General features: G+C 39.6%; 1 pseudogene; it reads left to right on the forward strand.

Annotated features, from left to right (window-relative positions):
- The first annotated feature begins 14551 nt into the window (after positions 1-14551).
- Positions 14552-38040, forward strand: LOC747702 (glutamyl-tRNA(Gln) amidotransferase subunit A, mitochondrial-like; annotated as a pseudogene).
- Positions 38041-72089: the final 34049 nt, after the last annotated feature.

Raw genomic sequence — 72089 nt, forward strand, 5'->3', positions numbered from 1 at the left:
AGTTCCACAGGCTGTACAGAAGGCATGGCTGAGAAAGACTCAGGAAACTTACAATCATGGCAAAATGGTAAAGGGAAAGCACACACATCTTCATGTGGCAGCAGGAGAGAGAGAGAGAGAGAGTGAAAGAGGAAGTGCTACACACTTTCTAACAACCAGATCTTGTGAGAACTCATTCACTATCATGAGTACAGCAAGGGGGAAGTCCACCCCCATGATCCAATCACCCCCCACCAGGTTCCTCCCCCAATATTGGAAGTTACAATTCAACATGAGATTTGGGTGGGGACACAGAACCAAACCATATCATTGAGCATCTTTTCTTTGCTTATTGGCCATTTGTATATCTTCTTTGAAGAAATGTCTATTTAAGTCCTTTGTCCATTTTTATTTTTTTGTATATTTAGGCATTCTCTACATATCCTGGACACTTATATCCAGATACATGGTTTGCAAATATTTTCTCCCATTCTGTGGGTTGCCTTTTCACTGTTGATAGTATCTTTCGATGCACAGAATTTTGTAATTTTCTTATTTTTGAGTGTGAAACAATAATCATTTATTATTTTTATCTCTCATGATTTTGGTGATTGGGTTCAGCTGGTGGTTCCCACTCAGAGGATCTCACCTGGCTGCCATGAGACAGGGATAATGCTGGAATCATCTTGAAGCCTTCTTCATTCACATGTTTGGCACTGGGACCAGGAAACTTCAAAGTGCTGGGGGTTGAAACAGCTAGGGCTCCTCTGACTCTCTATTTACCTTCATGTGGTCTCTGCAGCATGTTGGTTTCAGAGCAACTATACATATGCTCCAAAGACATATGTTCTGATTGAGAAAACTAGTTGAAATGTATCAACTTTTAAAAAATATTTTCACTGGCATATAATTGTTCATATTTATGGGGTACAATGTGATGTTTTGATACATGTATATATGGTATAATGATCAAATCATGATAATTAACATACCTATCATCTTAAACTTTGTTTTGCTGTGAGAATGTTCAAAATCTTCTTTTCTAATTACTCTATTCATGAGCCCTTATGACCTAATCACTTCTTAAAGGTCCCACTTCTTTTTTTTTCCCTTCAACTTTTATTTTAAGTTTCAGGGTACATGTGCAGGATGTGCAGGTTTGTTGCATAGGTAAGTGTGTGCAGTGGTGGTTTTCTGCACAGATGAACCCATTAGCTAGGTATTAAGCTCAGCATTCATTATCTATGCTTCCTGATGCTCTCCCTCCCTGACCCTCCCTGACGGGTCCCAGTGTATGTTGTTCCCCCCAATATGTCCATGTGTTCTCATCATTCGGCTCTCCTTTATATGAGACAACATGCGGTGTTTGATTTTCTGTTCCTGCATTTGCTTGCTGAGGATAACAGCTTCCAGCTCCATCCATGTCCCTGCAAAGGACATGATCTCATTCCTTTTTATGGCTGCATAGTACTCCATGGCATATATGTACCACATGTAATTTATAGTCTATCATTGATGGGCATTTGGGTTGATTCCGTGTCTTTGCTATTGTGAATAGTGCTGCAATGCGCATACGTGTGCATGTATATATATATATATATATTTTTTGAGATGGAGTCTCACCCTTGTCACCCAGGCTGGAGTACAATGGTGTGATCTTGGCTCACTGCAACCTCCGCCTCCTGGGTTCAAGCTATTCTCCTGCCTCAGCCTCCTGAGTAGCTGGGATTACAGGTGCCCAGCTACCACGCCTGGCTAATTTTTGTACTTTTAGTACAGATAGGGTTTCACCATGTTGGCCAGCATGGTCTCGAACTCCTGACCTCAGGTGATCCACCTGCCTTGGCCTCCCAAAGTGCTGGGATTACAGGCATGAGCCACCATCCCCGGCCACAGGTATCTTTATAATAGAATGATTTCTATTCCTTTGGGTATATACCCAGTAATGGAATTGCTGGGTCAAATGGTATTTCTGCCTCTATATTTTTGAGGAATTGCCAGACTGTCTTCCACAATGGTTGAACTAATTTACCTTCCCATCAACAGTGTAAAAGCATTCCTTTTTCTCCTCAACCTTGCCAGCATCTGTTATTTCTTGACTTTTTAATAATCACCATTCTGACTGGCATGAGATGGCATCTCATTGTGGTTTTGATTTGCATTTCTCTAATTATCAGTGATGTTGAGCTTATTTTCGTATTTTTGTTGGCTGCATGGGTGTCTTCTTTTGAGAAGTGTCTGTTCATGTCTTTTGCCCACTTTTTAATGGAGTTGCTTTCTTTTTTCCTGTAAATTTTTAAAGTTCCTCGCAGACTCTGGATATTACACCTTTGTCAGATGGATAGATTGCAAAATTTTTCTCCCATTCTGTAGGTTGATTGTTCACTCTGATGATAGTTTCTTTTGCTGTGCAGAAGCTCTTTAGTTTAATTAGATCACATTTGTCAATTTTTGCTTTTGTTGCAATTGCTTTCAGCATTTTTTATCATAAAATCTTTTCTCCATGCTTGTGTCCTCAATGGTAGATTTTCTTCTAGGGTTTTTATAGTTTTGGGTTTTTACATGTAAGTCTCTAATCCATCTTGAGTTAATTTTTGCATAAGGTCCAAGGAAGGGGTTCACTTTCAACTTTCTGCATATGGCTAACCAGTTCTCCCAGCCCCGTTTATTAAATAGGGAGTCCTTTCCCCATTGCTTGCTTTTGTCAGGTTTGTCAAAGATGAGATGGTTGTAGATGTGCAGTCTTATTTATGAGTTCTCTATTCTGTGCCATTGTTCTATGTGTTGGTTTTTATACCAGTACCATGCTGTTTTAGTTACTGTAGACTTGTAGTATAGTTTGAAGTCAGGTAGTGTGATGCCTCTAGCTTTGGTCTTTTTGCTTAGCATTGTCTTGGCTCTTCAGGCTCTTTTTTGGTTCCATATTAATTTTAAAATAGTTTTTTTTGTAATTCTGTGAAGAATGTCAATGGCAGTTTAATGGGGATAGCATTGAATGTATAAATTACTTTAAGCAGTGTGGCCATTTTCATGATATTGATTCTTCCTATCCATGAGCATGGAGTGTTTTTCTGTTTGTTTGTGTTCTCTCTGATTTCCTTGAATAGTGGTTTGTAGTTCTTGAAGAAGTCCTTCACTTCCCTTGTTGGCTCTAGTCCTAGGTATTTTATTCCTTTTGTAGCAATTGAAGGCCCCACATCTTAATACCATCACAATGCCAATTAAATTTAAACATGAGTTTTTGGAGAGGACATTCAAACATAGCAGTTACTATTTGCAAGAAATATTGTAATCCATCCTTTCACTTTTAATTTATTTGTGTCTTTGGATCTCAGTTAAGTCTTGTAGACAGTATATAGGTAGATAATGGTTATTTTTTCATTCTGCCATTCTCTGTCTTTTCATGGAGAATTTAATTCATTTAAATTTAAAGTAGTTCATAATAAGGAGGAACTTATGCTATCTTGCAATTTGCTTCCCATATGCCTTATAGCTTTTTTTGCCCCTCATTTTTCACATTTCTGTTTTCTTTTGTGTGTAGTTGATTTTTAATAGTGAGTTTATTTTTTATTTTTTGAGACAGAGTCATGCTTTGTTACCTAGGCTGGGGTGTGGTGGTGTGATCCTAGCTCACTGCAGCCTTGAACTCCTAAGCTCAACTGATCCTTCCACCTCAGCCTCCCAAGTAGCTAGGACTACAGGTGCATGCCACCACACCTGGATAATTAAATACATATATATGTAGTGACAGGGCCTTGCTGTATTGCCCTGGCTTGTCTTGAACTCTTGGACTCAAATGATCCTTCCACCTTGGCCCTCCAAACTAATGGCATGTTATTGGCATGTGCCGCTGCACCTGTCCTAGTGAGACATTTAAGTTACTTTCTTATTTTCTTTTTTTGGGGGTATATTCTATAGTTGTTTTATTTGTGATTATTATGGGTATTACATTTCACATCCTAAAGTTATAACAATTTAATTTGAATTTATACAGCTTAATTTCATTAATATGCAAAAGCTCTGCTACTTTACAGCTTTATCTTCAAGTGTTTTGATTGTTGATGTCATAAAATTACATTTCATACATTGTCTGTAGCATAAAAATAGAAAATGTAAGCTAATAATTTTTTGAAGTACACTCATCTCTAACATTATGTAAAAAACAAAATATAGACTTACAAACCAATGTTACAGTAATACTAGCTTTTAGACTTACAATTGTTTGAAAAATGTGTTGGTCTCTTAAGTCATATAGAGAACAAAAAGTGTGGTTACAAACTATTGTTAAAATGATACTAGCTTTTACAATTGCCCATATATTTATTGTTATTGATTAAAGGTATCTTATATGGCTTTCAGTTATTGTCTAGTGCTCTTTCATTTCCTCCTGAAGAGTTCCCTTGAGCATTTATTGCAGGACAGATCTAATAATAATGAACTCCCTTAGCTCAAGTTTGTCTGTGAATATTTTTATTGCTCCCTGACTTTTGAAGGACAGTTTATTGGATACAGAATTCTTGGTTGATAGTTTTTTCTTATAGCACTTTGAATATATTGGTCCAATGCCTTCTGGTGAGCAAATTTTTTGATGAGAAATCTGATAATTTTATTGAAGATCACTTATATATGATTAGTTACTTCTCTCTTGTGGCTTTTAAGATTCCTTCTTTATCTTCTAAAGTTTAATTATAATGTGTCTGAGTGTGAGTTTCTTTGAGTTCATCTTAGTTGGAGTTTATTGAGCTTCTTGAATGTTTATATTCATGCCTTCCATCAAATCTTGGAAGTTTTCAGTCATTATCTCTTCAAATATTCTGTCTGCCATGTTCTGTCTCTATTATTCTACTGGAATTCCCACACTGCATATATTGGTCTGCTTGATGGTGTCCCACAGGTCTCTTAGGCTCTCTGCTTATTGTTCAATCTTCATTGTCTCTGTTCTTTAGACACATTTATTTTCAGTATTCTATCTTCAGTTCACAGATTCTTTCTTTTTTCCAGCTCATCTCTGCTTTTGAATACTTCTGGTAAATTTTTAATTTTAGTTATTCTATTTTTCAGCTCCAGAATTTCCTTTTGGTTTCCTTGTTAGGTTTTCCATTTCTTTCTGGATATTTTCATTTTGTTCAGACATCATTTTCTTGCCTTTTTTTTTTTTTTTTTACATCTTTCTTTGGTTCTTTGAGAATTTTAAGATAGTTTTAGAGTCTGTCTAGCAGATCTGCCATCAGGGAAAGGGCACTGTTCCTAAATCCCCTATAGGTTACTTCAGCCAGTGGTGTAGGAGGTTGCAAACAATGGGGAGAGATGCGATAACAATGGTTACTTACCCCTTTGTCTGCACCTATGTTATCAGAAGCAGCAATCAGTGATATTTGTAGGGAAAGTGCTTTTTGCCCACCTGGTTCCCGTAAGCTGTGTGCAAGCTGCTCCTGGAAGGTGTGCACAGCTGTCTGCCGTTGGGCTGGGAGTGGAGGATAGGTAGCTGCTGCTGTGCAAAGAGTGGAAATTGACTAAAATTAACTGTAATTTACTATCTAAACCTTCTGCTGGAAGTTAAAAGCCTTCAGTAGACTCCAGAGTTCCATATAGTTATATCAGACAGATTCTGTTAGTGCAATTATTGTCTAGGTGGAGATGATAGATTCCTGGTGCTTTCTACTCCACTATCTTCCTAGAATCCTCTTGAAATATCTTTTTAAGAGATAAAGGCCCTGCTGAGATCTGGTTGTCCAGATCTTGCTAACCATTAACTGAAGCAGATAAACACACTATAGGGTTTTTTTCCCCCACTTTTTTTTAGGTTTCCTAAGAATAGAGGTTGGTTTACAGCTATGAATAGAAGGAAAGTATTTAGGCTGGCCACAGTGGCTCACACATGTAATCCCAGCACTTTGGGAGGCTGAGGTGGGCAGATCACTTGAACTCAGGAGTTCAAGACCAGCCTCGGCAACATAGCGAAACCCTGTCTCTACAAAAAATAGAAAAATTAGCCAGATGTTGTGGTGCATGCCTTTAGTCCCAGCTACTTGAGGGGCTGAGATGGGAGGATAGTTTGAGTCCAGGGTTTGAGGCTGCAGTGGGCCATGATCATGCCACTGCACTGCAGCCTGGGCAACAGAGTGAGATTCTCTCTTCTTTGGAGCCAAGGGTGCAAATGGAAAATTCTTTCAAAATTTCTCAGAGTGCTTTCTATACCTTTTTACATTTTGCTATATTTTGTGCTCTTTGTCACTCTACTTTACATAAATGTGAAAATGTCTGGCCAAAATATATCTTATGTATCTGGTTTTATTAGCTTTGATTAGTAGTATATTTAATAGTATATTTACTCTATTTTTCTAAAATAATTCATTAGAACATAATCCCAGGAAAAACCAGTAGAGAAGTGGAAATGTGGCACTGGAAAGAAGGAGATTGAGTGAGGGTGTGGAATTAAATGAAGTCCCTTAAAGGGAATTTTATATCACTTCTGCAGTGAACTCTGGGGACAATGTAGGTCACACCTCAGATTTTTTCTAATAATGGAGTAAATGAGCTGGAGTATTTATACCTCACATCTACCAGTCATTGGTTAAGTGCTGCCCCTGGGGCCATGTCAGTTCTCAGGTACTTCTGGCTGTGCTATGTGTGTGCAGGCAACATGACTTCTAGAAACCTAAGTGGAGTCTTCCAATGAAGATACATAGGTGCTTGCTGCTGGGAATGAAAGCAAACTGAGAACCGATGTGCACAAAAGTGGCTAAGGGATCTAAGGGAACACAGATGGAAGACTAACTACACTCCACCCCTTATACCATTCAGGGCCACTTCCATCTCATGTAAATTTATTTGATTGATCCTGTGGTTTTGTGACTAGTTACAAATTCTAAGTAAATAAAAGGACTTACAAGAGGATGGTTAATGGAATAAGCTACAGCTCCCACTGTTTAACTGAGACCATACCTATCAACTCCTTTCTCCACCATTCATCCTAAACTCCTTTCCTGCATGGGCAGGATTTCTACTAATCTAGATTGCTTTCCAGTTGAAATGACACAGATATTCTTTCCAGAGAGTTCTGAGGGTTAGGTAATCATGTCCCTCCCATGAATGTTCCTCCCATGAATCTTGTTCTTTCTCACTCATAGTTAAAACTGGGCATGGCATCACCAAGAGAAGGTGCTTCAGGGAAGAAAGCACTGCTTCTCTTTAGTGAATTCTCAGACTTTCTGACTTACTTTTCATTGCCCCTCTTAGGTAGCAGCAACTCTACCTTCTCATGATGGTCTAGGTCAATACTTCCTGCCAGAATGAAACTCCTTTCTGTGTCTGCTGATCTACTGTATTGAGGAGCCCAAAATGATTAGCTTTAGGTTCAGTGGAGCCTTACTGTGTCCCTTAGTGAAAGCATTTCCTTTCCACTCCCACCCCTGGGAACCAGTACCCCTAGATCTGCCAAATATAACATTGTAGGACTAGGAAACACAAAGTTCCTAAGTGGATCACTGGGTATGAAGATAAAAGAGGCCACATCTGCTTTCATCTTTTGATTCCTGGACCCAGATATTCTAACTATTAAGACATAGCAACATATTATTATTGGTTCCAGGTATATACCACATCTTGATAGCACCTCATTTTTGTGAAATTTCATCTTTTATCTTCTTATCTGGCAGCTTAGCTACATTTTCTTTCTTTCTTTTTTTTTTTTTTTTTTGAGACAGAGTCTTGCTCTGTCACTCAGGCTGGATTGCAATGGTGCAATCTCGGCTTACTGCAACCTCCGCCTTCTGGGCTCAAGCGATTCTCCTGTGTCAGCCTCCTGAGTAGATGGGATTACAGGCACGTGCCACCATGCCAAGCTAATTTTTTTGTATTTTTAGTAGAGACGGGGTTTCACCATGTTGCCCAGGCTGGTCTTGAACTCCTGGATCAGGTGATCCACTCGCCTCAGCCTCTCAAAGTGCTGGGATTACAGGCACGAGCCACTGTGCCCGGCCTACATTTTCAATGGATAGTCTATGTTGTATATAGCTGGTAACTCCTGGATGTGGTATAACATAGGAATCCTGCGATCATGTGCCCAGCGTTGAACCTCACTGGCTAGAAATGGGTTTCTTGGTCTAAGACATTATTGTATGTAATCCTATATTGGCTAATCAGTATAAGCACTTGGATAGTGATACTAACTGAGGTACCATAGGCAGGAAAGACCAACCTATACCTGGAATACATATCAATCCTCTTGAGGATGCATCTCTGCCTTTTCTAAGGTGAAAGGAGCTCAGTGTGATCTACCTGCAAAAAATAGTGGCTGGTTGGCATCCTTGAGAGATGGCACCATATCTAGATCCCAGCATCAGTGTCTGTGGTTGATAGGTCAGACATTCAGAAGTGGCAATATCGAAATTAGTCTTTGTAAGAGAAATCTCTTACTATTAAACCCATCTCTGCCACCACGGCTATTACATTTATGTTCTTACCATGCAAGCATGTGATGGCTGAGGACAGAGTCTTGATGATAATTGCTAGATGAGACGTTTTGCCTGTTTGGTTGTTTAATTCCTTTACATCAGATTCTTTCTGATGGGCATTAATGTGTAGCATGCAGATCCTGACATTTGGTATCTGTATTCGTTCGTTCTCACACTGCTTTGAAGAAATACCTGAGATTGTGTAATTTATAAAGGAAAGAGTTTTAACTGACTCACAGTTCCACATTGCTGGAGAGGCCTCAGGAAATTTACAATCATGGTGGAAGGCAAAGGAGAAGCAGGCACCTTCTTCATAGGGTGGCAGGACAGAGTGAGTGCAAGCAGGGAAATGCCGGATGCTTATAAAATCATCAGATCTCAAGAGACTGACTCATTATCATGAGAACAGCATGGGGGAAACTACCCCCATGATCCAATTACCTCCACTTGGTCCTGCCCTTGACATGTGGGTTTGCAATTGAAGATGAGATTTTTTTTTTTTCAACATCTTTCTTTGGTTCTTTGAGAATTTTAAGACAGTTTTAGAGTCTGTCTAGTAGATTACAATTCAAGATGAAATTTTGGGTGGGGACACAGCCAAACCATACCACTGTCCATTCTTATAGGCCCTTCTGTGTGCTTTTTCTTCATACCTTCTTGTCCCTGAATTTTTATCTTTACTCCTTATATGTCCCTGACCAACGAGCCAGGCCATTTTCCACAAAACAGATGTCTATATATACCCTTACTATGAGCCACTTTTCTCTCCATATAAAGTGGATAATAAGGCACATTACTGAAAGCTCTGCCCATTGTGAAGAATAAGGTCACTCCTGGGGTTATAGTGGGGCAGCAGTCTATTTTTGGCTCACACCAATATTGAATTAATTTATTCAAGAACTAGGCATTTTTTTTCTCCTCTATTAGCTGGTTGTATGGAACTCACTCCTTTCCATTCTACTCCATGAGACCATGGACAGTGTCAGTGCAGCAGAGATGAGTCAAATGGGATTCTTGGGCATCTGTTTAGGGACCTTCTCAAGCCTGATGGTCTCCTCCTGTGCCTACCTGATTCTATGATTTTGTAAGTCTTGCAGCGCCGAACTCATGAGGGACAGCTCTAGTGATATGTTCATTTGATACTTCGTAGTTAGACACTTCATCTCTGCCATAGTATGCTAGTAGTTGTTTTTCAAATGGTGTATAATTCCCTGTTGCAGAAAGCATGCAAATGGAAATTTGCTTCCTTTGACTGGTCAAAAACTCTGCATGATGGTTTTCTCCACTGTGTATTCTATCACTGTTATGTCTGCTGGTTCATGTGCAGGCAGGTCCCCTTGCCTCACAGTCTAAACTTGTAGAATTCTCTTTTTCTTTGGACATTCTACTTGAAACTGGCAGTGTGTTATGGCCCCAATAAATTGATCACAGCAGTAGTTTTTCCAAGTGCAGAATATGTTGCTTCTAAAATCAGAATAGGTTTCCCAGTTTCTGGGTGGAAGGAGGTGTAAGGCACAATAGCTTGTTCTTTACCATGGAGGGGATGGATGTTCCATTATGTCCAGACTACTGTCTTCCTCAAAACTTCACGAATGCAGCAAGTTCTTGACTATTTTTAGGGTTATATTTCTCCCTGGCATATTTCTTGCCAGGGCATCTATGGTTCTTGTCACTTTTTGATTATCAGGTCTAATTAACTTACGTCATTATTTTAACAGACTAACCTGATGTTTTGTGGACTATCCAAATGATCCACACCTCTTCATACTATATTGAAACAGAGGGCAGGAGGGTTAACATAGTCCCAGAGCAAGACTATGAATGTAATGTTATCTGTCTTATGTGAAATCAAGTACTTCTGATCTATCTTTCTGATTGATATTGAAAAGAATTTGTTCACCAGATAAATAGGCACATATCAAGTAACGAGGCTGTACTGATCCCTTATAGTAAAGATAACATACTTCACATACAACTGTGATTAGGGACATAGATTAACTAAGTGTGAGATAGTCTACCATCATCTACCAGAATCCACATTTTTTTTTTTTGCAAGGGCTCGACTGGTGAATTAAATGTTGTTTGCTAGAGTAACCGATCCTTTAGGTGTTGACTGTAGTATTAATCACTGTTATTCTACCTGGGATACAGTATTTTTTCTGCATTACTATTTTGGCCAGGAAAGGAGGCATTTTTAAAGGCTTCCTCTTGACCTTTCCTACCATGATTGCATTTACTCTGCAGGTCAAGTAACCAGTATAAGAGTTCTGCCAGATGTAAAATATGTCAATGTCAGTTATATACTCTGGGACAATGGAAATGAACACCTTGTGGACCCATTAACACATTGTAAGCTAGACTTGGTCCAGGACTGCATTTATCTCTTGATGTCTATATGTCTCCTCTCTAACAAGGCCTGTTTTTAGTGTCAGTTCAGATTCTGCATCCAGATTACGTGGCTCTCAACATATCTGGCCTTCTGTAAGGTACTTTCAGGCTTCAAATTCACCCATTGTTGTGGCTCTGCTACTCTCCTAACAAGGCCTGGGCCTGATTTTAAGCATAGTCTACTGTCTGGCTGCAGTGGATAAAGATACCTTTAAACACTGCCATAAAGATATTCTAGCTCTTGCATTTTCCCCCGAATTACTAATTGCATATATTTTTTTCAGTTCATCGATTGTAAGTGGCAGTAACCCAACTCCACGGTCTTTTACCGAATCTCCCATATATTTCAACTAATATAGGTATCACGCATGCCAGTGCATCCCCTTCCATCTGTATCCTATCCAAATTCATCACAAATAAAAGTCTTAGCAATTGGGGCAGCATGCTAGTGGATGTCTACACTCTATTTCCCCATAACAGTGGGTCTCTTGTTAGCATTTGTCTAGTGAGTGATCCAGTTCTAAAATCCTATCCTGAGAGTCTGCTTTTTAGGACCAAGCATGGAACCAGCTATCTTAGGTTGGGTTTCCAAAAGCAGAGGCTAAACTGAGAATTTATTGAAAATGATTTATTAGGAAATGCTTCAAAGAAAGTCTGGTAGGGAGTGGAGAAGTGGAACTTGGAAGAAAGATACCGAATGAGGATATAGTGCAACAGGAACAACGCAGTAAGGTTTCCCCCTAGGCATTAGAAGTAGAACACCACACCCAAATGACTCACACCGGTGGCCGAAGATGGGAACTTAGAGGCATCTGTTTTGCCTAGCAGACTGGATTCTCTGCTTTTCTTGCTGCTTCCTTTAAATAGACCATTCAGGCATTTACCCTTGAACTTAAAGTGACCTGCACCCTGTTCCCTTACATATACTGCTAGTTTCCACACTCTCAGTCTCTCTGCCTGATTCTTTATTCCTGCCTTGTGTGACCGGGGGCAGGGGGACTGCCTCCCAACTCATTGTGCCCTCCCTGCCTAGGATTTGTAAGTAATAAGTCTTTGAACTTATTTCCTATTGTGGTAGTGTATTGAATTTGAGTCTTCCTTCTGAAGAACCAGAAGCTACTCTAGGCTAGGTTTGCCCCAGGATGCCCCAGGAGAACACAAAGTTGGACTCCTTGCACCAGAACGATACTCAAGCAGGCATAAGTTGGACATGGGTCAGACCTGACCACAAGGGTGTTTTCCAGTATAAACAAGTCTCCTATGTGAGGGACCCCTGGTCATGGGTCAGACAACTGGGTATTAGGTCCTCCACCAGGTAAAAGAAGTATCCCATGAAAGGGACACTGTAAATACCCATGCCTAACTCCCCTTCATGTCTCACTGGGGCAGGATTGCCAGCTACTCTGGTACCGGAACCCCACTTTCGCTGGGGTCTCCCAAAACATGGTATCAAAGTTGCACAAAAGATAATTTTGTCTCACTACTGCAGGGGAGTTCCAAAAACAGTGGCGGTCGTATTTCAGAGTGATCCTCATTAGTGTAAGGGAGCAAAAACATTTATATTGCTGCACCACAGATGTTGGCTTAGGGCTGTCCCTGTGGGAACGTAAATTTCTAGGCACTTCTGGCTCTCTGCACCTAGGCAAAACAGGTAACAGCAGCCTGAGGGCAAGTTCTTTGAAAAGGAGATTTAAATGCTGGCTGTTGGGAGTGGGGAAATAGCAGGAGCTCGGATCCATGAAAATGCCAAATGTGTCTGAGGACTCATGAGTAGAGCAGCAACAAGGCCCACTCTTCTGGCCCTGAGATTCTCTCCTAATTCATTCAGCATGGTTTCATTCACTTATCTGGGTTTGAAATCTACTTACAACACTTACTTACTGCCTGACTTGGACAAGGTATCGAACTCCTCTGTAACTCAGTTTCTCCATCTATAAAATGGGTATGATAAAGCACCTCTGTAAATATAATATGTTGTTGTGAGGAATAAATGAGACAATACATGTAAATAACTCAGAACACTCTGCTTGACCCAGAAATGACACTCAGTGAATGGTAGTTTTTTATTATGACTGAAAAAAAGAAGAAGCAAATGAAGATGAGAAATGAGCTTGCTAATAATCCTCAGTACAGAGATGGTCTGTGTGGCTACAATCTTTTCTTTCTGCCAAATATGGGAAATAGAGCCAGAGTGGATAGCTGCAGCATGAAAGGACAAACTGGAGATTTTCCTCTGATGAAGAGTGTGTCTATAAGGGCAAGTATTTTTTCTCATAAGAAGAGATAAGGATAAAGGAACTTTGATCCCAGGTGAAATGAGGAAGCTATACATAAATCCAGGATATTGATTATATTGAAGCAAGTTGGTGAAAGAAGAATCTGAGAGATCCTTGAAATGAGGAAGGAAATTAAGTATCAAAACCATGAATAATTATTTTTTAAAAGTACAAAATTATATTAAATGTATTTTATTATAAAACATTTTCTCCATATATTGTCAAAAATTATTTTAGCCCTTTTCATTAGGAGTTGCATGGTTTATATGGATAAAGATTTTTTTTAAAAGCCCTGATTTCTTCCCTGCATCTGAACCCAACATTACCTTATAGTTTAGACCATATGACCTAGGCCTTTTGCCAAAACCTTGTAGCAACTGTTGGGAGAGGCAATCCTTTATGAACTCTGAGTGTCCCTGCACATCCTTGCTGCATTTTTCAAGAATGCAGGCCTTGATCACTCTTTGCCTGGGTCATTGCTCAGGGTCATGTTTGCAGCGAGCAACCTTGAGGAATGAGGTAATGACTCTTTGGAACAAAGAGCAGGCTTGCTATAGTGGAGGTGGAGTCCCCAAACTCAGAGCTCCTCCACTGTGATGCAAACCCATTACGTGTGCAGCATTCGCTAGGGCTGCTTCAAGTTGCCCCTGCAGGAATTAGATGAGGAGGAGACAAAGGGACCTGACATAAACATAAACTCATGCTGCTGGACAAGCTGTGAGTAATAATGTCATTTATGACAGATCTAGAAATCTCATATCTTCTGTCAGCATCCGGGAAATAGTAACAGGTTAACTTGTTAGCTTGTAAGTAGGATAAGAATGCCAGATCCTGAGAGCAACATTTCTATCTTAGGAAATATACATGAAACTGTCCCCATAGCATTAATAAGAATTATATGCAGGCATTAGACAAAAGTACAGATAAATGTTAATCAGATTACCCTTTGACTAACTTCCCTGTAGCTGCTTAGGGACCATGTAGGCCAGGACATAAACTCTAACTTCCTCATTTTTCCTATAAATAGCATCTTTAACATCAGGGGCACAAGACTTCCCATTTGAGATGTTTTTCAGAACAGCTGATGCCAACTAGTCCTTGGTTCCCATCAAGAAACCAAGTCAGCATGAGAATGCTATTTCTTTACCTCTCTGTCCCGTGACTTCACCCTTCATTCTTCAACCAGTCAACACCTTGGCCTACTACCTGTCCAAATTCCTTAAAACACCTAGACCCAAGCTCTCCACGGAGATGGATTTGAGGTTTCCTCCCATCTCTTCATTTGGCAGCCTTATGATTAAAACTTTCTCTGCTGCAAACCAATATCTTGGTGTATTGACTTGCTGCACATTAGGCAATGCCTGGTATGATTACATATCTCTTCAGAATAAAGAGAAGGGCAGTTCAAGGAGAAGCATGGTTGTATGCGTTAAATCTTGAAAGGAATCCGTAATGTTGAGGCTTAACAACTGTCCAGATGTGGGTAACCAAATTCCCAGGGCTCTGGATGGGATCTTGAGGAAACTGTCAAAAGTTTGTGGTGGGATGTCCCAAGGTGGTGGGATGACTACCTTAAAGGAAAAGAAAGCAGTTGATCTAGGGCTAGGAGAGGAAGAGATGAACAACAGTGTTCTCCATTTGCAAGATAGGTCCCCTTTATGTGGGGATTTGAGACTGAGAGGCAAATCAGATCAGAGTCCTAAGGCCTTTATAAAGATCCAGAGGGTCAGGTAAAGGGAACAGGAACTGGCTTGGTAAGTAGCAGTGCCTGGACTTAGAAAAAGAAGTGGAATGAATTCTAGAAGGTGACAATAGAAGTTGTGTACTAGCCTGCAAAACATGACAAATCTCCATATTTTAACATCTCTGAAATACAGGGACATTCTTGTAATCAATAGTGTCAAATAGTTGGAGGAATATACCAATGCTATCATTGATCCCATCTCTATTATTCTTCAAGCCTTGATCTTTGTTCCTGCATAATTGCCTCATAGAATCTCACATGCAAAGTTTGGATAATGGCAACTGCTGATGTCTACATTTGGGAACAAATGCAATATGGTTTATTTGGCTTGCTGCTTTTCTCTTGAGGGAAGGATGAATCACTGACTGGTCTTGTAGTTGTGCCATTGAGTCCAAGTGGTAGGGATAGGTTGCAGGTTGGAGTGTCTGGCTGAGAGCAAAGCAATGGCTCCAGCTACTGGTGTCTAAGGGCTGTAGCCATGATAGACCAAGGACCCAAGGCAGGTGCTTGTCCACTTAAGTGATCAGAGAATTTAATGGGTCTTTGTGTTGATTATCTCACAAAATCTGAGCAGGTGAGTTTGGTGCCTGGGAGATCAATTTACAGGTCTGAAGCTCCAGACACCCTATGGGGCTCAGGGTTAGGGATTTTGTCCCCAGGAAAGAAAACTTCCAAGGGTAAATCTGAGCTCTGGTTCTAGAAACTTCAAGATAAAAGGCCAGTTATGGGGCACATTGAGTGGGGCATCTCAGGATTTAGAACTAGAATTGAGGAGGCTGTTGTCAGAAGGAAGGTGCCTAATGGAGGTTGGGGGTGGAGGTGGGTCACAAACCCAGAAAACAATGTTTTTGTTTTGTTTTTAAACATAAATCCTTGCCATTTGAAAGAGAAAGGTAGAGATTTCCCTCAATTCCAGTGAATCCTGTGTTGTCAATGAAACATCTTTTAGAATCTTCAGTTGGAAAAAAATATGAGAACTTCTCTTGCCTAGTCTTCTGATTCTAGTGTGCAAATATTGGGGCCTTTCCTATTCTAGCAAACCTCAGGGTGTGTCCTAAGTTTACATCTGCAAACCCATCTATATAACCCACCTCATAATGTGAGACCAGCTCCTGAGAACATCACTCACAGTAGATATTCTGGGATAGATTGCTCCCTTCCTGCCTGTGTTCCCCCTCTCCAGCTCCATCCTCCTGTGTCCCTGGCTTATGACTTCCTGAGTTTGTCTTTAGTCTTGACCATGGATTTTGCTTCACTAGTGCTGACCACTAACATTTTATTTGGATGTCATTTGCACTACCTCACTGTTTTTTTCCACTTCCTTCTTTTTAGGACATTAATCTGTCTACTCAGACCAAAGCCCAACCTTGACCTGCTTGGCCATGGGCCCGCCTGGCCTGGCTCTACCTCCTTGGGATGGCAGATTATACTGTTGGATACAGGATATCAAAATCTCCTTGGGTTTAGCTAGTTAAAAAGACATATGTCTTGATATTTCATCAGCCCCGAGTGTTTTTTTAAAAATCATTATGGGAAAAAGAAGATAAGGCATTTTGGGAGCTTTTATCATTTTGAAGATCATTCTGCAGTAGAGTGATAAAAAATACCAGCAATGCAAACATCTGGGTGAAAGAGCAGCAAATCAAGTCATAATTCTTTTTTATGTGCAAATATTTATATTCTCCCAGGCCTTGTATCCTCAGTTAGTGTCTGATGTAGAGTCAAAGGAATGTTTCACTACATTTAATAATGAGCATGAGGAACAAACCTCAAGTGTGACGCCATCTGCAAAGCAGTGTGCATTTCAAGTTTGTTGACAGAACTTCCTAGAGGGCAATTGGAAAAAGAAGCTTAATTCCTAATGAGAAGATATCTTACATTTTCCTTACTCCATGAAAAGGACCACTTATAATTTTTTCCATTTCTAACAGTAACAATTTTAACACTCAAAATTCAGTTTCTTAAGTCCTAAAGGGATTGGAGACATATTTCTCCAGAAATCTCCACTATGATGGGGAATGAGATCTGGTCCAGTACAGAAAGCATTCACATCATAGGAATTAGGGGACACACATTTATTTACATATTTATTTTTAGAAAGTTTAGACACTTAGACTTTAGAAAATCTGTTTTTCATAGGAAGAAGTCTTTCCTAAATTATTTGTGTAGGCCTGGAACCGGGGAGGAGGAAGAACTTTCTCTTTGGAAGTTTTCAAACACTACATAGCATTAAATGTTATATGTCAGACTATCATAGCATTATCTATAGGGTAATTAAATATCTTAGAACTATGCTGTGATGTTATTTGCTGCTGAGTGGAGATGGGTTCTGTGGCTAGTGTACTAGGATAATCTTCTTCTAATAATCTCATTTATTCTTGAGAATCATCTAAAATAAAAAATAGCATTTTGTTGCCCAGCATTAACTTTATAATTGTTTTTCTGGGATGAGAGAGGGCTTGTGGGACATATAATTCACATTTTGACAAGAGAGGTGCTAGGAGAATAGATGTAGGACAATACAGTGCCAGATTCAATAGAGGAAAATGGAATTTAAAGATGGAAGATTCACAAACTAGAAATCCATAAGTTGACATTGACTTGTGTGGGTTTCTTGCCACTAATACCAAGAAAGGAAAGGGATGATCATCAGAAGCCAGCATGGATTCACTTATGAGCAAGTCAAGGCTGACTAGTGTTATCTGTTATCTATGCACCTATACATGAGCCTGTACATATACCTATACCTGTATCTATACCTATGGCTATGTTTATGCCACATGTATCTCCATCTAATAGTATGTATTTGTTCACAAATCACCACTAAAGAACTTACTCTTATAACCAAATACCACCTGCTCCCAAAAACCTATGGAAATAAAATATTTTTTAAGAAAGGAATTCTATAGATATAATCAATCAGAATTTTAGCAATAAATGTGATGAGATCTTCCATTGCATCCTCTAGGAATGTAGAGATGGGAATTGTGGGCTCGAGTGCATAAAACTAGGTAAATTCATAATTAATTGAATGAGCTAAACCACTGCCTCTGAAAGAAAAATTTCTCTAAAACACCAGTGCTGATTCAGATTATTTTTATTAAAGTATTACAAAAAGGGAAAGAACAAAAAAGTAGGTATAAACTCATTATGTAATAGCTTTTATTAAAATGTGGACAGGTTATTTTTATTTTTATTTTTTATTTTAGGTTTGAGGATACATGTGCAGGTTTGTTATATAGGTAACCTCATGTTATGGGGGTTTGTTGTACAGATTATTTTGTCACCCATGTACTAAGCTTAATATCCAGTAGTTATTGTTTCTCCTCCTCCCACTTCTCCCACCCTCTGTCTTCAAGTAGGCTCCAGTTGCTTTCTTTGTGTCCTTGAGTTCTCTTCATTTAGCTCTCACTTATAAGTGAGAACACGAGGTATTTGATTTTCTGTTCCTGCTTTAGTTTATAAGGATAATGGCTTCTAGCTCCATCTGTGTTCCCACAAAAGACATTATCTTATTCTTTTTTATGGCTGCATAGTATTCCATGGTGTATATGTACCACATTTTCTTTATCCAATCTGTCATTGATGGGCATTTAGGTTGATTCCATGTGTTTGCTATTTTGAATAGTGCTGGAAGTTCATTGCATAGATGTGCCTTTATAATATAACAATTTATATTCCTCTGGGTATGTACCTAGTAATGGGATTTCTGGGTTGACTGTTATTTCTGTCTGTAGATCTTTGAGGAATGGCCACACTGTCTTCTACAATGATTGAACTAATTTACACTCCCACTAACAGTGTATAGGTGTTCCCTTTTCTCCACAACTTCACCAGCATCTGTTTTTTTTAATTTTTAAATATTAGCCATTCTGACTAGTGTGAGATGGCATTTCATTGTGGGTTTTGATTTGCATTTCTCTAATGATCATTGATGTTGAGCTTCTTTTCATATGCTTGTTGGCTGCATGTATGTCTTCTTTAGAAAAGTGTCTGTTCAACACTTCTCAAAAGAAGACATTTATGCAGCCAAAAAACACATGAAAAAATGCTCAGCATCACTGGCCATCAGAGAAATGCAAATCAAAACCACAATGAGATATCATCTCACACCAGTTAGAATGGCAATCATTACAAAGTCAGGAAACAACGGGTGCTGGAGAGGATGTGGAGAAATAGGAACACTTTTACACTGTTGGTGGGACTGTAAACTAGTTCAACCATTGTGGAAGTCAGTGTGGCGATTCGTCAGGGATCTAGAACTAGAAATACCATTTGACCCAGCCATCCCATTACTGGGTATATACCCAAAGGACTATAAATCATGCTGCTATAAAGACACATGCACACGTATGTTTATTGTGGCATTATTCACAATAGCAAAGACTTGGAACCAACCCAAGTGTCCAACAATGATAGACTGGATTAAGAAAATGTGGCACATATACACCATGGAATACTATGCAGCCATAAAAAATGATGAGTTCACGTCCTTTGTAGGGACATGGATGAAATTGGAAATCATCATTCTCAGTAAACTATCGCAAGAACAAAAAACCAAACACCGCATATTCTCACTCATAGGTGGGAATTGAACAATGAGAACACATGGACACAGGAAGGGGAACATCACACTCTGGGGACTGTTGTGGAGGGGGGGGAGGGGGGAGGGATAGCACTGGGAGATATACCTAATCCTAGATGACGAGTTGGTGGGTGCAGTGCACCAGCATGGCACATGTATACATATGTAACTAACCTGCACATTGTGCACATGTACCCTAAAACTTAAAGTATAATAATAATAAATTTAAAAAAAAAAAGAAAAAAGAAAAGTGTCTGTTCATGTCCTTTGCCCACTTTCTAATAGGGTTGTTTGTTTTTTTCTTGTAAATTTGTTGAAGTTGACAGGACAAATTAAAAAGTTTCTTACAAGTTAGTGGTTAGGCTTTAGAAATTTACAAAAGAATGTTGCTCTCATCCTAACAATAACAAAAATGCTGGATTCATTTCAAAATAATCCTTGAAAAAAAATGCATCAGAGAGTTGAAGATGCAAAGAAATCTAATTGAACTAAAGTCCGAAAAGGAATAAGCCCTTCTCAGGAGAGAAGAGACCCATGCTACTTTCATCCTTAGCAGTGCTGCTGGAGGAGTACTTAACCCTGCCAGAGAGGGAGAAACCAGCTGCGCTTCTAAAAACAGCACACAAACAGATGAACAGAATGGAATCCCTGGGAGCCTGTATTAATTTCCTAAGTGCTGCCTTAACAAATTACCACAAACTTGCTAGCTTAACACAACAGCAATTTATTCTCTCACAGTTCTGGAAGCCAGAAGTTCGAGATCATGGTATCAGCAGGGCCATGTTCCCTCCACAGTCTCAAAGGAAGATTCCTCCCTTCCCTTTTCCTAGCTCGGGTGGCTTCCTACAATCTCCGGTATTTCTTGGCTTATTGCTGCATCACTCCAGTCTGTGTCCACCTTTGTGCTATCTTCTCCTCCGAGTCTAAGTATTATAATTTTTTGTGTCTTATAATAATGACATTTGTCATTAGATTTAGGGCCTACCCTAATCGAATATAATCTCATTTTGGTCCTTATCTTAATTATGTCTGTAAAGACTCTATTTCCACATAAGGTTACATTCTGAGGTTCTGGGTGAACATGAATTTTGGGAGCACACTGTTAAACATACTTCAGAGCTCCAGGCACAGAATGAGTTCACAGAGCCACAAAAGAGCCCAACACAGCAGGTATCACTGGCAAGGGAAGATCAGAACTACAAGGTTACAATGACAACAGTGAGTGTTTGACATCCTGGTCTGCTTCCAACCTTGAGAAAGGATCAGTGTGTCAGTTGGATATCCAGATTTCCTCAGAGTCCCTGTTGTCTGGGAAAGGGGATTCCTTCTGCTCTCTGGACAGCCAGATTGGTATTACCCAACTCAACTGTTTCCTGCCAATCCTGACTTCTCATAATTGACTTCTCTTATGTTGTGTTCACAGAGCTGGCCTTTCAATTACAATCAAACCCACCACTAATTCCCCTCTGCCTCCCTAAGCTCAAGTACCAATGTGCTCCTTCCAGTTGATCTCATTCAGTAATAGTTATTTATTGAATGCCTACTGTGTATTAGACAATTTTCTAGATGTTGGGAATACAATAATAAATAAGTCAGATCCCATAGAGCTTACACTCTAGAAAGGAAATGAATAATATATAATGAAACAAACAGGAGGTTGCATATTGGGATAGTTGCTATCAGGGCACTCATCATATTGGAGGTGCCATGAATCATACATGGTGGTTCTCAGTGCAATACAGGAACTAAAAGGGTGTTATCAGTTGGAAATGCTTTCAGCTGTTTTGACCAGAATACTCAAAAAACAGTGGCTTAAAAATAAGGACATTTAATAATCTTAAATAATAAGTCTAGAGTTTGGCAATTTAGGGTGGAAACAGCAGTTCAGCCACATTGTTAAAGACCCAGTCTCTTTGTATGTGTCCTTTCTGCCTTAACTTTGGTTTTTCTTCTGTTGGTTGAAGCTGTCTGTTGTAGCTTCAGGCATCACATCCATGTTCATGAGGGGAGAAAAGAGAAGAAACTGTCAGCTGTATCTATCTATTCCATCAAGAACACCCAAAGTTTTTCCAAAACTGCATCCTCTTTGCATCAAAGTGGCTAGAACTGGAGCCTGTGGTCACCCATTAGAAGGCTCAGAAACTGAGGAATGGGGTGGCTGTGTTTGGCTTAAACCAACTGCAATCCAAGGATGTGTCCACTGCTGTTCCAAGACTGAGGTTCTGTTAGTGAGGAAGATGGGGAAATGGATAATGGGTCGATGGAGAACTTTGCCACTTAGGGTATGAGTTGAAGAATAACTGTTGGTGGGAAGTGGTGGTGATTGATGAGCATGGTCAGATCACAAAGGATGGTAAGACTGGAAATAAGAATGAGTTAGATTCAGTTTAAGAAGACTCATACTGGACCAACAATGAGTTCAGCCAAGAATATCAAGAATACAAGTGAGTGGATGGGCTCCCCATCATCTTCTGCCTTTGTCACTGAGACCTGGTCAATGCAGTCTGCCTGGACTGAGATATCTGCCGGGCCAGAGGATCCCAGAGCTGTGAGCTCTTTGCTGTTGATATCAGTAGCTGGTGGAAAGGCCATATTAGTGCTTGGTCATTTACCTACAAAAAGCAGTTTTGTTGTGGTACAGCGTGGTTTGTTTTGGCAATCCACATATTGAAATTTACTAACAGTAGAGAAAATAAGTGCCCATAAGCAGAGCCTATGAAGATGCACAGATACAAAGCATGTATACAAAGAACATTACTTCTACGAATATATCCTGGAAGCTGAGGGTGGAGATGAGGCAGACGAAATTGAAAAAAGGTTTTATACATAGAGATGTTCATCCAAGTGTTTAGCACAGACAAAAGGCCTGAAAGTACAGCTCCCGTTGACTATCTGACTTTGATTCCCTCTTTACTCCCAGAATTTCTTTCTTTCAAAGTTAACCTTGAATTTAAGTATTTGTTATATTTTATTGAGCATTTAACATGATTTTGAGAGAGGATTCTTTTTTAAAAAATTAGTTCAGTGTGCTCTCTCATTAGAAGCCCCCAGAAGATATTTTGACACAGGGAAAGGGAGAATATTAAGGTAAGGGAGAAAGTGCATTAGTGGGTGCCCTAGCTCAACAGAAAAGCCTCTAGAAAGATACAGAGCATTGAGTGGACAGATTGTATTATGGATTGCTATTCACTTGTCTAGCCCCTTCTCTTCTTTCCTTTTCTGTAGGGATTGAGAGGGTCCAATTCACTTCCATTTTATTTATTTTTATTTAATTTATTATTTTTTTAAGAGATGAGGTCTTGCTATGTTGCCCAGGCTGGTCTGGAGTCCTGGCCTCTAGTTACCCTCCTGCCTCAGCATCCCCACCTCCCAGTAGCTGGGACAGGTGCGAGGCACCCTGCCTGGCCACTTACATTTTTAAAGGCTTTCAGTGTATTAAAACACAAATGTCTGAACTTTTTGTAGTACATTTTAGAGGTGTACATTGAAAAAATTAATGCTGTAAAGCATGAAGACACAAGATAGTTTTTCTGTTCAGAGCTTAATTACAATTCATAGCATGTTAGAGGTGGTGCGTTCTGGTGATTGCATATAAGTGTAAGTCTGGGTGATAAGTTTCTTCTTTTAATCATTCAGTGTACCTCTGGGACTGATGTATAACTTCATTTGGAGTTAACTTCACCAGTCTAAATTTTAATCCTTTTGTGAGTGTGAGAACTAGTCCAAAGAGCTCTTCTCGTTCTCTGCTCCTTGTCAAAGGTGAAGATTAAGAGTTTGAACCCAGAAGAGGTGTCAGAACATGTTTATTGAGTGAATGAATGAATACATTGTGTGGTGCAGATCAACAAAAGAAAGCACTCACAGGAGGTGGAAGTCAGGGAGTGCTATGATGTGTTTTCATTTTACTGCTGGCTTATACATTTTGAGGGGCAACCGTTTCCTAGGTTTTCACGATATTTTTGATCTGATGAGGCTGTGAAATAATCTCCCAAGTCTGCTTCTCCCCAGCAGCGCAGAGCCTGCCAAGGTGTTACTACACAGCAAGCCCCTTTGGATTAAATGAGTCCCATCTGATTCAGGGATGAGTGCTAAATGCTTGTTGATAGCAGATCACAGGGAGAGGGCACAATTCCAGCTCAGTGGCAGCAGCTGAGGAGATGTCCTGCCACGGGTGGTGGTGACAAAGGAGCAGATGGCATGGAATGAAAAGAGAACAAGATGTGTACCCAGTGCGGTGTAAATTAGTTACAATTTCCGCATAAAGCTCCATCAGGTTACTATGTACAGTGTTCTGTGTGCGTAGCCAGCAGTGTTCAGGCTATGTTCATATTCTTATGGTTTAATATCCAATATTAAGGCTCTCTGGAAAGTGGAAGCTTAGATTTACCTATTCCAAGCTGCAATTAACAGTTTTGCAGAGTTCAATACTATTTTTGGGGAAGGAAATTTATTATTGAGGAATTGGGGCCTGGATGGAACAGCACTAGGAGGCTCTCTTGGGTCTCATTATATTGTGCTGTTTGTTGTGGAGAGCTCAGTTACATATTCAAACCCGAGTGCCTCTTTTTTTTTTTTTTTTTTTCTCCCAGACAGCTTTCTCAACCACACACTGGTGCAGAAGAGAAGAATCCCCTTTATGCAAAGCAGAATTGAGCAATTAAATATATTGATGAAGAATGCAGGTGTCAGTATGCGTCCCTTGGTGTCCTAGAGAGACAGTCCTGTCAAGTGTAGATGGTTACTATTTGGAATAATTCATCAGTTAGTCAGTGTTACTTAACAAAATACTGTGGTCTATTTCTATGAAACAAGCTCTACACATCTGTCTACTTATTCTTGAAATGGGAATTGACTGTAACAGGGAAAATGTATGTAAAGTCTGACCACATAAAACAACCCTGTTTTCTGCAGTTATTTCCCCAAGGAGGGGGTATGTGCTGTGATTCCTTCCTTGTCGGTAGATAAATTGAAAAATGTTCCACCTCTCTTTCATTCAGCTCTATTAATTATGACTGATAGCCCCTGGCTTCATTACAGTTGTATTAACGTGATGTCTTCTACATGGCTTCTGCACAGGATGGACTATGCTTCCCTGTTTTCTCTCATCTTGACATACCCTGTCCTGGAGAATTTGTAAAATCATATAAGGAGTTATAGAAGAGCATCAGCTCGGGGCCTAATAAGGCGATTTATCTCACAGATGTGAGTAATCAGGAATGCCTCACTAACTATGGAGTGCAGGGTTAAAAGTGCTATGATGGTCTTATTAGAAGTGATGAGGCATGGGCAGGGGGATTTGCCCAGGAATGAGTCTACTGGCAGCTTCTTATAATTCTCATCTCTGATTAAAATCCTTAATTGATTCAAGAGCTCAGGTGCTAAAAACTCTCATTCATTTTTTCTCCTGATGAGAGAAACATGTTCTCTAGAGCTGTGCACATGTGGAGAAAGGAGTGGGAAGTCATTGCCAGTTGACGGCAGGTTCTGTGAGGTGGTGAAGAACGGCAGGCCAGGAATGACAACTACCTGGGTCAGTCCTTGTTTCACCATTGTGGCAGGAACATGCCTTTACCTTAGTTTCTACTTCTGTAATGTGGGGATAGTAATGTCTATCTCAAAGGGCTGTTGGGGCATCAGATGAGGGCCAGGAACGTTGTGGGAGCTTATTAAGCCTTTCTTTTAAAAAAGTTTCTTCTTGATACTGCTTACCTCCTTGAAAATTCTAAATATATAATTTTAATCCAATTTAATGCCTTAATATACTACAAGTCTAGGCCAAACACAGGGGATTACTTAAAATTCCCCTTTATAATTTGGCAGATTACCAAAATCAAGTTTTACCTCAAAAGGGGGTTGGCCCCAAACTCATTCAGAAATTCTTCTTGTTTCATCCATCCTGTCTGTATTCTTCCCTGCTCTTCCTACCCTTTGCCATTTCATCTGGTCAAGAGAACACTTAGCAAGGGTCCTGAGGGAAAGAATCAGTAGGGAATAGGGTGGAGAGGCAGAAACCATTCTGTTGGAGAGCTGTGTTATTCTCCTTGGGTTCTGTAACGGTTAAGTTTATGTGTTGACTTGGCAGGGCCATGGAGTGCTCAGATATTTGGTCAAAAATTATTCTGAGTGTGTTGTGAGGGTGTTTCTGGATGAGATTAGCATTTGAATCAGTAGATTCAGCAAAGCAGATTGCCTTCCCAATGTGGGTGGGCCTCATCCAATCCATGGAAGACCTGGATAGAACAAAAAGGCTGAGTAAGACAGAATTCTTTCTCTATGCCTGACTCTCTTCAAGCTGGAACATTGCTCTTTTCCTGCTTTCGGATTCAGACTCAGATGAAGACTTACATTACTGGTTTTCCTAGTTGTCAGGCCTTCTAACTTGGGCTGGAAATACCATTGACTCTCTTGGGTCTTCAGCTTGTCAGCTGCAGATCTTGGGACTTCTCAGCCTGCATAATCATGTGAGTCAGTTTGTTATAATCGTTCTATCTATATGTTTATATATAGATAGATTTAGATACCTATCTATATCTATAGACATATTTGGATTATATATGATGTGTATGTCTATGTCTATAGACATGTCTGTATTGGTCTGGATTTTTTAGAGAAACAGAACTGAAAGATATATCTGTATCTAGATCTATCTATATATCTACACCCTATTGGTTCTGTTTTTCTGGAGAATCCAGGCTAATACAGATTTTGATACAAAGAAGTGGGGTGCTGGTATAACAAATACCTAAACATGTGGAAGCAGCTTTGGAACTGGTTAATAGGTAGAGGCTGGAAGAATTTTGAGTTGTATGCTAGAAAAATAGATGTTAAAAGTGATCCTGACTAGGGTGTACATGGAAATTAGGAACATGATATTGAAAACTGGAGGAAAGGTGATCCTTTTTATAAATGGCAAATAATTTGGCTGAACTGTGTTCTAGTGTTTGGTGGAAGGTAGAATTTGTGAGCAAAATGTGGGCTAAACAGATTTCTAAGCAAAGTGTTGAAGAAGTGGTTTGGTTCCTTCTAAATGCATATAGAAAAATACTAAAGGAGAGAGATGAAATGAAGAAGAAATTCTTAATCAAAAAGGAAGCAGAATTTAAAGATTTGGAACATTCTCAGCTTATCCACATTACAAAAAATGGAAAAGCTTGTTTTGAAGAGAACATTAAAGATGTGGCTGAACAATCATTTGATAAAGACATCATGGGTATGACTTATTGACTTAGCCATTTTAACAGAATCCAGGAATAGAGATGAGATTATACCAACAAAGACCCTGCCAGTTTGAACTAAAGAGAACAGAAAAAAATGAGACTAAATTAGGGAAGGCAGTTGTACTTCTTTGATTTAACAAGACCAGACCATAGAGCCATTTAGCTGTGAACATGCACTACTCTTCAAGAAAACATGCACTGTTCTTCAAGAAGGCAATTCAGAGATTATCAGTGGTGCCACTTGGTTTGAACAGGCTAGATGGCCTCTGACCAATGCTGTGGGAATGGGACCACTGTGCAAAATCCTGTGAGTGGGGCCACATGGAACCTTGAGGGTGAAACCCTGCACCTAACAGAACTTCAGAAGTGGGATTGTCACCCCAGTGGTCCATGAGGCAGAGCCTGAAACCAAAGAGGATTAATCTGGAGCCTTAAGATCTAGTGGAATTTGCCTTGCTAAGTTTCAGACTTTCTTAGGACCCATTACTCCTTTCTTCTTTCTTATTTCTTCCTTTTGGAATGGGAATGTTCATCCTATGCCTGTCCCATCATCATAGTTTGGAAGCATGTAACTTGTCTGCTTTCAAAGGTTTGCACAGGGGGAGGAATTTTGTCTCAGAATGAATCATAGCAACATATGTGTCTCACCCATATTTGATTTTGCTGATATGAGTATTTGGACTTTAATCTTTAGAGTTCATGCTAGAATGACTTAAGATTTTGGGGGCTGTTGGCATGGAAGGAATGTATTTTACATGTGAGAAGGACATAATTTTAAGGGGGCCAGAGTGAATGAGTGAATTGTGTCCTCCCCAAAATTCATATGTTGAAGCACTAACCCCCATGTGATGGTGTTTAGCAATGGGGCCTTTGGGATGACATTAAGTTTAGATGAGGTCATAAGGTGGGGGCCTCATGATGGGGTTGGTGGATTTATAAGAAAAAGAAGAAGAGAGAGATTGCTGTCTCTCTGCCATGTGAGGACAGTGAGATGGAGGCCATCTGCAAACCAGTAAGAGTGCCTTGTGATGCATGCCTGTAGTCCCATCTACTCGAGAGGCTGAGATGGGAGAATTGCTTGAACCCGGGAGGCGGAGGTTGCAGTGAGCAGAGATTGCGCCACTGCACTCCAGCCTGGGCGACAGAGGGAGACCCCATCTCAAAAAAGAAAAAAAAAAAAATAGAGTGCCTTCATCAGAACCCAGCCATGCTGGCATCCTGGTTCTAGACTTCCAGTCTGTGTGAAATAGATTTCTGTTGCTTAAGCCACCCCATGTATGGTATTTTGTAACGGACGTCTGCTTTGACTATAATACAGGTCTGCTGTTTTTTCCCTCTAGGAGGCCATCTCTTTACTGTGATGTTTGGCCATGGTGTTTGTGTGTATGTGTATATAGACAATGCTAATTGCTGTGAAGTCCACTAATTTCAAGCAATTCTCAGCAAATGAGTGCATTAGACATGCATTGACCATCACATTGGGCCTGTCATATTTATTACATCAGCCACTGTTTAAGAGCATCTAATTCCCTCAATTACTATGGGCTGAGAATCTCCTTGTCATGTAGTTTGGAATTATGGAATAAAAGCAAAATATCTTATGGAACTGTAGTTTCAGAAACAGAGGAATGGGCTAGAAACTATGAGAAAAGGAACAACTAAAAGATACTGACCACGGAAAGGAGTGGAACTCTGTTTCTCCCCTCTTTCTCCTTCTCTATCACTGTCACCATGAAAGAAAAGTGTATATGAGCTCCATGTCTCCCTTTTCTCAAGTTCTCTTTTTTCTTCTTTTCCTCTATATAGCTCCTTGCTCTGGAGTCCAGCAGTCTGGCTGCTTCTTTGCAGCTGCAGTTTCTTCATGGCTCTGCATGGTCTCTGATGGTCTATTCATGGGCCTTGTTATGGGTTGAGGTGGATACCCCCAGAATTCATATGTTGTAGCTCTAACCTTCAGTAACTCAGAATGTGACCTTATTTAGAAATAGAGTCATTTCAGATGTAATTAGTTAAGTTAGGATGAGGTCATACTGGGGGAGGGTGGGCCCCTGACTTGATGTGACCAAGACTTAAGACCATACAATGAGAAAAATGATAGGACCTACCTCCTAGAGCATTTGGGAAGATGCAAAGAGTTTGGTATTTATTTATGCCAATTATTATTCTGTAGTGCTGGACCATTCAAAACCATGTTGCTCCACCTCTGGACAAGACTTGGTTAATTTCCCTGGCAGAGGATTTCAACATACACAGGTTTAGAAAAGTAAAATCCCATCTTATACATCACCTGGCCAGATCATCCAAATAGTAATTGTGGTGTATTAGTCCGCTTTCACACTGCTAATAAAGGCATACCCAAGACTACACAATTTACAAAAAAAGAGGATTAATGGACTTATGCTCCATATGGCTGGGGAGGCCTCACAATCATGGCAGAAGGTAAGGAGGAGCAAGTCACATCTTACGTGGATGGTGACAGGCAAAGAGAGAGAGCTTGTGCAGGGAAACTCCTCTTTATAAAACCATCAGATCTCATAAGACTTATTCACCATCACAAGAACAGCACAGAAAAGACCTGCTCCGATGATTCAATTATCTCCCACTGAGTCCCTCCCACAACACATGGGAATTCAAGATGAGATGTGGGTGGGGACACAACCAACCCATATCATGTGATATGCTAATAGATCCTTATTGTGAGCTCACAGTTATTAAATGAACAAATCCATAGATTAAGAACAGAAGTGTTAATGAATTTTTAAAGTCTGCTAATTTGTTCAACATTTAGGGCCATTAACAAGTGCATGGATTTTCCTGGGAACATATGATTACCTTGTCTTCTGATTACAGACAGCTGACACCATAGCATGTTGTTTACAAAAGCAAGATTGTAGAAGAGATTATAGGTGCTGGGATTGACTGGCGATAACTTATTTAGGGGCTCCTAATAGGACTTAAAATACCCACCTGTCATTTTGTATGTACATTATAATATGCTGGAGTATATTCAAAGAAGCTTTAAATTGATGACTGTTTTTCTGAAAGATGCAGCAATTGCAACTTATTTTCTTCCTTCTTAGCAGGATTCTGATATCCAGGTCTGCAGATGCTGCAGGATTTTGCTTAATACATTTAAGAGGTATTGATTCTTCTGGGCATAGTTGGAGATGAAGGAGCAGTTTCTGGAAGAACTCGCTTTGGAAGAGAAACAGGTCTTTGTGGCAGCAAAGGGAACATTGTTAGAGAGGACAGTAGGTATGCGTGCACATATATGTGTGCATGCATGTATTGGGTGTGTGTGTGTGTTGGTTTAAGCTTCCACATTAGGAAAATGACAGTAAAGTTAAACAGTGGGGATAGGCAACCTTTTAAGAATGGTAACTATGCTCCAGCCTCAGGACTGAGCCTTTTCCAGAGCCAGCAAAGCCTGTCCTTGGGCTTAGTCACTCTTTTTTACATTCTTTATTCCTGTATTCTGTGAGGATACTTTATTCCCCTTTCTTCTCTCTCCCTCCAACCTTTTCTTCTATACCCCAACTGTGTTGTAAAGCCAAAGGACTTTAGGTTTTGCTTTCTCTCCTCTCCAAAACTTGCTCACTCTTAGTGTGAATTTTGAGCCAGCCAATGTGCTTCCACTCCCAGGAGTAATTGTTGTTGAAACATTGTCTCTGATGGTCTACTCAGGGCTCCTGTTATGGGTTGAATTGTGTCATCTCAAAATGTGTGTTTTAGTCCTAACCTGTAACAACTCAGAATGTGACCTTATTTGGAAATAAGGTCATTGAAGATATAATTAGTCAGTTAGAATAAGGTCATACTGGGGTAGGGTGGATGCCTAATCCAACATGACTTTAGCTTTTATAAAAGGGGAAAATTTTATAAGAAGAAGAACAGCACTATGTCAGTATCAAGGTAGAGATCAGTGTGATGCATGTAAAATCCAAGGAATGGCAAAGATTGTAGGCAGACCACCAGAAGCTAGGAGAGAGGCATGGAACAGACTCTCCCTCACAATCCTTAGACAGAACCAGTCCTGCTGACACCTTGATCTTGGACTTTTAGCCTCTACAACTGTGAGACAATTAAGCTCTGCTGTTCTAAGCTTCCCAGTTTGTGGTGCTTTACTATGGCAGCCCTAGTAAACTAATACAGGTACTATTTTCTTTTAGAGCCAAGCCATCTCAGGCAGCAGTGAGGTGATGGGAGAGATATCCAGAGAGGAGGGGCAGAGTCCCCATTTGAGAGCAGACCAGGTAGGCTTAGCATATACTTAGATGCAATTTAGAGGCAGGATCCAGCCTGGAGTTTGCTATAGCTCAGCTCCAGCTTGGCTAACACCATTTCACACTTTTCTTTAAACCAGCTGGAGATTCGTCACCTGTCTTTGCCTGTCCCTGAGTGACAGGATGACCAAGGGCCAGAGGATCATCAAATACTCATTGCTTTTAGCACTATGCAATGTTATTTCCTGCAGGACCTCTTGAAAGGGCACAGATGGGAGGCTGTCTTGTTGATTCCTGGTCTGCAACAGGCAATTTATATTCAAAAGCACATACTGTGTGGATCCCAGTGCAAAATAAAAATGTGGGGCTGGATGGGATGGCAAAGTCAATCTCCCCTTCCTACATGCTGGCTGTCTATTCTAACCCCTGTCTGGATGCGCTTGGTACCTAGACTGAGGTGGATGATACATCCCTCCCCACTGGTCACCCACCAAACATGTAGTGGTGCTGTCAGCCTGGTGCAGGATGGATGCTGTCTTGTCCTGTCCCAAGATGCCATGGGGTGAGTGTCTAACCCTGATCCTCTCTCTCCTTGGGGTAAAGAATGACAGTAGAATGCAGCCCTCTTCCTGTCAATGCAACTTGGTCTCCACCCCAGGTGGACAGTGGTAGTGGTTGTGGGATGGGGTCAGGAACGAGGATGTCAGCCTGGGCCAGGACACCAGGGGTTGGGGAATGGACTGCTGAGAGCCCGTCCGAAAAGGCAAGCAGATAGGGAGGTGGTGGGACATAGGAGCGTATGTGAGTCAAAGCTCCAAGCCTGAAGCTCCATGGTCTCATCAGACTTCATTTACTGACCACAAATTCAAAGACAAAATTATTAAGGACTTCAAGATGGCAACTGCAGAGCATTGAACTTCAACAGCCTGGCCCTTCTGAGGGTGGGGCCCTGTGTGGCTGCTCAGGTCACTGGTCCATGAAACTGGTCCTGTTATAGAGGCAACAGTGTAGAACTACTTAGAAACAAAAATAAATATTATGATGCCATGTGTATCATCATGAGTGCCATAGCTTGAGAATAAATTTTGTGGCCAGAAAGAACAACAAGGAAATTCATGGGTGACCTCTGTCCTTGAAGGTTGGTTTCAAGCCTAGATTCATAGAAGGCTTTGTCTTGGAGGACTAGGAAGATCATCTGATACAATTCTCTCCTTGAAGAGGTGAAAAGATGAAAACTTGCAAACAGGTTCAAGATCACACAGCTAATTATGGTTAGGTCTAGGGTAAGAAACAATGTTATTTTGCTCTTAAATTGTTGTAAGAAGGGCCTGCGAAAACAAGGATGATGAATATGTTTATTATTTTGATTATAGAGCTTGTTCATGGTGTTTATATTTATTAAAACTTATCAAATTGTATAATTAAAATACTTGCAGTTTGTTCTTTGCCAATTATACCTCAGTGGAGCTGCTTAAAAATATTGAAGGCAAGAATCAAATAAACAACTTGATTTAAGAATAAGGTAAATAGCAGCTGAAGTTTTTCTGGAATATAGGGAAACAGGAGTGAGCAGTTTTTTGCACAAGCAAACTGCCATTAGTAGCATGCATTAGGGTTTACAACGTGCTTTTGTTTATACTATCTCTTAAGGTTCTTCAGGGTGGAACTTTAATGTTAGGAAATGTCATGGAAATGCAGAGTCACCGAAGACCTCCTGAGCAAAGTAGGAAGCTTGGGAATCCTGGCATCTTGAAGACAGAAGAACCCTTAGGGATTACTCAACTCCTAGAGGAATTCTTAAAATTAACCTCCTTTCTGAAGGGAAGATTGGGGATGCAAAAGATTAACCTTCATTTGACTTCTTTTGATGGGAGGAGTGTTTCTGCCACTTTTATCTGCAGGAAGAGGGCTCTCCACCAGCCTGTAGGCTTGGCCTGCCTCCCGTCCACCCTGCGGAGGCGTGCTTGCTACAGAGCAGGAGGCTGGGCAAGTTCTTTTTCTGACTTTTAACAGGCAGTTATGCTTCAGAATAATTTGGTCTATTATCTTTCTTCACAGAATACATGACAAAAATGAGTCAGCAGGGAGGCAGGTTAGAGCAGTCTAAAGAAAAACAATAGGTGCTGTGAAGATGAAAAAGAAAAAGTTTAGATTTCCAGCGTTAGGATGAAGTTCAAGACTCTTATGCTTCCTCATGGACTGTGAGCCGTGGGACAGGCTAGGGAGATCCCTGGGCTCTTTGCCCCTCAGTCGGTTTTCTCACCGGGAGGCAGCGAGGCCTCTTCTCTTTGAATTTCTCTCATTCATGCTGGGAGTATTTTCTTTGCTTGAACTGGGATGGGCAGCTCACCAGGAAGTGAGCACTTCAGGAAGAGGAAGGCACTTGCAGTTCTTCAGAGAGAGCTTGTGACAGTTCGAACTGAAGACTGGACTGCGTTCCTCCTCCACATGCTGAGTTTGCATTTAAAGGAGGGAGGGAGCTCTCTTAATTTGTGATTATTTTTCCTGAGCTTGAAACTGAGCTGAGTGTTCCCCACTGTCGTCATTTTTGTTTCACTGGGTGAACTGCTTTCAGAGAGCCCTGCTCTGAGATGGGGGATGTGTGAGCCCAGAGTCTTCTCTGCGGGACTCAGTTCCTGCTGCCTCCCCTTCAGACCCACCTTGGCTGGCAGGTGGACCACTAGGAAAACACCCCTTGCTCTTGCTGGGAAGGGTCGAGTGGGGTGGGGAGAAGCCAACCCCAGGAGGATGGAGAGCAGTGAGCGCTGTCATTGCTGCTCAGTGTCTGGGTGACCTGGGTACTGTCTGAGGATCCAGGAAGGCCCATGGAAGAAGCAGGCCATGCAGAATCTGTCCGAATGTTTTACGGCTCCTGTGGTGATGTCAGGCTTTTATATCTTGGATTTTTTTTTCTTGAAAACACCATGTGCATAAAAGAGAAAGTCACACACACACACACACACACACACACACACACCAACTTTGGCTGTAAATGGAAAGGACCTACTTCTTTTTCTGTGCTGCTTTTATTTTCATGGTTAATTATTTATTCATAAATCTTGCCTGAGAGATTTTATTTTGGCTCCCAAGCGATAAAAGCTCAAGGTCACAGGGGAAGTGTTTTCAAATGCTAAGTGATCCTCTTCCAACCTAATGTTGTAAAATTTTTATTTCAGGAGTAGTGTTGCTCACAGGAGGGGTGATGACTTAATTTTAGCTCCCAGATGAAATATTGACTTTGCTGCTGATGAGGGGATGGAAGACAGCACAGATCAGCGTAATGAGGGCCGTCGCGGAGCCGCCTTCACCCTGACTTGGCAACCCGTTCATTGTGGGATGACCTTTATAAAATGATGATGATGTTGGGGGAAAGGAGGGAAAGTTTCAAGGATGCTAGGCTGCTGCTGATTTCTGCTTCCACTGGAAACAAACGAAAAAATACATTGAGGAAAGATCTGATTTTTCTTGTGCCATTTGAAAGCTATGCATACTTATGTCCAAAAGGAAGTTTGCTTTCACATCCATTGATAACAATGGCCTTCAAAAATGCGACATTTTTTTCTCATTGTGCCACTGTGAGCTATGGTCACCGAAAAAGGGTGAAAATCATTCATATGAGATAAAGGGTTAATAGCTGAGATTTTAATCCTCTCTAAAAATTAGTTTTAAGTTGTTGACTTCTTAAGGTTTAAATGTTACTATTTTTGAATAGTTACACATGAAATAACATTCAGAAAGCATCCAAAAGCGAGTTCTTTTCCTCCAACGCTGTCTTCCTATCCTTCAGTCCCCATCTCCAGAGGCAGCCACCTAAGAAATTTGTTGGTATTCTTCCAGAAATAGTCTACATTTAGAACGCTTACATATATATAAACCTTTAAAAATTAGCTAACAATAGCATATCAGCAATTTTTCTTGAGGTTATTTCATATCAGTACAAGTAGGAGCTCTGATGTTTTATGATGTGAGAAGCCCCAGCCTTCTGTGGCAGAATTGGGTTGGAACTGAGTAGTTCTTAATTTCTTTTCTACTCTCTTTCCTCAACTCCAAGTTATTTTCCTTTGCTCCCAAAATACCCGAAGGCAAGAAAGACATTCTCAGTGTAATTTTTGTATTAGGGTATTAGCCAGGCTGCTATAACAAATAAACTTCAAGATATAATGGCTTAACTGAGATAGAAGTTTCTCTCTTCCTTGTATGACTGTACAGGAGGAGGTGGTCCAGGGCTGCCAGGGTGTCAGTGGAGTCCTCCATGTAGAGCTTCCACCTCAGAGTCCAAGGCAGATGATAATTCTTATTATTTCACCAGCAACAGGGAAATAAAAGAGAAAGGGTCAGGGAAGTACTCACACATTTCTTTTCAGGGGTACAACTCGTAGGTGGCACACATCATTTCTTCTTACATTCTGTTGTTCAGAGTTTATGCGCATGGCCACATAGGCTGCCAGCTGAAACTCGGGGGTTCTGTTATCAAAGCAGGGAGGATGGATATTATATGCTCCCAGCTGGGGACAGGATGTTGTCTTGTTCTACATCCTGGCTCCAGGACTAGTGGAAAAGGGAACACTGGAAAAAGCTGAAAGAAAGAATCGTATTTTGATAAGAAACCCTATAAGACTTCAGGTCCAGGTGACATAGTTCAGTGCAGACAAGTGGAAAAGGAGCAACTGTCCATCATCTCTTCCTGGAACACATGGGTATCTACCAATGGAGAAAGGAATTTACATTCTAGCAAGGAGAGACAGACAATAAACACAATTCAGTACATTAGGTAGCATGTTTGATAAGTGCTGTGGAGATAAACCATGAGGAAGGACTATAGAGAATTGGGTGGTGGGGATTGTTGTGGTTTAGAAAGAACAGCTTGGGAGGGCCTCTCTGAGAAAGTGATGTTACGAAAAGATCTGAAGGATATGAGAGTGTGAGCTATGCAGACATCTGCAGGAAGCGCATATTTGGACAAAGGGAAGAACAGATGCAAAGGCCTCAGAATGAGAACATGCTCAGTGTGTTTGAGTAAGAGAAGAGCAAGGAGACCAGTATGGCTGGGGCAGAGTGAGGGGAAGATGAGGAGGTGATGATGAGAGGGGAGGGAAGCCTATAGCATGGGGCCTTGGAGGCCATTGTAAGGATTTTGGCTTTTATGTGGAGAGAGATGAGAAGGCAATGGAGGATTTTGCAAAGAGGAGACATGATCTGACTTACTTTAAACTGTCTTTCTGGTCTATGTTGAAAAGCGCCTCTAGGAAGGCAAAGGATATTGTAATTATTTAGGTGAGGGATGATTTGGTTTAGGAGATGTTGTAACAAGACTGCATTCAGGATGTATTTTGAAGGTGGAGCCTGCAGTATGATGAAGGATTAGATGTGGAGAGTCAGAGAAAGAGAGGGAACAAGACTGACTCTAGGGTTCCTGGCCTGAATAACTGAGGCAATGGAGCTGCCATTTCCTGAGACGCAGAAGGCACAATGGGGAGTGGATTTTGGAGGACGATTAGAAGAAGCTCAGGTTTTTGACATGTTAGGCTTCAAATGGGTATTACATATCCAAGCAGTATAATCTGAAACCCTGGGTTTAGCTGTGCCTTTAGTCAGATACATTTCTTGAATTTTCTAGGTCTATGAGCCAATGTAATTTTTTTTGTACTAGGGTTTTTGCTTCAACTGCTGCAGGCAAAAGTCCTGGTTTATTTACCATCTTATCTGCTCATTGACTGCCTCCTTTTCAGGTGTATCCTATGGAAGTTTACTGTGATCATCCATGTCTTTCTTTATTATCTGTCTTAGGTTGTAATCCATGAAAAGGCAAGAGCTAAAACTGTAACCTTCTCTTATAGCTCCTCCTAAGTTTCTCTCTCTCTCTCTCTCTCTCTTTCTCTCTCTCTCACTTTCTGTCTCTCTCTCTCTCCCTCTCTCTCCCCACTCCTGCTCCCTCTCTGTGGGTGTGTGTGGGAGAGAGAGTGTTTGCGTGTGTTTTGAGGAAAACCGTTAATACATTATTTATGATGATAATTCAATTTAAAAGACATTTATTGAGTGTTGAATAAGACAGTATCTGCCTTCAGGAGCAAAGAAGACAGATACATTAACAAACAGTTATAATGCAATGTGTCATGGACTGTAATAGGAGTATAGGAATATAGATCTGAGGAAAATTAAACCTGTTGATTTCAAACCAAGCTATGGCTTACTTTCCCGTCATGGTCTCATTCCCCTGGTGAATTTGATGGATCTGCCAGGTATCTTAACCAGATGTGTGGATGATGCAGCTATTGTGTTGGGTGTACTGGCTGGGCATGACCTCAAGGATTCTACCACAGTACAAGATCCTGTTAAACCATTCATACTTCCCAGTTTGACAGATGTAAACAAACTATGTATAGGAATTCCAAAAAAAAATCTTGTACCATAATTATCAGTGAAGTACAATCTCTTTGGTCCAAAGCTGCTGACCTCTTTGAGTCTGTGAGGGCCAAAGTAATTGAAGCATCCCTTCCTCACACCAGTTATTCAGTTGTCTGCTACCATGTATTGTGCACACTGGAAGTGGCATCAAATATGGCAAGATTTGATGGGCTACGATATGGTCACAGATGTGACATTGATGTGTCCACTGAAGCCAGGTATGCTGCAACCGGACAAGAAGGATTCAATGATGTGGTGAGAGGAAGAATTCTCTCAGGAAACTTTTTCTTGTTAAAAAAAACTATGAAAATTATTTCATCAAAGCACAGAAGGTGAGATACCTCATTGATAATGATTTTGTGAATGCTTTTAACTCTGGAGTAGATGTCTTGCTAACTCCCACCACCTTGAGTGAGGCAGTACTATACTTGGAATTCATCAAAGAAGACAACACAACAAGAAGTGCCCAGGATGATAGTTTCACACAGGCTGTAAACATGGCAGGATTGCCAACAGTGAGTATTCCTGTTGCACTTTCAAACCAAGGGTTGCCAATAGGACTGTAGCTTACTGAATGTGCATTTTGTGAACAGCAGCTTCTTACAGTAGCCAAATGATTTGAAAAACAAGTACAGTTTTCTGTTATTCAACTTCAAGAACTCGTGGATGATTGTTCATCAATCCTTGAAAATGAAAAGCTAGCCTCTGTCTCTCTAAAACAGTGGAGAGAAATATATCATGCAAATTAAAATGACTTTTAGAGATTCTAAAAAAAAAGAAATTATTGCTTGCATTTTTAACTTGGTGATGGTTATCCTCTTAGACATGGAACCATAAAGATGTAAAATTTACAGAAGGATTAACTTAGTCTGCAAAGCATAGCGGTTAATTCACAGCTAAGATAATAGAGAAATTTATCAAGGATAGAATATGATAAAACCTGTAAGAAGCAAAGTCAAACTGTCTATTGACTTTGGGCTTTATTATCTCTTTTTATTTTCTTCCCCTTTTTGTAACATTTAAAATGTAATTTAAATGATCTGAGAGTGTTTCTAGCATGTATTTTGATCTTGACTTGGGTCTAGCTTAGTAGTCCAAATTTTGAGTGTCACAGATTAATACAATATTAGGGCTGGAAGTAATCCCTCTTTTCCTTGCTATGCCTATTGCCCTTAACTTGATGTCTGCTAACACCTACAGTCTATAAAATTGTTTTCTAAATTGTACCCATGGATGCTACTTCTATGGAATACTAATAGTTATCTAGGGAAAAGGGGCCTGGGCCAGTCAAGTAAGTTTCCTTCCTCAAGACCTGTGGAGTCTTTTGCATACTAATGTACACAGAGAATGTCCAAGATGGAACTGAAGGTAGAGAGTGAAATGTGATGTGTACAATATCCAGAGTTTCCCCAAATGATTTATATTTGCTAACAAATGATATGTAGTGTTGGATTTTTCTCTGCTTTATGTCTGTGTCTCAGTGAAATTTTGTGTTCTATAACACTCAGTGCTTAAATGGCAGTGTTTTTTGTTTGTTTATTTGCTTTAGGTAAAAAATTAGCTTAATTTTTTTGAAGCTAAGTAAAAATTGTAGCTTGCCTTACTTTTAAAAACAGCTTTATTGAGGTGTAGTTGGTATAACTTAAATGTACATATTTAAAGCATAAAATTTGATAAGTTTTGATGTGTGTATGTAATTGGGTACTCATTATCACAATCAAGATAATGAACATCTTCATCATTCCCAAAGTTTTCTTGCATCTCTTCCCTTCTTCCTGATCTCTTTTGCCTGCCCTCTCCCTATCCTCAGGCTGATGTGCTTTCTGTTGCTATAGATTAGTTTCTGTTTTCTAGGATTTTATATAAATGGAATCAGAGTATGTACTTTTTCTTCTTTTTTTTTGCATGATGTCTTTCACACAGCATAAGTATTTTGAGATTTATCCATGTTGTTGCATTTTCAATAGTTAATTCTTTTCCATTGTTGAGTACTGTTCCATTGTATGGTTGTATCACAGTTTATTTATTCATTAATCTGATGATAGCTATTTGGTTTGCTTCCAGTTTATTGCTACTCCAAATGAAGCTGCTATGAACATTTGGGCACAAGTCTTTATATGGACACATGTTTCCATTTCTCTTGGAACTACCCCTAGGCATGATCATAATAGGTATATGTTCATATGTTTAAGAAACTGCCAAACTGTTTTTAAAAGTAGTTCTGCCATTTTTACATTCCTGCCAGCAGTATAGAGTTCCACTTCTTTCACATCTTTGCCAATACTTGATATGGCCAGTAATTTTAATTTTAGTCATTCTGATAGATATGTAGTGGTATTTACCTGAAGTTTTAATTTGCATTTTCTTGATGACTAATGATGTTGACCCTCATTTCATGTGCTTATTTGCTGTGTTTATATCTTCTTTAGTGAAGTGTCTGTTCAAATATTTTGCCTGTTTAAAATATATTAGGTTTTGATTATTGAGTTTTGAGGGTTCTTTGTGTATTCTACATGCAAATTCTTTATCAGATACATGATTTGCAAATTTTTCTTCTAGTATTTGTCTTGTATTTTAATCTTTTATCAGTGATTTTTGAGAACAGACATTTTAAATTTAGTTAAAGTTCAATTTGTCAATTTTTTTTCTTCATGGATCTTGCTTTAGTGTCATAGCTAAGGGTTATCTTTGACAAATCCAAGGTCACAAAGATTTTCTTTTATGTTTTCTTCTAGAAGTTATATAATTTTAGGCTTTACATTTAGCTTATGATACATTTTGAGTTAATTTGTGTATATTATTCAAAGTTTAACATAGACCAAAGTTTACCTTTTTTGCACATGGATATCCAATTCTTTCAGCACCATTTGATAGTAAGACTATAATTTGTCCACTGAATTGCCTTTGCACCTTTGTAAAAAAATCAGTGGTCCATATATGTGTGGGTCTATTTTTGGGTTCTGTCTTCTGCTCCACTGATCTATTTGTGTGTCTATATGACAATACTACATTGTCTTGGTTACTGTAGCTTGAGGGTCAGCAAACTTTTTCCATAATGGGTCAGATAGTAAATATTTTAGGCTTTGTGAGGCATATACGTCCTCTGTAGTGTGTGTTTCTTTTAACAACCATTTAAAAATATAAAAACCATTCTTAGCTTGGGGACTGTAAAAAACAGGTCATGGGCTGAATTTGGTCTGCAGGTCTTAATTTGCTAACTTCTGCTATAGTGTTATAATACATTTTGAAAGTGGGTTGTGTTAGTCTTCCAACTATGTTCTTTATTTTCAAAGTTGTTTTTGCTATTCTAGATCCTTCATATTTCCATATGAATTTTAGAATCAGTTTTTCAATTTCCACAAAAAAAGGAATTTGGGGATTTTGACTGGTCTTTGCTTCTGGGGTTGTGTTGATTTTCTAGGTCAATTTTGGGAAAAATGACATTTTAACAGTATGAGTCTTCTGGCTCATGAACATGATGTGTCTCACCATTTATTTAGGTCTTTGTTGATTTCTCTCAGTAATTAATACTGAACAGGTCTTGTGTACCTTTTGTCATTCCTAACCTCAGGTATTTAATATTTTTAAGCTACTATAAATAGTAGTGATTTAAAATTTCGATTTCTGTTTTTTATTGCTTGTATAGAGAAATAAAATAGTTTTATGTGATGATTTTATAAAATGCAACTCTGCTAAACTTGCTAACTAATTCTGATACCTTTTAAACATATTTCATAAGAATTTCTACATAGACATTCTTGTCATCTGCAAACAAAAATATTTTTAGTTGTCCATTCCCATTCTGGACAATTTTTATTTTTTGTCTTGACTTTTGGCACTGGCCATAACTTCCAGGACAATGCTAGGTAGAAGTGATGAGGGAAGACATATTAATCTTTTTCCTAATCTTATGTAATGGTTAGTTTGCTAGGGCTGCTGTAACAAAATATTGCAGACAGGGTGGCTTAAACAACAAAAATGTATTTTCTCACAGTTCTGGAGTCTAGGAGTCCATGATCAAAGTGCTGGAAAGTTTGGTTTCCTCTGAGGTCTCTCTCCTTGGCTTGCAGACAGCCGCCTTTTCACACGGTCTTTCTCTGTGTCCGTCTGTGTCCTATTCTCCTCTTCTTATGAGGACACCAGTCGTACTGGATTAGGGCTCAGCCATGTGTCTTCATTTTACTTTAATTACATCTTTAAAGACCATATCTCCAAATAACCATGGTACATCTTAAGATATTGTTGGGTTGGGATTTGAACATATGAATTTGGAGGATGGGACGTAATTCAGCCCATCTTTCATCATTACGTATGATGTTAGCTGTAGGCTTTTTGTAGCACTGTTTCATGTTGTGGAAGTTCCCATCTATTCTTAGTTTGCTGAGAGTATTTATCAGGAATTAATGGAATTAATGTTGAAATTTGTCAAATACCTTTTTACATCTGTTGAGCTAGTATGATTTTTCTTAATTTGTTTATACTGTGCTTTTAGAATGTTATCCAACTTTGTATTCCTGGGATAAATTCTAATTGGTCATGATGTATTAACTTTGAAAATATATTGGTGGATTCCATTTTCAGAGATGTGCTAACTAATGAGACAGTAAAACTCCCAAAATGTAAGTGACACTTAAACGCAAAACATAAAAAGGTCAAAACCAAAAGAATTATTTGAAAAAAAAGTGTGCTGAATTTAAAACATGGAAGAAATAGATGTCGAAAATTTTATGCATAAAATAGAACTTCATATTGATAACACTAAAAATCATATATAATTGCTAAAGCTGTTTTAAAGATGTTTGCTGGGAAATATAGGATAAATATGTAGCAAAATAGCTTAAGCTACTTTGACATGTAGATGTAACTGTATTTGGACACAATAGCTTGATGTAATTTTGAACTGGCTAATGATATAAGACCAACTCAAAGAACAAATAAACCTAGCAAAGTGTTTTTCATTGCAATTTGACTTACGCACTGATATTAACTTGCAGTTCTTTTTATATATGTGCAACTTGAACATGATGGTGGTTTGAAGAATTAATTTTTTTGGCTTCACTATTGACAATTATGATTAGCTCTGAACTGTATAAATCTGTGAAGGATTACAAAGTTAACAAGTATGTTTTAGAGTTTAAGTTCTGTATAGATATATGCTCTGACGTCACACTTCCAGTGAAAAGAAAATTTTCTGAAGTAGTTACCTAGATCAAGGAGCTTGGGCCAGAAGAAAAATCAATGCATTGTTTCCTTTATTGCAAAAGTCATGCTGTGAAAAAAGCCTAAATAAACAATGTGTCAAGTGACACAGTAAAAATTGTAAATTAAGTGGAGTCCATGACATTCTAGATTATTCTCTTTACTATGGGATAACGTGGAAGATGAATTACATATGACTTTCATTGCATATTAAGGCACAATGATTGTAGAGCAGAAAAGTTGAGCATGCTTGATTTATAGAATAAGCTCTTAATACTTCTGCAAGATAAGAGAAGTATTAGGTCTCATCTTCTTAAAGAGGTAAATTGGACATCTAAACTGCTTGTTTGTCTGGTATCTTTGGTATTATAATGATCCTAATACTTCCATAAAAGGAAGGAGTACAGCATAATTGTCAGTGGCAGATAAGATCAAAGGACAAGAACAAAATCGGAAGCTTAGAAGAACAGAGATTTAAAGATTATTATGACATGTTCCATAATTTAACAATTCAAATAAGTCATGATCCAGATTACTTCAAAAATGTAAAATGTTATCACCAAACACTTGATGAATTTTGACAGAATTTTTGCATTTTTATTTTCTATTAAAAATATTCTTACATAGGGGGCCGGACGCCCTGTAATCCCAGCTCTTTAGGAGTGCGAGGCGGGTGGATCACAAGGGCAGGAGTTCAAGACGAGCCCGGGCAACATAGTGAAATCCCGTCTCTACTAAAAAAATACAAAAAATTTGCTGGGCATGGTGGCGGGCACCTGTAATCCCAGCTACTCAGGAGGCTGAGGCAGGAGAATCACTTGAACCCAGGAGGCAGAGGTTGCAGTGAGCCAAAATTGCTCCACTGCACTCCAGCCCAGGTGACACTGCAAGACTCTGTCTCAAAAAAAAAAAAAAAAAATTTGTACATAGGAAATTTATTGATCTGAAATCCATTCCTTTCATTAAGAGATAATTTAAATTTCATTATGACTTTATAAGAAAAATTGTTGGAGTGGTTACTGATGGATTGAAAATGAACATCAAAAATAAAATATTGCTTTCTTCATTTTGAATAAAATTCCAACATAAATATGCGAAGCTTGCTAAAATTCCTTTTAAAATCACTTCCAATCCTCCTGTCAACATATATCTGTAAGACTGGTTTCTCTACTATCAGTGTTATGAAACACAGAAATAATTTAGGTATACATTATCAAAAGCCAGAAGCATTGTGATCAATCCAAACTTGATCAAATACATTAACCAGCACAAAGCATGCTCATTTGTTATGTTAAGAACTTTAATACTGATAAATATGATGTTCCTTCAAAGTGTGCACTTCAGTGTTTAGTATGTGGACTCACTCTTTCACACTCTTTGTTTAGTTACAATTGCAGAATGACAAAAATTATGATTGTATATCAGTGATTCGTTACTTATTGTCGTATATACACACTTTCAATAAAAGAAGTGTATAATTTTTGCTATTCTTTTCTTTTTTCTAGGTTATGTTTATTTTTATATTTATTGAAATGTAATTTTATGTCTGCTGAATATAATAAATTCAGAGGTTATATTTTGTTCATCTTGCTTTTTCTAATTTATTTTTCTAGCAACTTCATTTTTAAAGATAATTTTTTTAGAACAGTTTTAGATTTCCAGAAAAATTGCGAAGATAGTGTGAGTTCCCATATACTCTACACCATTTCCCTTATTTTTAACAGCAGTGTGGTACATTTACCACAATTAGTGAGCCAATATTGATACATATTATTAACTAAAGTCCACAGTGTATTCAGGTTTCCTTAATTTTACCTGATCTTTTTCTGTTCTAGGATTGCATCTAGGGTACTGCATTACATTTAATTACTGTGTCTCCCTAGGCTCCTCTTGGCTGTGATAGTCTCTGAGACTTTTGTTTTGGTTGACTTTGACAGTTGTGAGGAGTACTGGTTGCGTAGTTTGTAGAATGTCCCTCAATTGAGATTTCTCTGATGTTTTTTGTCATGATCAGACTGTGGTTATAGTAATCCATTGTTAAATCATATTTTACAAGTGCACAGATATGTGGTGGATTGGATATTTAAAACAAACAAACTGGTTCTTCTCTACAGATGGTTGAGGAAGCAGGCTCTTGTGAAACTGGGGTCACACAGAATTCAGGGTGTTACTGAATGACCTAGGGAAAGGTGAATCCAGACCTCCTCTGGATTCTGGGGCTCCTAGCAGAAGAACTTTTGCTCTGAGACTTTCCTGCAACATCTTTTAGTCTCTGTGTCTTTCTCATTGATCTTCAGATTCCAGGAGAGGAACCGTGATGAACTCAGGTTGGAGAAAGGCAACTAGCAAATATTTGGTGATTTGGGGGGTGGGTTCGCAGGTGTGGGGCTTTACCTGGATGTCAGACTGGGGGAATTGATGAGTCTGAGCTCACTCATTCCCACCTCCATCATTCCACCCCCGCCCCGGGCAGGCACACTTGACAGCAATAATTTAACTTAAGCATACCCTGAGAATGACACTGTGGTCTAAGAAGGATGTGTGTTTGAAGTCCTGAGCTAAGGTATCAAGGAGTGGCCAACCTGGAGATTCAGTCTTTATCTGTGAAGGACATCTGAACCTCCAGCCCGTCACTTAGAATGCAGGTCATACAGAGGATCAAGGTTTTTTGTTTTGGGTTGAATGGAGGTTGCTAGGTAGAGGTTGCTGGATGGAGGGTGCTAAGTAAAAATACTATATAAATTGTATACTCTTTACAAATGGTAGTGGTTCTCCTGTTCAACCCACTGCCACTGGACCATACTTGTATGTAAATTCCCCCTAATAAACCTCATGTCTCCTTTGTTGTCTCTGGATCGCTCTCTTTTTTTTTTTTTTTTTTTTTTTTCCCTCTCGACATGGTACCATCCTTACTGGAGTCAATAGGGGTCTGGCATGCCACCCAAGTGTCCATTTTTATTTTCTACATGTTCTTTGTTAATTCCAAAGCCCTGACTTTTCCTTCTTCTTTCAGAGTTGGAATTCTTTTACTCTCCAAAAGGGGATGATGAGACACCACTTACTAGCTCATCAAATAGGCCAGGCTGGTAACTCAGGATGTTTCCCTGACCCCTTCACTGGTAGGAACTGGCATGCATGGGCACTGGCAGTGGTGAACTCTACTCACTTGCTGCTCCACCCCTCATGAGAGGGGGAGTGCAGATGAGTGGGTACAGGAGTTGGGGTGGGCGCTTTTGGGCACCAGCAAGAGCCAACCCTCTACTGACCCTATTGCAGCATCTAGGGGAGGGTGCCCATGACCCCTGAAGCCCCAGAGGAAGTGTTACAGCACCCTTTTAGCATTGCCATCCACAGATGGCTTGAGTGTTAACAGCTCAGTGGAGGGTCAGTGTGACAGCCTTTTGCACCCACACTTGTGGCACCTGAGTTCTTAACTGGTGTCCAGGAGGAATGAGGTGGCATGAACCAATTGAAGGTGGTAAATGCAGGGGATTTTATTGCTGATGAAAGTGGCTCTCAGCTGGAAGCGGAGCTGAAAAGGGGATAGAGAGGGAAGGTAATCTTCCCCAGGTGTCTGGCCATCCCTGGCTGGACTCCTCTCTGAAGTTATGCCATCAAGCTATCCCTCTGAATTCAAGCTGCTTCTCTCCAATGTCCAACTATAGTCTCCAACGTCCAACTATAGTCTCCAACGTCCAACTGCTTCTGCTGTCTCTGCTGGCTAAGCCTGGGGGTTTTATGGGCACAGGATCAGGGGTAGGGTGGGCCATGGGTGGTTTTGGAAAAGGCAACATTTGATCAGGAAAACAGGGATGTAACTTTTCACTTTGGGTGGCGGTATTAGGCTTTTCAGCTTGAGGGTGGGGCCCTTGCCAAGGACTTGGCCTCTTCTGCCCAGAATTTCCCTGCCTTCTGTCCCTATCACTGGGATTAAGAATCCAAGGTAGGAAACTAATCTCTATTTTCTGGTTTTAATCAGTAGAATTCATTTCTCGATAGAAAATGTGTGTAATTCCAGTTCTACCTCTTTTCTCTTAAATATTTTTTCTTTTAATATTGTTCACATTTTATGCACTAATTAAAGAACCAGACATTGCAAACATGACACATTGATTTTTTCCACAATAATGTTTGTGAGTAACATATGGAATTGCTAACTAACAAAGTTATGGTTTGGTTTGTCTGTCTGCTTCTCCTTTCGGGCCTCTGGCACAGCCTCATAACTGGCCTCCCCGCCTCCAGTCCTTGACTCTTAAAAATGCAGCCTATCCAGAGAGTCCATGGATTCTAAGGGGCACAACTTACCTTATGGATGTCTTGCTTGAAACCCAGTAAGCCCTTTTGGTTGCCTAGAGCATGGTGTTGTCAGGACCAGCATCATCTGCATCACTTGAGAACTCGTTAGAAATGCAAATTCTCAGGCCTTACCCCAGGCCTAGGAGGTCAGAAACTCTGGGGGGTGGGGCCCAGCAATGCATGCTTAGAAAACCCTTCAGGTAATTCTGAATCAGGCTGAAGTTGGAGAACCTCTACCCAAAAGGATAAAAAACAAGCTGCTTCTTTGGAGAAGGCCTGCTGCGGCCTGGTCCTCACCACCTTTTCTGGCTTCTTCTGCCCCATTTCCTGCTTTGCATTTTATACTATAGTAAATTGTCTGCAGTTGCCTGCATAAACCATTCTCTATCTCATTTTCAGTTGTTTACTCAAATAGGTCCTCTTGGTGCAAAATCTCCCTGCCCCTCACCTGGTCATTTCATGCTGATACTTGAACACTTAGCTCCAGGGTCATTTCTCTGGGAAGCATTCCTCCTGCCTCCCTGCACCTCCTTAAGGGCTCTCCCAGTACCCTGTGCCCATGGCTGTAATTAAGATAAACTCATCACATTATATTTATTTGCTTATGTCTATTTCTGTCACTACATTGTGAGCTCCTTTTATCAGGGACTCCGCTTCTTTCATTTTTAATCCACAGCACCTAGCTGCGTATGCTTGACAGTGAGTTATTTGACTATCACTGAATGATTTATGAATGGGTGAAATAATGAATGAATAAATACTCGCCAATATTTCTGTCACATCTATGGTTCTTTTCCTGCATTCTCTATAGTCAAGTAAAAATTCCCTTTAATTCACCAGACGTGGCAAGCCCAAGAGATATTAATTATATCCCCTTTTTCAGGTTATCAAATGCAAGACAGATTCTTCCTGTCCTCTAACTTCCACATTATGCATTTTAAGCCTCCCACACTTGGTCCAAAGGCCAATCTTAGCTCTCTCCTAGTCAGTGACATTATCATATTGTAAATTTGGCAGCAGCAGGGATACCTGATTGATTTCTGTCACTTATTATTCATTCAGAAATTCATTTAACTGAGTTTGCTGAGGTGTCATCACGAAGCTAGTATGGACTGAATCAGAGGAAGTGCTTTTTAAAATTCTACTTAATGCTCCCTTAGGGCTTCTCTATGCTGCCAGAGTAGAATAACATATTTTAAACAAGAAAGAAAAACAGCTCATTACTGTTTACTTATATTCCTATTTCTTCTTTTATTTAGGAGCCCTGTGTCTTGCTTGCATCAAAGACATGCATATTCAGACAATTTTGAAAATGAGACATTAAGTAGTCCTGTATAAAATAACACAAGCAGAAAACAAGACTGGTTCTAAAAGTCATTTCTGTTCTCCTTCTTCTGTATCCACACATCACCTGAATAATACAGATGTGCACACTTGCTGTTCCATCTGCTGCAGGACCTGCACACACAGCAACTCATCCTGCAGAGGTTGTCGGGCCATGCCGATCCAGGCACATGCTTCTGCGCACTTTCCCTTTGTCATTACAGATGATAGTTAGAAATATACCTTCTGGCCATGGGATTAGATAGACAGTAAAAAATAAATAGTAATGATGACAATTAATTTACTCTTTTAGGTCATTTGTATTTTTCAGCAGCCTTTCCCATTTATTCTCACAGTTTCTTTTATTCTGACAGTTGAGGTACATTTGTGGAAGTGTCATTTTGGATTTACTGATAAAGAAGCTATGAAATTAAAAAATTCAAACTTGAAATAATTCAAACTTAAAGCTGTTGGAACTTTACGTTTTTAACACTTTTTAAATTATAATTTAAAGAAAAAATTGACCATGTTCGCTTTTTTTTTTTTTTTTTTTTTTTTGAGACATGGTCTCAATCTTTTGCCCAGGCTGGAGTGCAGTGGCATGATCTAGGCTCACTGCAACCTAGATCCTCCCACCTCAGCCTCTTGAGTAGCTGGGACTACAGGTGCACACCACCACACCCAGCTAATTTTTGTATTTTTTGTAGAGACCAGATTTTTCTTTTCTTTTTTTTTTTTTTTTTGAGACAGAGTCTGGCTCTGTCGCTAGGCTGGAGTGTAGTGGCACGATCTCAGCTCACTGCAATCTCCGCCTCCTGAGTTCAAGCGAGTAGCTGGGATTACAGGCGCGTGCCACCACACCCAGCTAATTTTTGTATTTTTAGTAGATACAGGGTTTCACCATGTTGCCCAGGCTGGTCTCAAACTCTCGAGCTCAAGTGATCCTCCCACCTTGGCCTTCCAAAGTGCTGAGATTACAAGCATTTGCCACTGCACCTGGTGGGAGCTTTAAATTTTCCTGAGCCTTGAGAGGAAGGTGGCTATGCCATCTAAGTCATGTGGCTTGCAGCTGCAACTTCTGCCTTTTTCTTTTCTTTTTTCTCTAAATAATTAAGACCAAACAGTGCTAGAGCTAAGACACTGACTTAGATCACTACCCCTCTTCAGGGAGTTATAGAGTAATCTGCCTTGGAATGTAGCAATTTTAACCAATTAAATTTCTGTGGCATATGCACTGATCTTGTATGGAAAATGTTGTAATCCTGCTAAGATTTCGATTTAAGTGGAACCTTAACTTCTCCACTTTGGAATGCTGACCCCATTTGTTTGGAGTTGGTGTCTTGGGTGGCTGTCCTCAGGCTTTGCACTCAAATAAACTGTACTTAATTATATTTTCTGAAATTCATTATTTAAGGCTGACAAAGCTGTGGCAGGAAATATGAAATCTCCCAAGGTTACTTAGCAGGTCACCCGTGGACTGGAAGTAGAACAGCTTTTTCTAGTTCTCATTTAGTTACTGGATAAGAAGGAGCCAAGATGGAAGGAGCCAGATGGCAAATTGTTCAGTAGAGTTTGCAGAACCTTTGTGCCATGTGTTAGCAGGTGTACCAGGTGCACCCACATCATCAGGAAGGGTCAAAGCAGAGGTCTGGAGTCAGACTGTCCAGGTTTGAATTTTAGGTCTTCCACTTGCTTAATTGTGCACAATGAACACATTACTTAAACTTTCTGAAATTTAGTTTCCTCCTTTGTAGATGGAGAAAATTGTAATAACTATTTCATGTGGTTGTTTGAGGCTTAGATGCATTAATACATAAACAGCTCAAAATTATGTCTTAAAGTGATAAGAATTACTCAATAAATGTTAACTCCTATTGTTATTCCACTCCAAATTCCTCTGTGAAGACCTCTGTCATTACAGCAATGAATCTATGTTGCTCTCTTTCTTCCATGAACCACGGTCATAAAGAACTTTTTTAAATGACACAACTTAGCCACCAGAATATACTTGCTAATATTCTAATAATCATTAAAGCTATATTTGTTTCCCTAATTATGTTGCAAACTCTAGAGGCTGACTCTATGCTGTATACATCTTCTGAATCAATGCCAAGCCCTTAATTAATATTTGGGTGAATGACTTTTGGACAAAATGGCTTAGATTCTACTATTTTGTTTTTTCAAAATTGTTGTTAAAACAAACATTTGGTGGGGTGTAGTAACTCAAGCCTGTAATCTGAGAGCTTTGGGAAACCAAGGTGGGAGGATTGTTTGAGGCCAGGAGTTCAACATCGGCCTGAGAAACCTAGCAAGACCCCATCTTTACAAAAACATTTTAAAAAGTTAGCCAGGCATGGTGGTGCATGCCTGTAGTCCTTGCTACTTGTGAGGCTGAAGTGGGAGGATCACTTAAGCCCGGGAGTGTGAGCTGCAGTAAGTTATGATCATGCCACTGCTCTACAGATGAGGCAACAGAGTGAGACTCTGTTTCTAAAACAATAAAAACAAACATAAAATCTGCCTGGCATATTTGATTTTAATATGCTTTTAGGCAAATTACCTTATTTACATTTTATGACACTGTGCAGGTGAGAATATTTTACTATACCCATTTCACAGATGACAAATATGAGCAGTTGAGCATCTACAAGATAGATATATTAAGTACATTGGCCAGAATTTGAACCCAGGTCTTCTGGCTCCAAAATTATGTTTCTTTTTTTTTTTTTTAAATTGTACTTGAAGTGTCTGGTTAAGTCAGACTGGACCAAACACCTGACAGTCATTTGCTTTACAAATTTCTTTTTTTGTTTTTCATTTGGAGATATCTGTTTAGGGAATTAAAGCAGGCTCATTCAGAATGGGCTACAAACCAGGATTCCAATTAGAGGGTGATACAAATAGGGTTGGAACACATCACACATGCCCTCCCAGACCTCTGGATCAAGGCTGGACTGCCCAGCAGGACTGGTGGCAAGCACTGTCTTTCTTCCTGGCCACACCCACAGGGCAGTTGAGATTTTAGTAGCATAGCCAAGCAAGGATGATTTTTTTAATGACCTGAAAATATAAAAGCCTGAGAAAAGAAACAAAATTTTATAACTATTTCAAAATACTTATTAGAGAGAAGGGCTGTTTCCTAAATATTTGGAGAAAATGCTTCTGAATTGCAAACATTTACTGTGCAGATACTGCATTAAAGTAAAATAAACATCCAATCTTAGCTAGTTTTCTATGCCTAACAAAGATGGACACCAGTATTCCCTCCTATCTTCATATTTGGAATATCCTGAAGTGACAATTAGGGACAGGCCCTCCTTGCCATGACCTTACGGTTTGATTCAGCAGCATGGCCTGGGATCTCCAGGCTAAAGTTCTTTTCTGAGAGTTTATTTTCTTCACTGTAGAGTCAGAAACTCAACAGCAGAATGTGAGGACATGGCAGATATTCAAAGAGGTTAATAAATGGACTATTTTGAAATGAGAAGGCTACGTATAGAAAAGCCACAGGGGACTGTGCAGTGCCCCAGAGGAAGTAATAGAGGGTGGAAGGGTGTGTTTCAGGGCCTGGAAGGATGAAAAGAGGAGTGGTTACTGGGACTCAGAGACAGAATTAGGTAGCAAGAGTAAGCTGATCAGAGCAGGATGCTTGCTATTGAGAATCAACCAGGACTCTGCAGGGAGGGAGGCCACGGGTACATTGACCCGTCTGTCCCCTACTCCCTCCCATTTTATGGTAGTGTTCCACATTGGCTGGACCCAACTGGGAGCCAAAAGGCCTTTTGATGCCATCTGTACAGGTCAGCCTCCCAGGGCACAAGGCAGGGTGGAAAGGATAAACAGAGATGGAGAGGGGGTGGCGCTGAGGGCAAGTGGAAGACAGGCAGCCTAACATCAGTGAGTCTTTATCAGGAATCAACTTTTTTTCTAGATTGTTTTTTTTAATGTAGCATGATGCTCTGAGCAGTCAGCAATTTCATATTCTATTTGGATGTGTTTCCTGGGTATGCAGTAGTATTCTCGACTTGCAATTCAATCTGGGAGAATGTCTCTTCCTTAGAGTTAGAGGAAGAAAAGAGTGCACAAAATACTTAAATCTCTGCCCCTAAGGTGTTTGTCTCTAAGAAGTCCTGCGTTGAGGTTGGGAGGAGGGTGTTGGTCTCTAAGAAGTTCTTGGGGTGTTGATGGGGGGAGGGTCATAAAACTGGAAGAGTAAGAAAAGAAAGCGATGTCTCTCTTGGAGTCAGATGAAGGGCTTCATTGCTTCCTTCCCTTTGGAAGTACACACGTTGTCTAAAGAGCCTATCCTGCCCAGGCTGGCTTTTCTAAATTCCCTAACCTCATCCCTTTGTTTTCTGACCTATGTTCTCCTCCCATGTTGACTGCTGGAACACAAACTTAGCATGAGCTGCTGGGCTTCCTGCTGAGCTCCTAGAAGCTGCAACTCTTTCAGTGTGTGCCACTCTGGTCATTGTCTGCAAGGTATTTGTGTTCTCTTGTTCCTGCCATACAGACAAAATGCTTGTTGTCTCCTGCCTTGAGCTGTGGATGGAAAGAGCAGGTTCCCAACACTAGGGGAGAGAGCTTTGGAATAGGGTGCTTTGGTTCTGGTTACCTGTGGTAGTTAAGACATGGGTTGACTAACAGACTTTCCAACAAAATGTCTCTAGAACTTGAGGTAATATTTTTTCCCTCCTCTTTTGTTATCGTTTTTAAAAATACTCAGATTAATTCACTGGTATGGCCTTTTGGGCTTGGAGTTTTTTTTTGTGGGAAGATTTTAAATTTTGGATTAATTTTTTAAAGTTGATATATGGCTAGTCAAATTTTCTTTTTGTCTTGTGTACATTTTTATAAGTTGAATTTATTCGAGGGATTTATCTGTTTTATCCAAGTTCTCTTTTTTTTTTTTTTTAGCATAAAGTTGTTTGTAATATCTTTTTTAGAAAAACTTTTCCTAATTAATCTTTGATCTTAAATTTCTTTTTCTGGCTGACCTTTTTAATAGTTTTCATTTATTTTTATATTTTTAAAATTGCTATAGATATTTTGAGGTATAAATTTCCTCTGATCCCTACTTTAATACATCTCACAGATTGATATGTAATGTTTTTATTATCATCATTTTTCAGAAATTCTATAATTACTGTTTGTATTTCACCTTTATTTATTTATGTATTTATTTTTTTGAGAGGGAGTCTCACTCTGTCGCCAGGTTGGAGTGCAGTGGTATGATCTCGGCTCACTGCAACCTCTGCCTCCCGGGTTCAAGCAATTCTCCTGCCTCAGCCTCCTCAGTAGCTGGGATTACAGCTGCCTACCACCATGCCCAGCTAATTTTTGTATTTTAGTAGAGACAAGGTTTCACTATGTTGGCCAGGCTGGTTTCGAACTCCTGACCTTAAGTGATCCTCCCGCCATGGCCTCCCAAAGTGCTGGGATTACATGCATGAGCCACCGTGCTTGGCTGTATTTCCCTTTTGCCCAAGAGCTAGAAAGTCTTTAAATTTCTAAGGTCAAGGACTTTTTAATCTTTCTTTGTTTTCTTTCTGTACCTTTTTTGCATTGTGATCAAGGAGTTCTATTTTACGGAGCCTAGTGATGTTTTCTTTGAACTGAAGTATATGATCAATTTTCATTCAATGTGCACTGGAGAAAAAGGTATACTCTCTATTATCAGGATGTAGTGTTTGATATATGCCTAAAAAAATCCACCTCATTTTGTTTAGCTACTTTGCAACCTTACCTTTTTGGTCTATTTAACCTGTATTGTTTCAGAGTGATGTGTTAAAGGGTTCTATTATTAGTGTGTTTCTACTTATTTCTCCTTGCATCTCCCATGACTTGTATTTCATAAAGGTAGTTGCCAGGTGCCTAGATATTCATAACCATTATATTTTCAATGTAGCATAAACAAAAAATAAAATTCTAAGCCCCCCACCCATCTGAACAGATTTGGAATGGCCAAGAGCATTCCAAAGTTAGAGTGAAAAATGAGTTCAGGCCATGATGGAAAGTGGGGGGCAGTCTGGACATACCTCATTACCATTAACATCAACACAGACCTTAAGGCCAATAGGACAGACTCTTTACTTCTGATAAGAAATATTTACAACCTATTCTCTCTGAAGGCTGCTACCTGGAGGCTTCATCTGCATAATAAAACCGTGGTCTCCAGAACCCCTTATCATAACCCAGACTTTCCTTTCTATTGATTCTAGGTTTTTAGATAACTAACTGCCAATCAGAAAATCTTTAAAACTACCTGTGACCTGGAAGCCCCTGCTTCGAGTTGTCCTGCCTTTCCAGTCCAAACCAACGTACATCTTAACATGTATTGATTGATGTCTTATGTCTCCCTAAAATGTATAAAACCAAGCTGTACCCCAGTGACCTTGGGCACATGTCAGGACCTCCTGAGGCTGAGTCATGGGTGCATCCTTAACCTTGGCAAAATAAACTAAATTGGTTGAGACTTGTCTCAGACAATTTTTCGTTCACAGTACAATGTGGCTTTTAATATTATAAAATGTCCTTCTTTGTCTCATTGAATGCTTTTTGGCTTGAAGTCTACTTTGGTAACAGCACGGTGTCCTCTGCTTTCTTTTACTTGGTACATTTTTTTGCTACCTCTTTACTCTTAGCCTCTTTGAATTATTCATTTTAAGTGTATCTCTTATATATAGCATAGAGTTAGGTTTTGTTTTGTATACCAACTTTTAAATCATTTTTATTAATAGATAACTTAAGCATATTCACATTTTTTGATATTATTATAATGCTTAATCTCAATTCCACACTTTTATTTTACTTTATTTTATTTTATTTTTGAGACAGAGTCTTGCTCTGTTTCTCGGGCTGGAGTACAGTGGCGCCATCTCAGCTCACTGCAACCTCTGCCTCCCGGGTGATTCTCTTGCCTCTCAGCCTCCTGAGTAGCTGGGATTACAGGTGCATGCCACCACGACTGGCTAATTTTTGCATTTTTAGTAGAGATAGGGTTTCACCCTGTTGGCCAGGCTGGTCTTGAATGCCTGACCTCAGGTGATCCACCCGCCTCAGGCTCCCAAAGTGCTGGGATTCCAGGCATGAGCCACCGCACCCGGCCCACCCTACTATTTTACAGTGAGATTACCATGTGCACTATCCTAAATTTACTAGCTTTTCCCCTTCTCTATTTGGTATAGCCTCTTTGACTTTTAAATTTTTATTTTGGCATTTAGGAAAATTTAAATTTTTATTCTAAGTAGTTACCTTTGTATTAATACATTTTTTTATGTTCAGTACCCTTTATTTTTACTTGTTTTACCATCTGTCAGTTTTAAGTGGTGCCCTTTGACTTCCATCTATTGTCTGTACACAACAGGTAATGATTTGATTCTATTTTCCATTTTATCCCTTTTGTTTTGTTTCTCTTTATAAAGTCTTAATTTTTTTGAGACAGGGTCTCACTCCATTGCCTAGGCTGGAGTGCAGTGGCGCAATCATGGCTCACTGCAGCCTTGACCACCCCAGGCTCAGGTGATCCTCCTACCTCAGCCTCTCATGTAGCTGGGATTACAGGCACATGCCATCTGCCTTGCTAATTTTTTATCTTTGTAGAGATGGGGTTTCATCATGTTGCCAAGGCTGGTTTCAAACTCCTGAGCTCAAGCAACCTGCCTGCCTTAGCCTCCCAAAGTGCTTGGATTACAGGTGTGAGTCACCGCACTTGGCCTGATTACAGGGGTGAGTCACCACACCTGGCCGGCTTTGCCCCTTTTGGTCCCACTTTTCAATTTCACTCTTTCGACTTGTCAGAATATACAATATTTACATATTATTACTTGCCCATAACCCACTCTTGTTTTGTTTTTACCTCTACAATTGACGATACAAAATGCCCACTGCCAGTCCTTTTGAAAGGTTTGCCTGTAATTTTGGTTTGATGAAGCCTGTCCTCTACTAAATGTCTTAGAAAGGGCACATGTGTATAGTATTTCCTTCATTATGCCACATTCAGAACTGCATTTCTATGGCCTTGAAACTTGAAAAACAGCTGGGTTCGGTATAATGTCCTTCGTTTACATTTTTTCTTGAAGTTTTCTAACAATGCTGGTCTACTATTGTTTTGCTTTTTAAGTTGTTTCTGAGAAGTTTGAGGACAATCTATTTTTTTTTTTTTTTACCTTTTATTTTGCCTTTTTGCCTGGATGCCCGTGAGGATATTTATCTTGATCTTTAAGGTCTAATAATTTTATAAGAACATGTCTGACAGTTGATAATTCTGGTTAATTTTCCCCTGTATTTGGTAGGTCTTTCAGTTTGTAGCTTCAGGCATTCCTTTATTTATAGAAAGATATGTTATATTATCATCTTAAATATTAGTTTGTTTCCTTTAAAAAATTTCTTTTTCATGAATTGGTAAAATGAATGTTCAATCTGCTTTGCCTACCTTCCTTTTCAATGAATCTCTCTTGACTGTTTATACTTCCTCTGTATCCCATTTTCATTCTCTTGGTTGTTTTTACACCTTTCTTCAATGTTCTTTATAAAGTGTTCGTTAAAAGCTATAAGCTGTCCTCTCTTGAGTACCTTATAATTTAGTTTTGCTTTCTGATACAATTTTTTTTCTATTTCTTCCCCAAGTTCATTGTCCGCAGAGTAGTTTGGACACAGAAACCCCGGGATGTTGTGAATTCTTTAATTCTTTTCTAAATTCATACCTCTATAAGGCTAATGAAGCCATCATCAAAATCCTTTTAATTTGCTAGTTTTAAAGGGGAAATGATTTCTTCCAATAATAGTCTCTACTGTAGGGAAGTTTAAATTTTTCCCCTGAAGGATCAGTGATTGAGTCTATAAAGCAAACTGATAATACACAGATTAACTGGGGATTAAAAAAGGCTTACAAATTTTATCAGATGTATATGTGTGCTCAGGTGTCATCTAAAATATAAAAGCTCAAAGAAATGGCCAGATGGTTGATGCTTGATACAATCTTGAGGTTACACAAAGAATAGGGGCTTGGATTGTGATGAAACAGGTTCTGATGGTAAAATGGGTTATAGGAGGGAGAGAAGAGGAAACCTGGCTAGCAAAGGTGGTCTTGTTATGCAGATGAAACCTTACAGGTAGCAGTTAGTAGTTGTTAAGTACTTTTAACAAGAGTTAGCAAACTTTTTCTGTAAAGGGTCAGACTGAAAATGTTTTAGGTTTTATGGGCCATATGGTCTCTGTCACAACTATCTTAATATGAAAGCAGCCATAAATAGTATGTAAATAAATGGGAATGACTGTATTCCAATAAAACTTTATTTACCAAAACAGGCCTGGATTCAGCTCATAGGCCATGATTTGCTGGCCCTCGTTTAGAACAAAACTAGGCACACAATACGTGATATTTAAGTCTTGATCAGTAAAACCAACTAAATAAACTCCATGTGAAAGGGCTATTTTTAAAAGATGATAGTCAAACACACTTGCACCATAGCTTTGTATCCAAAGTAAAGACAATGAGATCTGGATACACATACACAGGCACACACAGAAACATGCACACACTCACATATACTATGTCACTCCTCATACACTTAAAGACACATACACTCATACACACACAGTTTATTCATATTAGGGTTTAATGGGACCATGTAATTCATTTTTCACTGACTGTCCCTTGCCAACCAGAACATGCTGAGTTGTACTCTCCTGCGACCTGACACAGTGGGATTGGAAAAGACAGACTAATTTTAGTGAGAACTGAGCACATATCGAATCACTATGTAAAAATCATATAATATTCCTAAGGCAAATATTAATGGTATCTTGATTAAGTTCTGCTTTGGATTAATTACTTATTCTTATTTCATTAATGAAATTAGTGGAGATTTGCTTATATATGTATATCTGTGTAATTTTTATAAATGTGTGATTATCAGAGTGTCTTGAAGGGTCTTTCTATAAATGATCACTTTGATGTGTTACGTTGGATGATGAATTTTGGTTTGGTTCCAGTTGCAGGAAGTTTGGGATCCTCCTTTGGATTGTGCATCACTATGCAGGTTAGTATGAGTCATAGTGTGCAGCAGCGCCCCTCACACAGGGGCACCAGCTGCAGGAGGTCTGTCCCTTGCAGACACCTGACCCAGGGACGGATGAATAACATTCACTGACACACAGATATTCTGCTTTGCCAGTCCAGCTGAGGGTGTCTGAGCTGCTTACAGACTCCCTGTTAAGTGCTGTAAACAGTTGCGACTATGGCACTGATCATCTAGTGAGACTTGCATTTATTCAGTAAGATTAATTAACAGTGGCTTGAGTCAACACTATTAGAGGGTAATTGACATTGTGGACTTCCCAAGTAAAAAGCACTTAAGCACCTGCAGTACGTCAGAGGTTAGTCTTAAGACCACATGGGTAAACAAGCTAGCTAGGTAAACTACTCTGCCTTCCTTTGTTACTACTTTAATTTGTTTAATTAAAGGTAAAGGGACCAGGCCACCATCAGCCAGATACATTACCGAAGTTATGCAAACTTCTTGGCCTTCCAAGAAGATTTGTGTCTATCTCTATAACTATCTCTAATATTTTTCCCACCAGCCTGATTGAACCGCAGCAATAGTATCTCCAGTTGAGGAGCTCACAGACTGCAGAAGAAGTGGATGTTGGCACACACCTGCACCATTATGCCAATACACGGTGGAAAAGTAGACTCAGAAAGAACATTGTGGGAGGCCTGGGGAGGCAGACATTGCTTGCCATGTGCTTGTAAGGTACAGCACCGTGTGCAGGTTAGAGTTTGATTATTTTGGGTGAAGATCATGATGTTGTTGAAGCTAATGGCAAAAGAATAATTAGGTTTTCTCAGGTGGCTGAATCTTACACACAAAGAATAGGCTAATGTGGGCCATATGATGACTTTTGGCCACCCGAGGCCTTGAACTTCTGTGTTTCCTGAGCCACTGGCTGATTTCAGAAGTCCCATCTGCCTAAGGAGTATCTTTGCTTCCCAGGTTGCAATTCCAGGCAGGCCCTGACACAGCTAGAAAATTTGCTGACTGTAATCAGTGAGTCAACCAGCTGTTCTTAAAGCAAGCTGTTTATGTGCCCTCCTGGTCAAGTCAGACTCAATGTTGAAGAATAAGTAGTTCATTCAGTAATAGCTGAGCTGCTCTTTTTTTTCAAATCCAAAACGAGAAATTAAAGCAATACAACATTTTTGCCAGCTACATTCTGTTTTGAAAAAATGAATCATCCTCATGTTTGTACTCAAAACATCTAGTTAGGTGCAAGATGATTTGCAGACTAATTTTGTACAGGAATCACCTTTTGATAGCAGATCAATATGAGTATATGTGTTTGTTCTGGGGAAGAGGAAAATGGCACACATTTTGTTAGGAAAAAACTTGAGTTGCTACTTCTCAAATACATTATTGTAATGTTTTACGTAAGTCACAAGATCATATACAATTATATGTGAAAAGCTAACAAACAAAATCTCCATTAACTCTTTGAGAAAACCTTAGTAATAGCCTAAAAACAGCCGCTTACATTCCCTGTAATCAATTTCAAATTGGGTGATATTGCAGTTTTAAGCACATTTGAAGCTCCATATTTCCTGGGTTTCTTCCTCTCTATCTGGAGTTTGGAGGTGAGCAAGGAGAATGGAAGGGAACCTAGAGGAAGCAGGAGCAGTGTCAAGGACACAAAATGACTGTGAGAAGCCTGGGTCACTCATTGTTTTAGTTAGCTTTGGTGGCAGGGGGAGGATGCAGAATAAAATTTTCTGTATACAAGAGTCACCTTCAATAGTGATATTTTCAGTGCAAGTTAAGGATAGCACTGATTGGTTGAAGATTTCATTGAATGTTAGATAAAAATGAATGTGAGTAAAATTATTTCTATCCATCTTTATTGTGAGAGAGTGAATATTATTGGTGAATTTAAAAAATACTGGATGCTTTTATTAGTAAGGGACCAGAACTAGTTAGATGCTAGGTCTAACTAGCTTCAAGCCTAAGTTAACTCCACCTAAGGGTGTCCTCTGGAATATGAGATGTCACAGAAACAAGTTCAAAGAGAATTCTGCCCAGAGTTTTTTTAAACTCTTTTACTCCTTTGCTCCATTTGTTTCAGAGTAGGCTCATAAGGAAAGAGCCATGTTTTATAGTGGTTGTCTTTCACGCTTCCCCTCATTTGTTAACCATTTCCATAGATGTACAAGTTCTGTTAATTACCTTGTCTTTTTTTTATTATACATGCCCAAAATTGCTGTCCTATGTTACTGTTGTGATTATTATTTTAATCTACTATTTCTGCTTTTTTCACTGGTGTCTTGCATCCCTCCCAGTTACCTTCTTGAGTACCATTTTGTTATCCATCGGAAGTTTCTGAGGTTACTAAGCACTGTGACCTGACCATACCCCATGTCTAACTAGCTTCAAGCCTAAGTTGTTAACTCCAGCCTAAGGGTGTCCCCTGAAGAGTTGAAAAGCCACAGCATTTTCTAAGCTGTCATAAAATGTGACTCAGCTATCCCCAAAGCAGCCAAATTACAAACCCTTGAAGGAGTTGAGAATGAACATTGACCCTCAAAAATGATTGAAAATAGAACCAGCAGCAAAATGAAACCTGCTCCTAGGACTTGTGTGGGTTTTTTTTTTCTTTTCTGCTCTTTGGTTTCAAAAAACAGCTGTACCTAGTTCCAGGATCTAAAATTTGGAGGGTTGGGTTCATGCAATACAAGTCGCCATCTCCCAGATAATGCAGGACATGGGGCAGGTAGCTGGCACTTGCTCAGTGCAGCAGCACTATCCAAGTTTTATCTTATAATTCCATAGAGGCCTTACCTACATGTAGAAGTCCCCAGAACTTCCTATGAGGATCAGTTAGTTGGCATTTTCTCTGATGCTGAAGTTATCTGTCCTCCTTGCCATTTTCTCTTATGGGAACAGTTGGCCCATGGGTTGAGTGGATGAGGCTTTGAAAGTCAGTTAGATTCCATAATGGCCCTTGGGCTGAAATGGCCACAAGCGGGGTCCTCTTTGGATTTAAAAAATCCAATCACAAAAAATCCAAAGCAGTCTCCAGCTGGAACCTCCATAACTTCATGGTTTGGGATTTTTAAAAATCATTTCTCTCTTTCATTAGCAGACGTAATTGGAGTTGACCAGAGAGCCACAAGTGATTGTTTTTCTGGCCCTGAGCCATCCTGACTCCTCATTAAATTAATCATTATTCACCAGGCAATTGTTTAAATGGCAGAGAACATTTAGAACCTGGAGCAGATAGCCTGGGAGAAAGGTTGAAATACAGAGAAAAGAAGGAAAGAATTTAGGTAGCTGGGTCTATTCAGGTCAGAGTCATTACATGGCTCTTAAGAGACAAGTACTGCTGGACCTGGCCAGAGGGAGCTGAAAGAGAGCCCAGGACAAGGTCAGGAGAAAGCAGAGCCGTAAAAGACAGTTCCAGGACTGCGGCAGCCCCAGAGATGCAAATGCAGATGTTTGGTCAGTGGTGTCAATTATTTTAAATTGTAAATTGATTTTTTGTGTTGTTGTTACCATTATTTGGCTTTGAGTGGTTGGGAAATTGTGTGTGGCTGGGATTATAAAAACCAAGAGCAATATTCTTCAAAATATCTTTCAAGGAACAATAATTCAGTGGGAAGCTATAGGCATTAAGAGAGAGAAAAAAGACGTTTGTTAGTCAAATAATTTTGGGAAATTCTGGCTTAAATAAAGTTAAACACTTATGTGCTTCTCAAGCCTTCAACACATATTTATGCAGCATAAATCCATGAGAGAGGTATAAGATGCAAGGTTCCCCCAACTTCTCTGAGCATAAAATTATAATGGACCATCTCATACAATTAGTCTTCTGGGGAACAAATTTTGGCAAATGTTAGACTAGTACATACAGTACTGTCCTGGAAGTCAAGCACCCAGATCTGATCTTTGGTGCAGAAAGGGCTAAAGAAGGGCACAAAAATGAATGCTTAGCAATTTCAGGACTTTTCCCAAATCTGGGCCTGGCACTGATACTTAAATGAAAACATTAAAGTTACAAGAGGAACTCAGTGATACAGTGTATGAAGTCATTGATTGACTGTTCTCTCTGGACAAGAAAAGAGAGACTAAATTTTAAGTCCAGCATTTAGGAATTCTGGGAGGGATAGGATTTTGGCCCACTTGTTTGAAGATTATTTAGTAATAGGTTTCTGGGAGATAGTTTGGGAGACCATGGAGAACCAGATGCATTTGTGGGTGGAGAGAAGGAGGTAGAAACATTCAGTGTAGGTATCCTAAGTCTTGAAGGGATATTCATTTAGTCAGAAATTCTATTGGTCCAAGGGTCACTGGAGTGGAAGCTGAGGGGGGTCCTGGTGTGGTGAGCTTGTTTCTTTATATCAAGAGGGTATAATTGGCTAGAATAAATGAAAAGATAGGAGAAATTGTGGTCAGCTCTTTTCACATCTAGAGTTTTGAAGGCTATTTAAAAATGTTTACCTACTTGTTTACAATGTCTACATTTTTCAGGTATGTAGTTGGTACACCAACTAACTAGAACTTCAGATTTGTGGAGGAAGATTGTATGGTATAGGGCAAAACAAACCAAAAAACTCCCCTAAACTTTAGAAAGCTAGGGCCAACCTCATTTTTGCTACTGCTTAGCACTGTGGGATGACAATTTGTTTGTAACTCAGTTTCCTTCTTGAACATGGGCACAGTGACCTAACCTGTTCTACTACTTTCTTATAGCTAATTAATTCATTAATTTTGTCAAGAAATACTTACAGAGACCATACTTTATACTAGGTACTCTTCTAGAGTATGGGGACAAGAGTATACCAACTGAAGAAAAGAGTTTAATATTCTTTAGAGGAAGCAAACAGCAAATAAACCTATAATATAATATTATATAGTGATAAACATTATATAAACCAAAAATAAAATTCTAAGCTCCCCAACTGACTGAATGGACCCCCACTCTTGACCAAGGGCATTCTAAAGTAAACCTGCAAAACTAGTTCAGGCCATGGTGGGAAGTGGGCATCACATCAGACATGCTTCATTGTAATCTCCTCCCTATGGAATTCAGGCACAACTGACCAACATTGATATTAAAACAGAAATTTTAAGACTGACAAAACTGTAGCAATAAGATATCAAATACCAACCTGTCTCTAGTATAGCATCGCATGACAGATGGCAGGCCCTGAAAGAAATCAAAGTATTTTACCCCAAAATGTATTTCTTTGACATATTTTGAAACGGCCCTGCACAGCTGTCTGTCATGTGGAAACTATATTCTATAGAGAATCCTCTTCCCTTTCCAGGTCTTTTCCTGATCCAGGAGAGATTTAACTAAGAGCCTGGAACCTTTTAGGGCTTGATAAAGACATTTATCATTTATTCTCTGAAGTGTGCGACTGGGAGGCTTCATCTACGTAATAAGAACCTTGGCTTCCACAACCCCACCCCCCATCCTGAATCTTAATTACAAACATTTCTTTCTGCTGGCTTCAACTCTTCAGTCAGAGTTTAACCCTTTCAACCAATTACCATGAGGAAATCTTTAAATCCGCATATGACCTAGAAGCCCCCACTTTTGAGTTGTCCCATCTTTCCAGACTGAACCAATGTATACCTTACATTTATTGATTGATGTCTGCCTGTAACTTCTATCCCTCTACAATTATAAAATCAATCTGTAACCCAACCACCTTTGGCACATGTTCTCAAGACCTCTTGAGACTATGCTTTGGGCCTTGGTCACTCATATTTGGCTCAGAATAGGTCCCTTCAAATATTTTACAGAGTTTGACTCTTTTTCATTGATAGTTATGAAGAAAAATAAAGCAACATAAGGGATCAGAGAGATAGGAAAGCCAGAGATGGCCTCTCTGAGGATGTGACATTTGAGAATAGACCCTATGGTGTTATTTTTATATACGTATTCATCCATGGTTCCTGGTTTATAACTCCCATCACCCTTGTTACAGTCTTTTGTTATAATGTCGGGGTGCTTTAGGCCTCAGAAAGCAAAATCTTTCTCTCTGACCTTCTCCTGTCCTCTTTTCACCTACTTAATGCAAGATTCTAATCTCATTGTAAATCACAAGACCCTCATTCCAGAGAGAGTCCTTCCCCATACTCTGGAGGAAAGATTGCTGCACAGAAAGACCAAGAAGAATCTGAACAGACAGGTCTCTTGCTGGGCTTAGATCTTATCCTTTTTGTCCAATCACATTTTGACGTGGTTGTCCATGCTTCAGTCATGGACAACCAATGAAGCCTCCATAAAAGGCCCAAAGGATGGGGTTTGAGGAGCTTCCCAATAGCTGAACACCTGGAGGTTCCTGGAGGAACTTCTCAGGGAGGGCATGGAAGCTCTGCTCCCCTTCTCTCATACCTCATCTGTATCCTTTGTAATATCCTTACAAATTGGTAAGCACAAGTAAGTGTTTCCCTGAGTTCTGTGAGCCACACCAGCAAATTAATTGAACCCAAAGAGAGAGTCATGAGAACCCCAACTTGAAGCTTGTCAGCCAGAAGTTTCAGAGGCTTGTTATTGAAGTCTGGGAGTTGGGGGAGCAGTCTTGGGGACTGAGCCCCCAACCTGTTGGAGTTCACTAAATGCAGGAAAATAGTGTCAGAATTAAATTAGAGGACACTCAGCTGGTGTCTGCTGCTTGGTGTGTGGGAGAAAACCCCCACACATTTGGTCATGGAAGTTTTCTGTGTTAATTGTTGTGGTGCAAGAGCAGAGGAAAAACATGGAGTTTTTCTCTAAAACAGACATAAATAAGTGACAGATTGAGCCAATGAATGCCTGGAGAAGAAGAACTAGCAGGTACAAAAGCAGGAGGTGTGAATGTGCTTGGCAGGATAAGATAACTACTTTGACAACAAGGACAACAACATAAAATGCACCATATCTTAATGGCTTCATGCAGTTAAAGTTTATCTTTTGTTTATTTGTAGAGGAACCTAGTAGGCATTAGTAAGTATGGGACTTCTGCTCCACTTAATTGTTTAGGGATCCAAGCTGAGGAGGGTCCTGCTACTTTTACCAATGGGTCCCAAATTTGTGATGGGGATCACCTTAAGTGTGGTATAAAGAGGGCATAGAGAGTGAGTACTTGTATTGCATGAGTGGTTTTGGAGACCAGGCCTGAGGGTGGCATATATCCCTTGCACAAATGTGCCATTGTTCAGAATTCATACACATTACAATTACCAAGGTTTGGGATTTACCATCTAGCCTGTGCTCTGGAATAAGAGGCAAAACAGGGACACTAGCAAGCATGAGCATTCTCTGCCACAGCACATTTGAGTCACTTCAGCAAGGTCAGTTTGGTTGAAACATGGAAAATGAGGTGACAGTTGTAAAAAATGGTTCTTGATGGGATTAAATAAAACGATACAACCTGGGAGAATGGGAAGTGCTGGTGTATTTCATTAAATCCAAATGCTTTTGATCTTAAGCCACTATATTTTGTGTACTGCTAATAAAGAAAATTTTCTTCAAATTAAGCAATGTTACAATTTTATCATTTAGAGTCTTTAAACTTACTGAAATTGATTCTTTTAGACTTATACATGTTTTTAAGAAACATATATCACTGTTGCATATTCCATAGAAAGGAAGATATAAACAAAAGAAATTGGTTAATACATTCTGACAACTGAAGAAAGACAAGATTCATAAATTTGGAAAGGAGAGCTTTATTTCCCATAAAGAGTTGCAGCCTGCAGGGTGGCCATTCTGACAGGCTGGGAAGTGTCGCCTCCCTCCGGTCAGAATCCTGGAATGACACTTGAAGAGTAAGGCAGGAATTTATGCTGAATGGGGTGGCCAGATATACATATTCACTAAGCTATGGGAACAGTCATGAATATTTATGAAAGGAGAAACATGCACATGCACAGTTGAACTTCATGCTTTTTGTCCTTGTTCATGGGACAAGGGACATGACCCTTGTTCAATAAATGGTGGTGTTAGCATAATCCAAGGTGGAGATTTTGGCCTTCTAATGTCAAAAAGTGAAGCAGAAGACAGGAAAACCTTCACTACATTCTCCATAGACTGGCCAGAACCACTCCATGGATGGCGGTTTCTTATCAGGAAGGAATGCTGGTCAGTTGCTTTGCTGAAACTGCAAAAGAGAGGGAAAACGTCAGGCAGTTGGTTAATGTCAGGGGTGGAGCAATATTTCCAGAGGGCTGGTTTTTGTTTAGCCCTTAGGGAAAAAAGCCTAACGCCATTAGTGATGGAGGGGGTATTAGTAGGTGTGTCTGAACACCCATCCCCGTGAGAATTCAGTTTTCAAGGTTTTCTGGGTCCCCTTGGCCAAGAGGGGGTCCATTCAGTCAGTTGGAGGATAAGAATTTCATTTATATTTCTCAGTTCCTAAAACTTATTCAAACTTAGGATCTGATTTTTCTGAATAGCTTTTCAGTTCTGTCATCAATGTCCATGTTTTTCCACTCACTTTTGCACTCTGCGCCATCAAGAGCTTTCAAAGAAATGTTCTTCACTGTGTCTCTTGGATTTTTCTTAGGGCTACTGAGACCGTTTCCACATGTTTTGATGCATGCATTTTTTTGGTCTTACCAGAAAATGACAACCAGAAATCATATTTCTTCAAGTGATCCTTGGACACTGTATGGACTGAAATGCTTAGAGTTTCCAGTTGTTCAGACAAGCCCTAGGAATAGCACCCAAGTTCATGTGCATATGGAAAATGACAGTCTGCCATGACAACCAGTAGTGGTTGTGAGACAACAGTTGATTGTTAGAGACATTAAAATGTGAAAAAAATTCACATCTTACAATTGACTACCTAGTATACTTAAGAGGTAAAGGATAAATGGATTTCTTCAAGCTATTAAAAACATCACATACTGGCTTAATGGTACATTTCTAAAGGGGCCATGGAATGGTTTGAGAGAGGGGCATCTCTAAGTCAGTAATGGCATTGCTCTTAGGACATAAGAAGCCTTATGCCCATTTTCATTATTTATTTCACAGACTTATTGAGGTAAAGAGAACTCCATTTGTTTCATCCCCTGCCTTCTCCAGCCCACTTCAGTGCAGATACTGACTTCTACCTGAAGCTTCTCTCTGCCTAGAACTTAAGCCAAGCTGACTCAGGAGGCTGAGTATCACGCAGCTCTAACCCACCAGTCATATGGCATGGAAATTATTTTGCTGCTCTAGGTTTCTAGTGGCCTAGGGTGAACTCCAGGTGTTGCAGTTCATGATGCTGCAGCCCTCACCTAAGCTGGAATGTGGATCCCTATTCTGCAGGACTGGGCTGTACTTGCTTTTTATGCAGCCTCAAGTTTCATATTAGGATGATGCTGTGCTCTGGACCTCAGCCCTTCTGACTAGGATCTTACCATCTTACCTAACTCTTGCCAGGATTCTTTTTTTCCCACCTGAAAAACAAACCCCTTTCTCATTTTCTTCCTAGCAGCTGGCATACTGGCCACCTCTGGAACTTCTGACCTTTGCATAGACTTTGCATGGACATGAGTGCCAGTTAAAGACATCTCTATATTGCCCAGTCCTTTGGAGAAGTTTATATGGGAGTCCTTGCTTTCCATAACCCGTAATCAGTTTTTCTCAGTCTCATCTTCCAATGATACCCCACACCTCATGGCATCCGAAGGCCTAGGAAGGCTGACATGGAAACTCACTCAAGTCAAGAACCACTGGGAAAGAATGCAGATGAAGCATACAGACTTCTGACAATTTGATACCTTAAGGAGGTTCTGTCCCCAGAGAAGAGCCGCTAGAGGTTTTCAGAGAGTTCCAAAATCTTATTAAAATGAGTGAATGTCAAAATAGTCATGTTTTAAAGATTAGATGGGACTTCAGAGAGCTGTTAACTTACATATTGAGCGGTTGGTGACCATTTAACTTTGTCTTATTTGAATAATTTACAGCCATTGTAAGTGGATTGTTAAACTGTGCCACAGTTGGGAACTGTTAAGGTTAAATTATTAACAAGAAGCCATATTTGTAGAATGAATGAGGCTGTAAAATGAGGTTTTCTGGAGTGTTTAAAATAGCCTTTTTAATTTCTTTCCTTGCTTTGCTCCTTAGATCATCATCTTAAATTAAAAATCATGGCTCTATGTTTTTATTTTATTAGCTTTACATTTGTTTGACTTCAAATCACTCACATGATTTGCAGGAATAATTATGACCATTTGATTATGATTGCCATAGTTTTATGGGGCTTCTATCATTTTTCATCTTATCATCTTTTCTTAGATGTTTTATAAAAGTGTTTTAAGATAGTTTTGGGGGACACTTCAATTAACTGATGCCAAATACCCAATTAATTCATCAGAAATTGGACAACATGAATCTCAGGTGGGGAAATCATCCCAGCCCACTCTCTAACAAGTCCACAGACTTGGGTTTGGAAGTTAGCACAGGTGTCTTGATCCAGGCTCAATTGCTATTAGAGCCAGAGCACAGTAGAAGTAGGGAAACACCAATAGCTTTTCAATGTCAATGTGTTTATCCTGTCTTCACATTAGTGGGCTCTGGTATAAGATTTGACTTAGGTATCCAAACATGGAGAGAGAGAGTGTAGTCTTTCACAAATAAGGCAACTTCATTTGAGTCTAGATTTTTTTCGTGAAGAAACATTGGTAGGATAAAGGAAGGAGAGTAGTATTTCAGTTCTTTTGAGGAGTTTCCTTTTATCTCTTTCCTTCGGAGTGGTGACATTGCCATTTCTCATATTTGTTTTTGTTTTTATTTTCTTCTCATTATTTGGGAAATATCTTGGAAGGCAGGTCCTTGTAGCATCAGTCTACAAACATGAAGGGATGGGCTCCTTACATGAGGAAAGCATTGGGCTTATCACACGTTCTTCATTTTCAGACTAGAATCCTGGGGTACATTTTAATGTTGGCTAACTCCGAGGGGAGACATACTCCTGAAGGAAATGCAGAGGGCCAAGCTGAAGATGGGACTTTGCCTAAAATCTGCCATGAGAGTTTAAGTTGTGTATGATGGGAAATTGTAGAGGAGAGGAATGGATGGACGCAGATCTTATACAATAGGCATGTGTATGAGGACACCCATGCTGTTGCTGCCTCTAACGAGCATCTGTCGGAGCAGCACTGTCAGGACTAATTACTCAGATTTTGTACAGAGGTTGCAAAAATGAAAAACTTCTGTGAATCCCAAGTGTTATCACTTTTCATCACAATAAAGATATTTAGTGGAGTAGTCCACAGATTAGACATTTTCACGGAATCCTAAGTTTTGCTGACCTCCCCTGTTCTCAGGCATTTTTGGAAGGGGTGGGGGGAAGAAGGGCTAAATTTTCATTCCATTGGCTCATGATTTTTTTTGTTGCTATTAAAATTTTTGTATTTCACTTACCACCTGTCTTTTTTGTATATTATTCAGTCCTTTGCTCTTGTTCCATGTGCTTCAGGTTGATGTCAATTCTCTGTTTTACACACAACCAGATTCCTATTTAGGATAAATAGGAAGAATAAATAAGGCTACAGAGCAGGTCTCAGAAATCATAGCCCTCGAGTGAACTCTTCTCTTCAGAACGGAGCTATCTTCCCTTCCCCAACCCCAGCTGCAGCATCCTATAGATGGGAAAGGCTGATGTCATACAAACATCTGCAGGAAAAATGGTCACACTCCACAGTGCATGCCCCCTTTATTCAACAAATGTGTAGTAATTATTTTCTTAATAAACATCTTCTATTTTCTACCCTTTGTGAGCAACACATGTTTATTAAGCTTTGCAAATCTCTGCATGGGTGCTAGTAATACAAAAAAGAATATGATAGATTTCCTGCTCTCAATTGGCTTAATTCTGAGTGAGGAGATAGACAAGAAAATCAATACTCACCATATGGTGTGGCAAGTGCAAGAATGCAAGTGTGCTCCGCAGCCAGCTTGGTATTAGAGGTACTCCTTCAGTGACATATCTTCTTGTTTTTCTTCAATATTGGAACATTTCAGCCATTTTTTGAATAATTTATCTTCCGTATAGCATATATTAATCTACTTCTATAGAGTGTATTGAATCTTCTAATTCTATCCTGTGTTTTTGCTAACGTCTCATTTTTCATTACTTACCTCTTTATCCTGCACACTAGGGAGTTTCCTTGGATAAAGTTTTCAGTGCACTAATTGCCCCGGTTTGCATCTTCCAAGCTACTGCATTATCTAAACATTAGGCAGATGTTTTTTCCTTCCCCTTTAGAAATGTATTTTAATTCTAGTGTGAAGTTAATGGCTTTAAAAAGGACTGTAGAATCTCTCTTCCCAAACGCCAAACCAATTGAACAAACAAAATGCTAGTAAAAATAAGCTATTATACCTTGACTGTAGAATCCCTCTTCCCAAATGCCAAACCAATTGAACAAACAAAATGCTAGTAAAAATAAGCTATTATACCTCAGGCTCAAGCCAACATTTTACCTGCAAGATTCTCTAAGAGTGGAGAACTCACCTTGGGAGTGATTGAACAAAGAGAGAAGTGAGGGTTCTTATTTGACTTGGATATTGCCCAGTATTAAAGGCTAGCTGAGAAGTATTGTAGGAAAAAACTTCTTAAGATATTGCTTTTAAGAAAGGGTGACTCAGAGATGTCAAGATTCAGCCTCAGCTTCAGTGGCTGCAATAGTGACTTCTCAACTAAGGCCCTGGATTGGTGCGGGGAGTAGGGGAATGTCATCACTAGGCACAAAACATACTATTTGAGCCAGGTGAGAACATAAGTCAAGTGAGTTATTCTAATAGAAAGAAAGCAAAAAGTAGCATCAGGAAAAGACCAGCACAACTTACTAAGAGCTAATTCCAGGGTGGGTTTGACCAACCAACATTTCATTATTGGTTAAACATGCCAGCCTATTTTGCCACTGAATCTCAGGAGCTGAACTGTCAACTACTGTGAAGTCATTTAGGGCCAAGGATAAGAGCCAGCCTCACTCTCTGATTTTAAACTGAGGACCACTTGCTTGTGAGATGAATGTGGTAACCTCATAGTTAGGGAAAAACTTCAGAACCTTAGTTACATTTAACTTTGATCCCCTTTTCTCATATCGACTATCTTCTGAGATTATTTTCCTTTATCAGAAGTAATTCATTATTACCTCTTTAATAAAGAGTATTAGATTTTTGGTGGTAAACTCTCAGTATTTGTTTATATTTGTAAAGGACTTTATTTTATTATTGTTTGTGAATATAATTCTGCTGGTTAAAAAATTTTACAATGGCAATTATTTTATCTCAATTCATTGAAGCTATTATTCCACTGTCTTCTGGATTCTATTATTGCTTTTGAGTAGTCTATTGTCATTCTTATTTTCATCCTTTTTAGGTAACCCATTCTTCCTTTCTGGATTCTTTAACAACCTTTACTTTGTCTTTGTTGTTTTTCAACTTTATTATGATATATTTAGACATGGATTTGTTTCTATTTTTCCTGCTTGAAATATCTTGGGCTTCCAATACCTGTAGATTTATATTGTCTATTGGCTAAAATAGATAAAAATTCATGATATTTTAAAATATTGCCTCATTATTGTTTTTATTCTATCTTTTTGGGAAACTGATTACATACATGATATACCTTTTTATATATTAGCCATTTGATACAGTTTGGCTGTGTCCCTACCCAAATCTCACCTTAAATTGTAATAATCCCCACATGTCAAGGACAGGGCCAGGTAGAGATAGTTGAATCATGGGGGCTGTTTTCCCCATAATGTTCTCATGGTAGTGAATAAGTCTCATGAGATCTGATGGTTTTATAAAGGGGAGTTCCCCTGCACAAGCTCTTTTTCCTGCCACCATGTAAGATGTGACTTTGCTCCCCGTTTGCCTTCCACCATGATTGTGAGGCCTCCCCACCCATGTGAAACCGTGAGTCAATTAAACCTGTTTCCTTTATAAATTACCCAGTTTCAGGTATGTCTTTATTAGCAGAGTGAAAACAGACTAATACACCATATGT

Source organism: Pan troglodytes, chromosome 1 (genome assembly GCF_028858775.2).
Source record: "Pan troglodytes isolate AG18354 chromosome 1, NHGRI_mPanTro3-v2.0_pri, whole genome shotgun sequence".
Classification (NCBI taxonomy): domain Eukaryota; kingdom Metazoa; phylum Chordata; class Mammalia; order Primates; family Hominidae; genus Pan; species Pan troglodytes.